Genomic DNA, 62,869 nt, shown 5'->3' with positions numbered 1-62,869 from the left:
AGACTACAATCAAACTAATGTCTGCGCCCACCCTCTGCCCCCTCCCCTCACTGCAGCTTCCTCATAAACTGGGCCGGAGAGAACTCAATACCAAACCAAGCGGCCTATATCATTCACGTGGCCCTTATTGGAACTGTCTGTGTGTGCGTGTGAGTGTATGTTGTGTGTGTGTGTGTGTTCTGCTCTTTCTTCGCTGTGGTAGGTAGTAAAAGTAGTGTGCACCACACAAAGCAGTAAAGAGATTGCTTGTAAAGCTCCCTCACAACCACACACACACATACAGAGACAGTGTAATAGGCACCACATGAGTACACATATTCATGTATACACATAGACGCAGGCATACAGGCTGTGGAAGTGGAAGTGCTGCATTGATACACAAGCACGTGAAGCGACATGTATGTGTGTTCAATTCAGGACACTGTAGCATTTTGTCAGGAGTCACAGATACCAGGAATAATCAGAGCACAGTCTGCAGATGAAGGAGGAAGGAACAAAGGCCATTTTTATGACTGACATTCTGACTTGTCATTGCTACAGCTGGGCAGCTAAGAACGGACTCAACTCTTTTTTTTTTAGCGTAGAGGCCAACTAATACCAGTTATACCACTAATACCAATACCAGTATAACATTTATTTAAAAAGTATTTGGGCTCCAATAAGTACAATCAACTGATCATCTTCAAGGATGTGCCAAACAAATTTCACTCGTATGAATGCTGAAAACAGGTTTACATGTTAGTCATTGCACCTGTTTTACCGGCTGTTCAAAAAACCCTTCTTGATGTAAGGTGCTTCCAGTGTAAGTAATGGGTGACAGAATCCACAGTCCTAATGTTTTGATAATCAAATCCTAATATTGACAGATCAGAATATTGGTTTGGAATCACTGAGTGACAAAGTAAGGAAATTATACAAAATGCATTGCCCATGATAACAGAAGTACCACAATACAGCAATTCTGCAATAATCGATACATTTGCAAGACAATCACTTAATGATGCATCAGGATGTGTCTAACTGAAGAATATAAAGAACCCCTTAAAAGTCAAAGAAGCACCAATTATTTATTTATTCACTGCATTGTGGTGTCTTTTTCCCAGAATCAGATACTGAGATGAATCAGTGTATTTAAAAGTGTCTTAACTTAGTGCCTCTGTATCACACACACTGACTTCATCTAGCCAGTGTGTGTCATCACTCCAGTGTAAAACAGCCTTTTTACTGGCAGAAGGCCAAACCTCCAGGAAGCAGAACTGTTCTGGAGTCAAAATGGCTCGCTAAATCCCTTTTCACACTGTTTAAATTAAGTTTACAGAAGTGGGGGCTCTGGTGAGTCAGATAGTTGGAGGAACCTGGTAAGAGCACCTGCATGTTTTAAAAAAGTATGAATATTTGGAGGCAGGATATCGATAATCTTAATGCCATGTTCAGACCAAGCATGAGGAAATCATCGTGTTCGTTACTCCTGTAGTTGATCGCGGGTTTCTAAATCTTAAATCGTGTCTACTTGTGTGACTAACATGAATAATACAACCGCAAACCACATCAGTATGAACCCAGAACCAAAAGATTTCTATGTGACCTGACTGCAACAAATGGATCAGAGGGATGCCGAAAGTGACACATCAAAATGCTATCTGGTAAAAGCCTGAATTCATGCTTCCTCAGGTCTGTCGGTGAGACAACAAGCAACAATTTTGCACTGTTGCGAAATATTTCCAAAACGTACAAAGTAGCCTGACATTCTCACCTACTTCCCTCCATGGAAGCTTCTTCTTTGTCCTGTCTCAGTACAAGTAGACGAGTTATCCTACTGCTGTGGATGTCCCAACAGCCGCAATTAGTGAATATCTTCTCGTCAATCGTTGTTCAGGAACGTGATTTTTTTACATAATCTCTTCAAACATGACCTTCAAAATCTGTACAATATACTCTATAAGGAAGCGGATGGAAAATGTGATACTTTGTTAGAAGTAGAAGTTAGAGTTGCCCCATATATATATATATATATATATAGTTGCCCCTACTGTACTGTACTGTGCAGTACTTGAGTAAATGTACCCAGTCACACCAGGTACACTCATGGCAACAGCACTCTTTGATGGCAGTGTGTCACAGTTGGATGCTGGATTGAATCTTACACAGTCACAAATATATGTCTATATGTATATGTGACTCAAACTAGTATCTCTACTCCACAGCATTATTCAGTGAGGCTCACTCTGAATGTGACAATGTTCAGGTTATGGAAAGGTGAAAATTGTATTCACATAGAAATTTTGTCATTCACAGTTTTTCCAATTAATTGATCAGTGGAATCATTCAGATTCAGAGTTTTTGATTTGGGCATGTCTTATTAGCACAGTTTATTAGGCAGTGATATTCTGTGTCTTAGCCTCTGGCGACAGAGTCAAGTTTAATTTGAATAGACAGGTCAATGTGGGGAAAAAATACAAATTCCGGTGCAATTTAATACAATGCAATCAGCATTACAATAGTCATATTATGGTTTCTGTTCAGTTTGTGTTGATTCTACTGGCTCTGTTTGATGCTACTAGTCCACTACTTACCAGATGATAGAAGTTTTCACTCTTAAGTTAAGGAATATAAAACTTACCAACTGAAACAGAATCAGGAAATTTAAAGTAATAGCTTTGGGTGTAAAGTGCAAAAACAGACTGTTGAGTTGTCGCGAGGAGTATGGAACTCCAGGAATATGTCCAGCAAAGCAATAGTTCGACAAGCAGCCTCCCATCTGCAGTTTAAGGACATGGCATATGTTTCCTGTGGTAAGGCCTAATTTAGCCAGATAAGTGTTCCAGATACAAACCAGATTCCTCCTCAGCCATCCACTAACTTCGAGTTGCTGCAGTTTAATTTCAAACTAGTTTCTGCCCAGCCTCTGCAGGTCGGTAAACGGAGGACATTATTTAACCATTTACACTTTCTTTTCTATCACTTCAGCAGTTCAGTTCAGCTATGAAACATTTTTCCAAACTGAGTCTTTTTTTTTCAGTTAGCCACCATGAATTGCTTATTACCGACTAGTTTCATAATCAAGAATTCATTGACTAATTTCCCATTGTAAAGTTTAATTTCTAAATTGCCTATTGATGCCTATTAATGATGTCTTCACTCCAAATATCTTTTTATATTTGAGAAAACAATACGCTAACAAATAAAGAATGAAAAAATGATATTGAAAATATCTGCGTAATTCCTGGGTGTGTAAGAGAGTGTGACAGAAAACGACAGAGAGAGAGAGAGCCTCATTGCTGATTGGTGAATTGGTATAAATGTAATACTTCAATTTACTGACCTGCACAAAATGGATAGAAACGAGTTGGAAATTCAGCTGAAACAACTCACTTTAGTTTAGTGAGAAACTAGTTGCAAATTAAAATGACATGATCAGCAGAAGTTAAGCAGAAAACCAGTGTCCTGGAAATGTACAAAATAAATTAGCAGCTATTTATTAACGCTTGTTGGAAAATATGCTATGAAATAATATATATTATCTAATAAATATTTTTAGGCTATATCAGCATGCACAAATATCTCAATATTTTGATATCTCCTTAAAAGTACTTCCTAAATGCTGGGCGACAGAATAAAAATATTTTTGACCAAATACCTTGTTAACAATTTTTTTGTTAGGATAACTATTAGTACTTTGTCAGAAAATATTAACAAGATGAGATTTTTACTTAATATTTACAAGGAATGTGTATATAATGACTAAGTGGTTAAAGACAAATATTAGAATGAGTAGGACAGTCTGGTAATTTCAGAAAATGAAATCACTCTAATGTTACAGCCTTTAAAGCCACGAAAATACACTACATTGATGTAAATATGATATGGCAATATCCAAAATCTGAAAAACACTGAAAAAACACTGAAAAAAATGGTGGCTCAGTGTGAGCTGGAAAATTGATGTAAGGACCTATCAGTGAGTCAAAGTTGTCAGTGTGTGAAGCACCAGGGGGTGAAGCAGAAAAACAGTCTAACACATGTTCAACTCAGCTGCTTACAGCAACTAATGGAAAAGACAGACATGGATGGGGCTCTGAGCCTTCCACCCTGTGGTGGCTCAGGAAGGAAGTACACAGGGGGGTCATTTTCACAGCTGGTTACAGGTTGAAAAAGATTCCCATCGAAGCTATAGTGTGGATTTAATTTCCCTTAACCAAAATTACAAATTAGTAAAACTTATATATTAGGTCACAGGGTTGGTGAAGACAGAAAAAGTCAGATTCTAACTGTGGCAAATGGCTTAGTGGGTGGACAATAACAACAGGCGTCATAGATAGTCATGTTGTCTGCTGTAAAGGGTCTGCAATCTGTGCTGGAGCGACACTGCTGAACACTTTCCTGCTGACTGAGGAAAGAAAGAGTAAGACTGGCATGTTATCCATGGTTTTTGTTGTTCATTCTGAAGACATGCAGGTTCTGTGAACTGTAACCTCTTAAGTGTTTGCATTAGAATGAAGAACTGTCAAAATGACAGCCTACCTTTTTACCCACTGCATGCTGGGATAGGCTCTGAGAGCCTGTCATCATAAACACGACAGCTTAGAAAATGGATGGATGGATCAGAGAGAGGGAGGGAAGACTATCCAGCCATGTCTCCATCATACTATAGGTCTCTCTCAAACACACACACACACACATCCACACACACACACACACACACACAGCTATCAGTCTTGTAAAAACATTATTAATTGCAGTGTGAATGCAGCTATCCATCTTCCAGAGCTAAGACCAGACCAGCATAGTTAAGATGTAAAATGATGTGTGCGTGTGTGTTTACCAGGCTCATCTGTCTCCAGTCTATTGATCCCACTGAGGTTGGTCATTATTTCTAGGCTACTGTAGAGTGGAATGCTGAGGAATTGTGTGTGTGTGTGTGTGTGTGTGTGTGTGTGTGTGTGTGTGTGTGTAGCTCTGTGTATACATGTCTGCTTCCCTTCTGCCTGCCAATAAATCCAGAGGCCACATTGGCACTCAGCACTAATGAAGATGGCAGTCTCTCTCAGTGTGTGCATGTGTGTATGGGTGTATGTGTGTCTGTGTGTTGCCTGGATATGTCGGGAGAATTCAATCTGTCTGCCTCAGTAAAAAAAAAAAAAAGGGGGGGGGGGAACTGAGCAGAATTTTCTTGCTTGCTTACAAACATCCAGGCTGTTTTCCTTGCAGTGACTTAGACCGTCCTACAGTAGTGGGTCATCAATTTTTTGAACGGACTGGTGGTGACAGCACTGTTATATTTTATCCATGTAATATCTGTGTGGACGGGCACTAAAAACAACTAATATCTTGATTCCAATAGCCAAATGGGTAGTTAACCAGCCAGTAGTCTAACAGCCTTGATGTAGACTGTTGACAGGACTATAAAGCTTCATCCCATGGCTTGTTTTTGTGACGTAATGTTGTGAACTATAACCTTCCGGATCGGTGATAACACAATCAGCAATCAGCTTGCCACAATGAAACACTGCTAGGTTGCTATGCATCCCACTCTACCTCTGAGCTGTGTCTTAGCATGCCAGCCCTATAGTGATTGTCTACATTGACAGATTTAAAAAAAACACTACAAAAAAAAACACGTTAACTTAACCAGAATGTGACGCCTATATTAACAGTCTGTTTAGAACTGGTGCACAATGCCAAATTGAGCAACTACACATGGAACATAACGTTACACACCGTTGCATTTTTGTTCATTCATGCTGTTAGCATTGTTAGCTGTGCTGGTTGTTTTCCAGTCTTACTGCAACATTACATTGGGTTGCATTCCTCCAAACAAATGCATGACTGGACAGGTGGTTTCGCACTGATTTGGTCTGAATGAGACTTAGGACTTACACTGGCCAACTCTTTCAGTCTGAATTCCTCTAAATCCCCTTTGCTACAACAACTTTTGAGCTAGCATCCTCCATGCTAAAAATGACAACTTACTATTACACCAATCTGGTCACTAATGGTACAAATGTAAACAAGCTAGCAGCTCTTACTTTATCTTCTGCGGGGAAACAGCCATTTTAATGTCAGGACACACCTCCCTGCTTGTTAAACAAGTTCATCTCAACACTATTAAACACCATACCAGTCTTTACCTGGGAGACTAACCTGCCAACCTGTATGCAGGTACGCAATTTTACATCAAAGTTGGCTGGTACATTTTGTCACTGTAAAGTATGCAAAAAGCTGGAGAAACCTTTTGAATTTTAAAAATTGTACTGCAGTACAGATAGAGAAACATGTGTGTGTAAAGATGTGTAAACTGTCATCTTTATTGATGACTGTCACTTGAATGCGACAATCGACATCGACACTCTTGACCATAATTTTATCCATCTGGTTCTCCCTTTTCACTTCAGCTGGCTGTTTCCTCAGGTGAAGACTGTTCTTTGAGCTCATTGCAAAGGTAAATGGATTGGGGTGAATTTCAGTCAAGTCATCAAAGGGATGCATACTGAAACACAGAGTAAAACAGGCCCTGGGTTTTAGATAAGAGCTAAATCATTAAAGACTGTAATGTCAGTGTGAGCTCGTTGACTCCGACATTAGCGGCTCCTTTATCAATATGTTTTGTGGTCTGTCGTCCTTGATGCGGGCTCCTGTGTACCGAGGAGAGCAAATGAGCCCCTCCTACAAAGACCTGATACTGTGAGTGCAATAAAACCTTTGCAATTAAAAAGCCAGAGCTTTATCAACACACCTGCTGAGCAAGCATGAACATGTAAACATGTGGAGAAGCGATATTTCAATCAGCTCTGTCTACACCGCACTCCAGCTCAGCATATTGTCACAAACAGGGGTTGTCACAGGCTGTCTGAAGCCAACCTAACAGAAGTCTGTGTTGAGAGGGCAGGGAGAGAAACACTAATGTGAATGTGCAGTGGGCCACACAACATGGAGGCAAAACAGACTGCAAAATAAGCCAGTCTAGGTTATGCTTTGGGCAAACAAGTCTCATGCAAATAAATGGCCGCCATCTTGTTAATTCGTAGAAACTATGGAGTAGTGTTAGCTGTTAATTTGCAGCATCTGTAGTTGTAGTTGTAGTTGTTGTGAGTTTTAACAGTCCATTCATTTGCCATCACTACACCCTGCTGGTGACCAGTCACCAGCAAGACCAGCATATGTTGTGTTTTGGTGCTGGTCTAGGCTGGTTTTTCCAGCAGGGCATCTGGATCCATGAGAGGCAGACACCTAACACTAGCTACCACCCTTCCAATAATGTGGACAGACACAGCGCTGACTGTAGAGCTGCCAAAGACTCACGAGGTGTTGAAATCACTTAAACAAATGGAAGATACTCAGCCTAGCTCAATAAAGCACAGTTGGTCCTTCCGAAATGTTATATGTTGTAAAGGGACGTGTCAAACCGCTGACATGTGACAATGTCTGAAAATAAGGACGCATCAGCCGTAAATGGCCAATCACACTGGGACATGTAACTAGAAACATGTCACCAGAAAAACTTTCATGGTTCAGCCCGCCTGGTATGACAAAAGATCACAACAGTGAACATTACACTACAGAGCAGCGTCTTTCCTCAGGCAGGCACACTTCCCAGTTCATCATCAGCGCTACACCATGTACATTAGTTTTCATTTTTAGGACTTATCCTACCTAGATAAGTCAGAATCTGACCTGGTGACAGGCATTGAGAATAACTATAATAACTATACAGAAAAAAGGCACTCTTCTCACTGATGGTGCCGTTTACTTATGTAGGTCATAGAGAGGCATCAGTAATATACTGAGACTGTTTCACAACCAGTTTCAAAGTTCAATGTGTTTAACACTAGTAAGTATGTATTTGAAAGCGGCTGTGACAAAATGGCACATAACTAATACTATTCAAACAGTAAAACATGCATTGTTTCAACATTTGTAGTTTATAACAGTTTGATGTGCACACATCTGTAATTTATTTTGAATAAGTATGCACACTAACTTCAGTATCATTTACTCTTCCTATAAATGATTTTTCTGTACTATAAATCAGTATACTTCAGTATACACATACCTCAGGATCTCCATGTGATTAAAACTAAACCTTACACCTTTTTTTCCACTGGTCAAAAATCCCAATGGGAATGTGTAAACTGGGTATTTACACCTGGGTTAATTGACTCTGTAGTACACAAAAGTTTTTATCTCCTCGGCTAGGCTTCGATCTAAACATAAGACCTGAGTGAACACGCTAGTGAGGTGATGACCCGTTATCATCATCCGATGTGGCGCGTAAATAAGGAGGGAATTTGGGATGCGGCCTGTTCAAGGTGTTTTATTACTGGACACCGTACTGGAGGTGGTGCTCCGTTCATTCCTGTGAAAGCTGCTCAGTGGTGTTCTAAAGCCAAAAAAGCTTGACTTCCCAGCTATCATAATAGCTGCCTAAACTTCTGGTTTTGCACCCGGCTAATTTAAAGGTTGAATCGATAATTTAATTGTGCTGCTCTTCTAGACTTTCCAAATGTTACTGGACTAAATGGCTCAAATTATGATAGTGAATATCATAATTTGAGCCAGTAATGACACAGGGGTTGTGACGTTCAAAAGAATGTATCCACTGTTTTACAGACACTTCTCTCACGATGTGTTTACTATCATTTTCTCTTCTGTTACAAGTGTTTCTGGTGCATTTGTGACATACAACGTAACGCTTCAGATCAAAATCGCAGACAGGCTGCCTTGGCTGCTGGAAGTGGGAATGGGGTGAATCGGCATTAGCCTGAGTACCTGTGTTTTTAAAAAACCTCATGGAGACCCACTAATTTGGGTCGAAAAGCACCATTCCACAATCTTTTGTAACACTGGGAAGATCATTCCTATTTCTATATATCATTACATCAAAAGCTACACTGGTCTTATAGAACACTCATTTCCTTAAAGGTCTGTCTGTCCGTTTCTACATAAAATACTATATCTCCCTGTTGGATTTTGCAGCGAACATGAGGGTAATCAAGAAGAAAATAATCTTTATTTATTTATCATATACAATTATACAATGCTAAATCTAGTGAAACTTGTTCTCGGAAATTAAACCATCCCCAGGAAATGTGTTTTTTGAGTTGAATTTAAATACTGCCAAAATTACTCATACACACACTAAAAGAAAAATAAAGACGAGTGATTTCACTAAACTGAGGTAACATTTTGATGCAAGTTTCCATGAAAAATCTATGCATCTTCCATTTATTGCATTGTACTGTATGTATTGATTTTATAGCCCTTGCCATTACTTCTATTAGTAATTATAACATTGTATTTTCCAGTGTAATTGTTAACCACGGCAACCTCACGAAACATAGATCAGACAGGCTGTAAACAAGCCAACATCTGGGAGTTCTAAGTGAAATGTAGCTTATTATCCCTCATTGTTCAGGCTTACTCCAAGTTCACGCAACTGTGGTAAGTAGAATGGGTCAATGTTGAACCAGGACGTACATCTGCAAACTGAGATGGACGTTTCCATGTTTTCTCTTCCAGTTAAGTTTTTAAACCAGGCTGCTCTTGTGACTGCTTGTTTGTTGACCACATGATGTCATCATTATTTTCTTGTCTTTATTGATAGATATTTGACTATAGCTCTTGTATACTTTGCAGAGGTATTATGATCGGTGATACATTGATATGAATAGAACTGATTCAATAAAATGGCCAGTAGTGCATAAAACCAGGTGTACCAGGTCATATAACAAGTATAAATTAAGAAAAGAAAAGAACACAGCATGTGCATATATATATATATATATACTTTACTAAACTTTTCCCCTGGCTATTCATGTATATGTCTGATAATAATGGTTGTCAACATATCCAGCATTAGGTTGGGCCCATTCCTTCTCATGAAAATAGAATGTCCTCCTCCATCAAACAATTGTACAAAGCAAATTAAATATCTGTCCATCTGTTGCATTCAAAAGAGAACATCTTCATAATGGTGCTCGATTATTCCCACAGTCCATCCAGATTACAATGAAATATGATGAAATAGTCCTGAGCTCAGCTATGTGGGTCTAATAACTGTGACATGAATCAGATCCAGCTCAATGTTTAGGAGGACATCTGGTGGACAGCTGGAGAGCTTGAGGGCAACAGCAGAAGGTCCATCATGGACAAACCTTTCTTTTTATTTTACTATGGTAGAGTATGAGGATGAGTTCAGGAGTCTCATAGCCTGAAGCTGCTCTGTAGTCTGGTGGTACAGCAGTGGATGCTTCTGTATTTTTTTCCAGACGGCAGCAGGGTGAACAGACTTTCTGAAAAAAAAATCAAAAACATAAATGTCCTTTTTCGCTTTAGGTTCATCTTGTGCCATTTGGTTTGTGGTTATTAAAGAACTTGCAAATGTTCTTCAGAATTCCCTTTTACATCATAATATCAACTGAAATGCCAAGAGCATTCTGATGCATGTTAGCCCTAATTAGATAGTGACAGCGTGAGACAGGAAAGTCTGGGACAAAGAGTTAGATATGACCAATAAGGCCCAAGCAAGAAGCAAATTGGGAATGTTAAAGTTATGTGGCATTCATCTCAATTAGCTCCACACCACTTTTCCAGCGTAATCCAAGTTTCCAAAGTACAGAGATCCCAAATACATTTGAAAAGATTTTTTTTACACCCTCAACACAGCCAAGCTCGTGCACCCACTCGAGACAGAGACAGCGTTCATGCTAATGCTTTCGGCTCCGCAGCTACAAGGAAGGTTTTGGCTGAAAAAAGGTCTTTTTAAATCAATTTGGGAACTCCGGGCTTTCAAGACTTTGGATTGTGCTGGAAGAGTTATGTGGAGCCATTTTATGGCTAGTTTTCTTATTTGGTTATTTACAATTTAAAACAAGTGCCCGTCTACCTCAATTATTTCAGAGAATGTTTTTACTCTGTTTTGCTGTGAAATTTTGTGGACTACAAAACTTTCCAGAGTAAACGAAAATTGGAAAAGAGATCTCAGTAGTATCTCATTCATTTCTCCTAGACAACTATGAGATCTATGTGGGACCAAAGTGAGGCTGTGGCTGATTTCTCCTGTTTCTCAATTGTTTCTCCTGAGAAACAGGTGCAGAAAATCTCAACTTGGGCTCCCTGTAAGTTTCAAAGGAGATCTCATCAAGCTCTCAATGAAGTTTCGGAATGTCTCCCCAGTGCTGGAAAGGAGCAAGGTTTAAGCGGTAAAGTCTCAAGTCTCACCTATTGCTCCTAAGGAATTTTAGGAGAAACAAATGAGACATTTTTGAGACCAAAAAAGACTACAACGAGACTGAAATGAGAACTCTCATTGAGCTCCTTTACGGCTCCATAGCCATAAAGGAGCAAGCTTTGAGCAATAAAATTTTCCTCTGGGTTACCATGACATTTCATCAGCATGGAGGTGACGATAACAACTGAAATTTAATTTTTGAGCGAAATGATCATGAGACAATCAGGAGATAATGCACATTCTTCAATAAAACTTTTTGTCATTCAAATGATTGAAAATAACAGCCATACAGCAAGCCTGGAGAAGGTCGTATTGTTTTTTTACTGGGCAATTGCAGTTGTCCGATTGAGTAGCATAGTTGAACTATGGCTGTAATCTGACTAAGCTGTGCATGTAAACGTACTGACTTTTCCTCCTGTACATAGGTGCCATTTACACTGGGGACTCTGTGGATGTGTGGTGATGATTTTCTCAGTAGCCAGTGGAATGCTGATAGTCACTGAGAGGAAGGATCTCCTATGATGATCAGGGCTGTATCAGTCCGTTAGTTTTTCCCATATAGGAGGTCAGAGGTGTTGCCTTGGTGCCCTTTTGTATCTCAAGATGTGCCCTCTTCTCAGCCACCTCTACGAGGAATCAAATTCCACCCCAAGCATGGAGCCATCCTCCTTCTTAGTGACACAACAGCACTGAACAGGACACTGGACACGATCAGTACAATAAGTCAGAGTCAAAGAGAATACCATGAGCACACTTTGTGCTGTAGCTAACACTCACTTTACTGTTTGTTTTCAGTTTCGATTGTCAGGTCTGTCACACATTCAGTAATCATGCTCTGTTGATTTGCTCCTGTAGGTTAAAATTAATACAGAAAAAATAGGAGTATGCAGATGAAAGAGAATAAAGTATACCTAAAAGTAAATCAAAACCCAAATCAGATTCAAATTAAATCAAATTCTGAACGCATATAAACATTCAGTCTTGCATAGATTTAACAGAGGAAACGTTGTTACATCTTGTCGTCTGGCGCCCTCTGCTGCCATGGAGTGTAAACTAATGAGCTCCCCATCTCACCCTCTATGCCTCTCTCTCAGTGTCCATAGAGGAATCTATAATTCTTTTTACAAGATATAATGAATATTTATGAGCAGGGCCTTCATCTGATATCAGCAAATCAGCTGCCAGCATGGTAAGCATAAATCAGCTGACAGCTTGCCTCCCCTGTTCGGCGGGTTGCAGTAAATGGCACTAAATTATTTACATTTACATTTTCAACATTTAGCTGACGTTTTCATCTGGAGAAAGTTAAAGGGATCGGAGTAAGCTGCACTAGCTAGCTGGCAAACAATGCCAGGATAACAGTGCCTGGCGGTGTATGAAGGGTTGATGGAAGAGCTAAAGAATGTGGAAATCTAGAGCTGCCAACAATGAAATAAAGTCATTTAAGGATTCAGTTTTATTGATCAAAAATAACATAATATGTACTGTTTAATACACTGGGCATGCTAAAAAACGTAAAAAAAAAAAAAAAAAAATCATGTTCGTCACAAGTCAAGTGCAGGGTGGTGAAAACGATTTGCAGAAGACATTCTAGTCAAGATTTCTGTGTGTGTGCTTATAACCTGACAAAATTAAATATTTTTAATTGTATTTTCAGGTCTGTTTACTGATAAAAAACATTTTGTTGCCCAATAGAAAATCTCAGGAATGTGTTAGCAATTATCTATTGTTATATTTCCTTGCAGTTTAAGACAATTTAGATGACTCTTTTAGCATTCTAGCTTATCTAAGAGAAAGAGCATCACAATGCATGCATCTCAACAGGTAACCTGGAATTATGATGACATTTGGAGTTGTGATAACCCAGAAATTTAGATTTCATGGTGGAGAATAAAAAATACATTTAGACTCAGATACATTCATTTGATTATTTACCTATCACTGCCTCCTAAACAAACATTAGCCACTGCAGCTACAAGGCTAGTGTGAACATAAACAAGCTGTCTGCCAGGACACTCCTCTTGAGCAGGGGCACTGCATAGCCTTAATTATAATTTCATGTCAAAACCTGGTGTTATTCTCTGCCATGAAGTCTAGATTTCTGGATAATCAGTGACCTTAAATGTCATCATAGTTCTGGATTTCCTGTTGTAGTAGGGGGGAATTTGATTATTGACACAAAAAATACGCATGAACGACATCACTTAAAATTTAGACAGGTGAGATGTGTTGTGATGTCCTCTTTCCCTCGGTTTAGCTAACACGTTAAAAATGGCACTGCTATATGAATCATGTGATCACCCAATTCTTCGGCTGCCCCTGTTGCATGTCTCATCCTTGAGTAAAAATACTGAATCTCAGAATGCTCCCTTATAGGCAGGTTTGACATTGTTTGTCCTATGTGCAGCTGTGAAGAGAAATGCAGTCACAATGTGCACTCACAGAGATCCAGAACATCCTGCTAATGTTCTGCATTTGAAGTTGGTGGTTCTGTTTGGGTTCATCGAGAGGACAATGCAGGCATCAATCCAAACTGAATCTTCACAGAGGTTTTGTTTATACTGTCCTCCTCAATGTCACATCTGAAAGGTCTGATGAAAAAAAAAAATATGTTAGATTTATTATGTAAGACACAAACCTCACACACATAGTCCGGGCACTTACAATATAGATTCAATAAGAAAAATAACTAGACAATTCCCCGCGGGGAAATCGCGAGAGTGGGCTGTGTGCTTTGCCCCATGACAAAAAACCAATGAAAGCTAAAGCAAAAGTTGAATCCCACGTTGAGAATTTGGACTTGTATCTACATTTTAAAGTTTGAATGGTGTGTCTCAGTCAGTGTATGCCAGAGATGTCGACCTTTGAAATCTTTTTTTCGATCGATTCACCTGGTCTCATTCATGTCTATGAAGAAGAGTAGAAGCACATCATACGTGTGACTGAGACACACGTTTTAATGTATAATTTGTCTGGATGCGCTCAAAGGTGAGGTAGAAAAGTGCCAAAAGTTGTATTATGGAAAAATAGAAAGAGACTACACAGACAGACAGAGAGAGAGAGAGAGACAGATCATCTCCACCCTCCTGCCAAGAAGAGACTTCCACCCCCACACTATACACAGGGTGAACGCCAGCGTCTCCAGGGACTGTGCCCTAAAACCCAACGTGTTCCTGGCTCACCACCCAACACTAGGTCCAGACTGCCTGTATGACCCCGTACACCCATACAGAGAAGCAGTCCCCATCCTGGCCAAGACCCTGAAGGACAATCGCCTTCAGCAGGAACCTCACCACCGCTCAGAGTAGCAATCGGCCAGCACAGACCCCACCCAGACCTTCTAGACCTCCAAGACCTCCCATAGCTCCTAGACACCACCAGCCCAGACTAGCAGCAAGGACACCGAGAACACTCCGGCCCTCGCAAGATCACCACCATCACCAACACACCCTGCAACCAAGTCAACACAGGCCCCCACAACCTAGACCCCCCCCCCCCCCCGCCTACTTCCAGCAGTACAGCCAGCTCTACAGGCACCCCAGCCTACTGGACAGAACTATGCTGAGGTTGTGAGAGGAGCGGCACCCCCACCCCCCACTGGTGACCTCAGGGAGATACAGTACATGCTACACCTGCTCTGCTCTAACCTCATAGCTAAGTAATAGATGAGCAGAGACAGAATCGTGAAATGTTTGAGATAAACTCATATACATACATACATACATACATCATACATCACACACTCTAAACTATCCCCCAACATCTCTTATTTAATCACATTTAATTGTTTATTTCTTGTTTTTGGTAATTTATTATTTGTTTTAGTGTTTATCTTATTTTTAAAACAGAACACATTCAAATATGAAATCCTTTCAAATAACATGTTGGAACATTCAAGGCCTTAGATCATCTGCTTTTGGTTTAAAAAGCCAAAATCCAGATTTTATTAGAGAAGTAAAAGACTCTGATATCACCGTCTTACAAGAGACATGGTACAGAGGAGACAGTTCCACTGGTTGTCCTTACGGTTTCGTCGAGATTATTATTCCATCAATTAAACTCCAAACAGTAACCCAGGGTAGGGACTCAGGAGGCATGATCATTTGGTATAGATCAGAACTAACCCACTCAATTGAAATAATCAAAAAAGTAGAATCCCATATTTGGCTGAAAATTAGCAAAGAAATAATATGTGCAGACCAACATGTCTACCTATGTGCTATTTACATACCCCCCTCAGAATCTCCCTACTACAACGAAGATATTTTTTCCACTCTAGAGGGGGAAATAAACCAATTTAAAACTTTAGGAAATGTGCTAATCTGTGGGGACCTGAATGCTAGAACTGGAGAGAAAGCTGACACTATAAACATCCAGGGAGATCAGCACTCAGGCCTACCTGGAGAAACCTGCTTTCCTCTCCCCGAACTCCCCCCAAGACACAATTTTGATAAAATTACCAACACAAGCGGTACCCAGCTTTTACAGCTCTGCCGCACGCTGGGTCTGTATATAGTCAATGGTAGGTTACGAGGAGACTCTCTGGGCCGTTACACATTTAGTTCAGCTCTTGGCAGTAGTACGGTAGACTATGCAATAACAGATCTGGACCCAATGTCTCTCAGAGCTTTCACAGTCAACCCGCTCACACCCCTCTCTGACCACAGCAAGATCACAGTCTACCTGAAGAGGGAACACAATAACTATGAGGCCTCTAAACCCAGTGAACTGTACAACACCACACATTCATACAGATGGAAATCAGACAGCATGGAGAGCTACCAAAAGGCATTTGAAAATTCCAAAATCCAATATTCAATCGATTTATTTCTTTCTGAAATATTTCCCCATAATAATGATGGTGTAAACACTGCTGTGGGCAAAATTAACGCAATTTTTGATAAATTGGCAAAATTTATCAAACTTGAAAACATCTAATCATAAACCAAAACAGACACACAATAACAAATGGTTTGACAGCGACTGCAAAAATATAAGGAAAACTTTAAGAAAGTTATCAAACGAAAAACATAGAGACCCAAATAACCAAAATATACGCCTTCGTTACCACGACACCTTAAAACAATACAAACACACACTGAGAGCTAAGAAAGACCAACACAGCAGAACCCAGCTCTCTGAAATAGAAGAATCTTTAGAGTCAAATCAGTTCTGGCAGAAGTGGAACACCCTAAACAAAACACAACAAGATCAATTGGCAATACAAAATGGCAGCATTTGGATGAATTATTTTACTGAATTATACAGCAATTTTGCAAAGAACAGTGACCAAAACAAAACACACGCCAAGTGGAAAACTTTAGAATTAGCAATTAAAGACAACCAGAACCCTCTAGATGCTTCAATAACAGAGCAGGAACTGACGGAAAGCATCCAATCCCTGAAAGCTAAAAAGGCCTGCGGAGTCGACAGCATCCTAAACGAAATGATCAAATATTCTGATCATAAATTAAAATTGGCTATACTCAAACTTTTTAATATAATTCTAGCAGTTGGCACTTTTCCTGACATATGGAATAAAGGTTTAATAACACCACTTTATAAAAATGGAGATAAATATGACCCTAATAATTACCGTGGAATCTGTGTAAATAGTAACCTGGGAAAAACCTTTTGCAACATTATTAATAAAAGACTTATCAGTTTTATCAATGACCAAAATGTTTTGAATAAATGCCAGATTGGATTCTTACCAAATTTTCGGACAACAGATCACATCTATACCCTCCACACCCTGATTGAGCAAGAATTAGACAAGAAGAAAGGAAAGGCCTACGCATGTTTTGTTGACTTCACAAAGGCCTTTGATTCCATCTGGCATGAGGGTCTTTTCTACAGACTGCTCAACAGTGGCATTGGAGGAAAAACATATGATGTAATCAAATCTATGTACACAAACAGTAAATGTGCAGTTAAAATAGGAGACAAACAAACAGCCTTCTTTCCCCAAGGTCATGGGGTGAGGCAGGGATGCAACCTCAGTCCAATCCTGTTCAATTTATACATCAATGAATTTGCATGTCAATTAGATCAATCCACGTCACCTGGTCTCAATCTGAATGGTACAGAAGTTAAGGGTCTCCTGTACGCAGATGACCTGGTGTTGCTGTCACCAACCAAAGAAGGTCTACAGCAGCACCTCAACCTCCTGCATACATTCTGTCAGTCCTGGGCCCTGACAGTCAACCCAAAGAAAACCAAAATTATGATCTTCCAGAAGCAGTCCAGAAGTCAGGACAACACACACAATTTCTATTTGGACACCACTAAATTACAGCATACAAAAAACTACACATACCTTGGCCTCAACATAAGCTCCACAGGAAGCTTCAACTTGGCTGTGAAAGATCTGAGAGACAAAGCAAGGAGGGCTTTCTATGCAATTAGAAGAAATATCAAACTGGACATTCCAATTAAAATCTGGCTTAAAATTTTCCAATTTGTATTAGAACCAATAATTCTCTATGGCAGTGAAATTTGGGGACCAAAACTAAACCATGAATTTGACAAATGGGACAAAACAATAATAGAATCTTTCCACACAGAGTTCTGTAAGAACATCATGCACGTCCAGAGAAAAACACCAAACAACGCATGTAGAGCAGAACTCGGCCAATTCCCCCTCAAATTGAAAATACAAAAAAGAGCAATTCAATTTTACAATCACCTAAAATCTAGTGACCCCCACACATACCACCACAAAGCCTTAACCTGCCAAGAGCTGAAGCCAGAGAAGAGCCCCCTCAGCCAGCTGGTCCTGAGGTTCTGTCCAGACAACCCAACACGGCCCGGACAGCCTCGGGACCACAACACCAAGCCAATCAGACCAAACCAAATTATCAACCAACAAAAAGAAATCTACATCGCATACTGGAAGGAAACAACTAAAAGACAGAGTAAATTAAAATGTTATCTGACCCTAAAAAGAAACTTTGCGTTAGCAAATTATCTGAGCACAGTAACAGATCCTAAATTAAGAAAAGCCTTGACTATGTACAGACTCAGTGAACACAGCCTGGCTGTAGAGAAGGGTCGGCACAGACAGAGCTGGCTGCCAGAGGAGGAGAGACTCTGCTCCCACTGTGACCGACAAGAGGTCGAGTCAGAACTGCACTTCCTCACCTCGTGCCCCAAATACCAGGCTCTGAGAAATCAACACTTTCCCAAAATAATACAAATACACCCTGAATTTGAACACACAACAAACATGGAGAAACTCCCATATTTACTTGGGGAAATACCCAAATGTGAGACCATTGCAGCCAAATTCATCATCTCATGTCACGACCTGAGGACAGCCAGTGGAACCTGAGAAACTACTCAGAATTTACTTCTTTGTATTTGTTTTTAATTGTTTCACTCTTACTTATTCATTTATGTATTTACTTATTTTTCGTATCAACATAAATGCACACACACGCACACACACACACACACACACTTACACTCACCAACACACACACACACACACACACACACACACACACACACACGAACACCACCACACACGCACACGCACACACACACACACTTACACTCACCCACACACACACACACGCACACACAGACACACACACAGACTTCCACAGTCTTTGTGCCTGCCATAGACTGAGAGACAGGAAGTGACAATCATTTTTTTTTGTTTTTTTTGTTTATTTGTTTGTTTGTTTGTTGTTTTCTTATTTTTGTTATTACAGTGATGTGACTATGACTGAGTCAATCACAAGTTATACATATTATACATACAGTATAACTAATTTATTGTAAATATTGTTCTCCTTTATTGTTATTATTATTTTGAATTCTAAATGCTTGCTTTGGCAATATGTACGGTGTTACCTCATGCCAATAAAGCTCTTTGAATTGAATTGAATTGAATTGACAGGGAGAGACAGAGAGAGACAGGGAGAGAGAGACAGGGAGAGACAGAGAGAGACAGGGAGAGACAGAGAGAGACAGGGAGAGAGAGACAGGGAGAAACAGAGAGAGACAGGGAGAGAGAGACAGGGAGAGAGAGAGAGAGACAGGGAGAGACAGAGAGAGACAGGGAGAGAGAGACAGGGAGAGACAGAGAGAGACAGGGAGAGACAGAGAGAGACAGGGAGAGAGAAACAGGGAGAGAGATGGCAAGTCACGCTCCGTGAACATGATACATATTATGCCATAATTGGTTGGCTCAAAGTTTCTGCTATCAGTTAGTCAAACTGGCAACAGTGGCTGGGCTAACATTAGCCATGTTAGCTAAGGCTAGTGCTTTCATTAGCTGTAGTTTATAGGCAGAAATTTAGCCATGAGCTAAGTTAGCATTGTCAATAAAGACCAAAAAAATGTATACATTTACGGCAGTACTTGTCGTCAAACCAGCCAAGTGGCATTATATTTGCATATTCATCAGGGAGCGGTACCCATCCAAAAGTCTCTGAGTCTGAGTCTGATCTCAAGCGGCACATACTGTCATGTGTCGGTGGAATAACAGCCCCCCCCCAAGCCCATTGTATACATTGTCAAGCAGTGTAATGACACTAATGACAGACGAGGAGGCTGCGTAATAACGATGTCTGAACTTTACATCAGTCATAGTGCATTACATAACATTATAGTGCAAACCACTGCATTAAACTTTGCATTATAGATTAACAACAGCTGTCTACAGCTGGACCAGTTTCCCTAGAATAGACCACACTATATAATTAACCACTCTTTATGACTGCTGGTGGAAATATGCAGGCAGGCAACATCGCATTTATAAAGTTAATAATTACCCATTTTATATTTTGTGTAAAAACAAATTTACGTTTGGATTACATTACAGTGTTGTAGCCTATGTTGAGGTCTCACCTGTAACTCCACCTGGCCTCTCCATGAACCAGGCCTACAACCAGGCAAGATTGCTGCAGCACCCTAATGAAATAACACATGATACCAGCCTGACATTAACATTGTACGATGCATTACCTACTGTACATAAGCAGTCAAACATTTAGTATAGTGGCATATCAAATTTACCTGTAGCTCTGAATCTTCCCTATATGAGCTACAGCCTGGCCGGGGTTCCTCTGTCATCTGATCAATAACATTTTGATGCTATGAGCAGTGACACAGCACGACTCAAATCTCGAAGAAGATCAGTAGTATTCACTAGGCCTACTTTCAATATTACAACTAGCTAACACTTAAAGTTAAATTAACCAGCGTGTCCTTATTCAAGTTCACCTGCTGCTGTGACCCTGCCACTCCACCGCTGTCTGATAAAGGGGACGGCTGTGTTGCTTCTTCTGTCACCTGACACAGTAACAAATCCGAAATGCTGAAGTGGGAAAGGATTTAACCGTTTGAGTGCCACATGAGGCGCATTTTTTTCCCTTCAGCCTTACTATTGGTGTGTGGACACATCCATACTGTCCATACGCAATTCTACGCCTATGTGTATATGTATGGCAATCGGTGACAGAATATAACAAGCTAAAGCATAGCTGCAGCGTCTATGGGACAGGAATGGCATGCATTGACAAAATTAAGTTGAGCGAAATATACTCCCATTATGTACCTCTGACATTTCCACATGCATTTTGCAAAAACTATCTAGTAAAATAAAAATAATAATAAAAAATAAGTTGTCCATGACATGCCACCTTGAATTTAACGATAACTTGCTGACCAAGACATGAGACCTGAGTTGGTGATGACTGAAATTAGCCAGCAGAGATCAGCAGTGACCAGGGGCCTCATGTATTAATGTTGCTTACGCACAAAAACGTGGCGTACGTCATTTTTCACGCCAACGTTCAGATGTATCAAAAGTGAAATGACCGTGGAAATGTGCGGTGCCCCACGCCAGCTTCATGGCTGGTGTAAGCACGTTTCTACAGCTATTGTTCCTTTGGCGACACTTAGAGGTGATGCTGGGAAACTGTTAATTATGTGAAAACAATTAATCCTCAGAGTAATGTGCACATCAGAGACACATTAATGGACAATTAACACACACGTGTTTGCAATCATATGGATGGATATAAAAGCATGCGCAAAGTGAGGAAGAAATGGCATTAACAATGGCAGCCTTGGCCTTGTTAGAAGACATCGCAAATGGTAATATCAGACGTGAGAGGGTGTTTAGAGAACGAGAAGATCTGTTGGCAAATGACAACAGTGGCTGGCTCATGAGTCGTTTCAGGTTGCCGAGGCCAGTGTTACTGGAGCTGTGCGCAGAGCTGCGACTGGCCCTAGAACGAAACACAGGAGCCAGGGGTTGTCCGTGTCCACACAGGTGCTGACCACTCTGGGGATTTCTGGCAACAGGAGCCTTCCAGAGGGAACTGGCCGACCGGTCAGGAGTGTGCCAGTCCACTCTGAGCCGCGCCATGCCAGCTGTGTGGGACGGGATCATAAGAATGTCATCCAGGTACATCAAATTCCCATACAATGCTGTTGAACAGGCCAACATTAAAGCGCAATTTGCAGCAAGAGCCGGTTTCCCTAATGTAATCGGAGCTATTGGCTGCACACATGTTGCTATAAAAGCGCCATCACAGGATGGATTTGTTTTTCCCAACAGGAAACATTTTCATTCAATAAATGTTCAAATAACATGTGATGCGCAAAGGCAGCTCACCAACATCGTGGCAAGGTGGCCTGGTTCAACGCATGACTCGTTCATTCTTGCCAATAGCATGGTTGGTAACAGGCTGGAGGCTGGCACGGTGCGCGATGGCTGGCTTCTCGCCCCGAATTTAAACCCGCACGTGCATTCAAATATGTGTATTTGTTTTTCCCTGGTGAAAATAGAGCGGCAGAGCCAGTGACGGAGATTTCTATCTTTTTCTCCGCTCCCACCTTGTGTCGCTTGATACCTCGATTCATTTTTTTTCTAGCTTAAACTCAGTCAACTTCCAACTTCCAACAACCACACTCAGACGGTCCACTCGATTCAGTCTTGAAATTCCCAGAAGGCATTGCTTCATTTTAACTTTTGCAAACAACTATTCAAATACAAAAAATGCAGGTCGATTTGTTTTATTTCAAACCAATGCACGTTTTGAACATCTGAATAAGACATTTCGCCACAAAACAATGCAGAGTGATATCAAAATTTGTGACTGTAGAAGGTAACCATGACTGTGATAGAGAGACTCGTATTTGGCATATTAATCGTGATTAGATCAATACTTTATGTAGTGCATAGGATTTGGAGAAATTTGGCTTCCAGTTGGTTTAAAAAACTTTATGAACGCTTGAAACATCCGTGAGAAATAAGTTTGGGACTGTTCTGTGATTTGTCAACCGGCCCGAATTGCTCATGGGGGCCGCTGGCACCTCTGGCATCTACCTCTAATTCAAGATTAACGGTCCGTCACTGCATTTGACCTATCATCTCATCGATCACGAGACAATCCACTAACGACCATAAAAGTTTATAATAGATTAGAGATTAATTCATTTGCAGCCGCTCCGCTTTATATTTATTCATTTAATTATTTATTTATTTGTGATGCGGCCGCATCACCAGGCATCACACACCTGAGAAGGTGTGCCGCATTGAGCTGGCCTATGGTGTCCTGCACAATGTGGCACACCGCCATGGCATACCACTGCCAGAACACATCCCCCCACCAGAGGAACCGGATGCCGGACCCGTCAACCTCCTCGACCCAGCCCGGGAAGCGATACGGGCCTGGCAGCATCTGATTTCAACGATGTAAAGAGGCAAGGACACAATTTACTTTTTGAGTGCATTTATTGCGTGACAAATATCTCCCAGGACATTGACAATTTGATCTAGACGATCACTGACGCCACGGATTGCTCTCACTATTTCCTCCTGTGAATCCAGCACAGCTTGTGTGAGGACACGGCCAGTCGGGCGGACGTCAGCAGCTGGCGTGGAGTCGCCGGGGCGCGTGGTGCTGGAGGAGCCAGTGGAGTCGCCGGGGCGCGTGGTGCTGGAGGAGCCAGTGGAGACGCCGGGGAACATGGTGCCGGTTGAGACGCCAGGGTGCGAGGTGCTGGTGGAGACGCCAGGGTGCGAGGTGCTGGTGGAGACGCCAGGGTGCGAGGTGCTGGTGGAGTCGCCAGGGCGCGCGGTGCAGATGGAGGAGCCCTCTCCTGGCTGGATCATCGTCTGTTCAGAAATAATGATAATAAAAAATGAAATAATTGAACATGAGTCAATGCGTTTATATCCTGGCAACTTTACGCACGAGCATGTGTAATGTGAGCAGCCTATTGAACGACCATTTCCACATTTCTGAGTTTAACACATTTACCTTGGGGATGATCTGTGTCGCCTTCATGGGCCCCCACAACTCCGCTTAGAGCTGTGTCCCCCACAATAGCCGCCACTCTCTGATCAAAGGGGGTCAGTTCCTCCCCTCCTGTCCCCCCGCCCGTTGCGGTCACGCTTCGGCGGTGGGCCGAAATCCTCCGCTTCACCTCCACCTTCACGTCGGACCATTTTTTTTTTATTTCAGTGGGTGCCTCACACCCACGCTGCCCACTCAAATTTCTTTTTTTGTGTGTTCATCCCTGAAGAGAGGCTACCAAATAACACAGCTCTTCGGGTCTCCACATCATTTAACAGAATTTCGAGTCTCAGACTCGTTGAAGTTGCACTTCTTCCCTTTACTCATCGTGTAAATCTGATGGTGCAGCGAGGGAATCCTGGTGCAGGCCCTATTTAAATTGATTTGCATATTTAAATGGGGGCGTGGACAGGGAGGAGTTTAGCACTTATACATGTGCGCTCAATTCCACGTCGATTGGGATGTACAAAGGAAAAGTGCTTGGATCCATGCATACACACTTTGATACATCTGAATTTTTTTGTGCTGTACGACAGTTTCTGGATTCTAGCGTACGCCATATTTCAGTAGGAAATCCACGCAAGTCTTAGTACATGAGGCCCCTGGAGAGGAGAGGTGCCTGAGATCAACCACCAGTTATATGCAATTGCTTATTATCATACTTAAAGAGTATAGCAATAATGATGCAGTGACTATGGGAGATCCCTACCGCAAATGATTGAGGCATAAAAATGTGCTGATGTGTGACTGACCATTCCAGAAAAAAAAAAGATCACTGCATTACAGTCCTTAAATAGTTCTTCATTAAATTCCACAATGTGAATATGCATTTTTTTTCTTTCATATCACTATTTGGATCTTTCAAGGAGCCCAGAAAAAACGTTCACTTTCAGCAGTGAATTCGAAAACAACTTCTGGGGACAAATATTTACACCAACATTGTATTGCTTCATCCAATAATAATAGGGCGTTTGGGGTTAAATTTGGCTATCAATAATAATAAATAATTATCAGGGATAATTATTATTAGGCTAAATAAAAATTGTTTTTTTTCCAGTCAGATTACACTGTAGGAACACAAGCCCTTTCATCTCTGCATCTTAGAGAGGTCCTGTTCTGCCATGATGACCTTTGTCCCAAACTGGCTCCTTCCTCAACAAGCAAAGGGTAGGTGTCAGTGCCTTGCACCTCAGCAATGTCCAGGATGTGAACTAGCATCCTCCAACTACAAGTCAACATTATACTTTTTTGGGCCGAGTAGGACTTGAACTGACAACCTTCAAGTCTCCAAGCCAAGTCCCTATGGACTGAGCTATCCAATTTACATTAGATTGACACCACCCTTTGAAGAAGGCAAAACGATAGACAATTCACCAAATCAGTCTCATAAAAAGTTACTGTCAGTTTGTAACTCTGATTAATGATTAAGTTAATAACAACAACCAAAATTAGCATAATGGCTAGTAACGGTCGAAGGATTTTAGAGTCCTTGACAGAGTAGAAGTTGGCAACATTCACTTCAAATGCAATATCGAATAGCCAGCATGGAGTTTCAAACCTCGTTGGCATTGTTTGTATGCACTTGGTTTTCTGCTCAGATTGTTGTACCTGTGTTGTCATCTGTGGTGGAGAGGGTGATATTGCCCTCAGGAAGGGGGCTGGATAGGGGTGATGTGGCTTGTGGTCCCAGTCTTTTTGACCCCACTGTACTGTAAATTATTTTTTATTTATTATAGCACTTTATGTTTTTATTAAGTATTAATGACCAGTTCTAGCACAGAGCGAGGAAATTACAAATAAGGGAGCCAGTATGTACTCGTCAGTGGACTACTCCAGCCGACCTCGAATCTTCCTGGATTAGATGAACCATTCCAGTATATTTTTAGACTCAACTGTTCCACAGAGGATGCCACTACTCAGTGCTCTCTACTCAGTCTTCACTTACAGATCCCCAGAAATTTCAGATTGGTACCCTTACTAAATCTGTGGTTTGAAGTTAAGTTTCTCAATTGCATCTCTGATTTTTATGGTCTGACGTCTACTATTTTACTGTCTGATTGTGTTCGCTTTCAGTTGTTTCAGGAGTTTTGAGTTACAGGTTGAAAACCAAACATTTCCTGGATTTTGCTGCTTCATTGTGAAAGCTGTTGATAACAAAATAACGGGGACTTTTTATTGTAAAGATTTATGAGAAATTAAATGTGTGAGCGTTGTTAGTAGCAATTCTTCTGTGGGGATGAACAGTATTTACAGTTGCTTGACCACAATTCATGACAAGCAATTTATTAATTCAAGACTATGTTGTAGAAATAATAATCCCTGCTGTACTGGACTGACATGCTGAGTCAAACCGAGTAAAGCCAAGCTAGCACATGTATGGAAAAGCTCCATTAGATTAATGACATCTTATAATACACATCCAAGAATAATGAGCATTGGTCCAAAACATTTATTGACTCCAACTGCACTGACAACTGATGTGGTTATAAGAATGATGGTATAAAGACAGAAAAGTGTTTCTCTGTCATCCAAAGCACATGTGTACATATAGCAGTTGATACACATTACGGACAAATATTTAGCTCTCATACATTTGTCGTAACACATATTACACAGTAAACAGCGAAAGGTTCAATTGTTGTCGGCTAAATAGCAGCTGTTAAAGACTATGGTAAATTATCATGTTTTAAAAAGCCTTTTAGTAGCGTGAAGAAAATCAAAAATTAAGTGACATTTTACGTAACACACTCCAATTACATTACAACATTGTCTGACCAACCAGAGACAGCAACACCTTGTAGAACACAATAGCAAAATGGTAATTAAAATAAAGATCCATATCACCATACCAGGAATATGTTAAAAACCCTATATGCACAAAGTAACTAACCCTGGAACATACAGATAAGGCCAACAATGGCTACTTTTTTGCAAAAAATACAAACCGTGCCAACACAAACTACAAATTACCAGTAAGTAAGCTAGTAAGAGACACATCAAGCTTGACAGAAACATGTCTAGTAAAAGCTATATTTATATTATGGTTAGGTAATTAAAAATCTGGCAATTCTTTACTGTGCACTTCAAATATTCATATTCATATACTTGTTGCCCCTGTTGTTACGGGGCAGACAGTAACACTCAGCAGCTACCAGTATTTAATACAACATGATTCACTTATTGGACAGTTTCGACTGGGAATGTAAAAGGTCAAATTAACCGATAGATCTATATCTGTCTGGAACTTCATTTGAAGGAGAAAAGAAGATTTCAGGTTTTCCCCCTGTGGAGACAGCCATGACCAGATCTAATTCACAACACAAAAGAATTTAAAATCACTAAAGAAAGTGTGTTCACTGTCTGTGTGTATTCATAAACCCAAAGGTAGATTTAAAAGAATAAATGTGACAGTATAATTGAATGACCTTCCACCAGAGTTAGCCAAAAAGGGCGAAGCATCAAATTAAAGTATCTTGACTATCCAGTTAATCAAAATATCAAGGCTCTAAAGTCGAGTATCCTTCATTTTTCCTTTGGTCAAAGCAGGGGGCAAGAAGACATACAGAAAAAAGGCATCAGGTTCCCTTTCAGTCTCGTCAGTCTTCCTCTGCTTCCTCATCTCTTTCAGCCGCTGCATTGTTTCGCATTCCAGAGGGGTTAATGGAATCAAAATTTAATTTTAATCTCATTAACTCTGGGCTGGAACTGCCTGCCAAAACACACAGAAAAAAGCAACATACAGGTAAGTCCTGGATGCACAGGTATGAGGGCGTATGTGAATAACACCACAGCATGGATAGGGATGAAAGTTTTTGAAGTCCTACTTTCATCTCATCTGTTTGACACTCCTGTTAATATTTCACAAGATCGGGGCAAGTTGTACACAAAGAAGTGTTTGTAAGAGAGAAAGGGAGCAAGACCCAGAAAGAAAAACATTACGAACACCCTTACCCTTAAAAAATGCTTAATGCACTGTCATAGCTCTCTGGTTGTGTCTACTTTCACCACTATCATCAGCTTTGTTTTTAAGATACAGCAGGCAGCCATTTCTCATGTTCATGACTGACAAAGTCCAACACAGGTATATATACTAAGTCTAGGGCAGATTTGATGATGTAAATAAGGTTATAACAACTTGTTTCATGGCAAAACCGAAATTCGACATGTCACCACAGACAAAAGTCAAAGTTCTTAATTATTCAGAGTGCTAAGTACGTACAACTAAAATCTTTCTTGTCTGCTAGAGAAAAATAGTTACTTACTCGTATGGTATGTGTGCGGTGTCCAGCAACCTTCTTGAAGCAGCCATCACTGCCGTGTCATTGTACTTATCAGAAAGATAGATCACTTTGCTAATACCTGGACACAGAGATGTGGGAGGGTGGGGGGAGATATTGAAGTGATACAGAAATCAGGAGCGCAAAATACATTTTAACCCGTCTGTCCATCTGTCCATCCAACAACCACACAGCCAGCCCCAGTAAATCCAAGCCAGATTTCTTATATATATCAAAACAGCCCCCATAGACGTCACAGGGATTTGACTTGAAAGTCATACATGGCATAAATCCATCGAAGGAAACCAGGAAATACAAAAGAATAAGACGACAACAAAGGTATTATATGGAACCAGAACAGTGACTTTAAAATGTGGCATCCAAAAAAAAAAAATTGGCATTGAAAACAAAACCATTGAAACATTTGTATCGAAAAGAGTTGTATTGGCATTGAAACAAGTATGAAAAAAGAAACTAATTCAAATAATTAAAATCTGAAAATCTTATCATTTTATTTTATTGGGATTTTTTTATATTTTTCAATGACAATCTTCAGATTTTTTCTTCATGTCACTTTTTCAGTGATTTTTTTACGATGTCAGTTTTTTTTCAGTGTCACTGATTTTCAGTTTCAACTTTCTGTCACTGTTTTGGCGCCGAGAGGGAGGGGCCTGAGGAGAGGGGCAAGTAGAGCGTGGTTTGCATATCATTTGAGAAGGTAATGGCAGCAGCCTGTGGGAAGGCGGGGCTGGACGGTCCAGCCACAATACCGTTGTAGGATCCGTGTGCCGGCCGTCTCTGGGCAACACAGAGTCCAACTACCTCGCAGACTTTTCTTCAAGCTCTCTCCTGATGTGCCCAAGTCTCTGTGTATCTGGTTCTGTCCCGGAGCTCCCGAGCTCCGGTCTCTATATGCGTATGGAGTGTGGTAGTAGTACCGGGGCGCCGAGCACGGAGCATTAGCCCCAGTTAGCACAACAGTAGAACAGCAGGCTGTTCTCGCTTGTTGTGTTGTTCTGAGCCGGGGCTGCAGCACCGACAGCAGCGCTCTGGTCTGCTCCCCGAGCTCTGTGCCACCATAACATAACATAGAACATAGAACTAATAGAACTTAACATAGAACATTATAAGGTTTTCTGCCTTAAACTTACATCATGTAAAGTTTTATGACATGTTATTCTCCAAACATAAACTTTGCAGACTTACTCAACTTTATCTTTGTTGCAGGTTTTGTCTTCACATCTGCTACTATCTGGTCCCCTGGATATCCTCATAAACCTTGATTAGTGTTCAGTATACCCTCTAGCAGTTCTCTAGCAGTTCTACTAAATATATGCACTCCTGTATGGTTGAAGCTACTGCCATATACTCTGCCTCACAAGTGGATAGTGCAACAGTAGGTTGCTTTTTGGTTTTCCATGAAATGTCAGGTCCATTTTCATTTAGACTTACACAATAACCAGTTGCACTACGTCAGTCAGTTACATCAGCCACCCAATCTGCATCACTGTATGCTTGTAGCCCTGGTTGCCCCCAGTTTGTATCCTTGAGAGGTTTGGTTGTCTCCCTGTCAACATAAGTAAGGTTTTTGCTTTGTGTGATTGCGATAGAATCTGTTTCTCACTAAAGCTGCTTTTTTGATGGCTCCATAACTAAAAATTTTCAGCCCCTGAAACTATACAACTTTACCAAGTTTCATGCTTTTATGAAAAAGATAACAATTCCCCTTACATTTGGCGCATAGAAAAGGAGGCTTTATCAATAGATCTGAAGAAACATTTAGGGAGATTAAATTGGGCTGCACTGAAACAGAGGAATTTAGGGAACACATTTAATAAAACTCACTTTTCCTGCTAAGGACAGTGTTTTCCATTTCTTCAGATGAGTTATTTGTAAAGGTTGTTGAGATATTTATATATGAAACATAGTAAGCTACTAAGCTAAACTACTGCACAATACATATGAAAATGTATATAAAATCAATTCTTTGAACTTTTGGATTAAATGAACATTATTTGCATGATGATACGGAATAAAATTGTTTCCAAGACAGTAAGTGACAAAACACATGCAGTACATAACTGGCTATTACATCAGCCCCCTTAGTTACTTCTGGGTTTTTTTGCGGAATGGTACTGAACAACCCTAGACCCAGTACCAGTTCAGTGGTTGGGAACCCATGTATTAAAAGATGGCCAGCTTTCTAACAATGTTCATACACAAATCCACATGATTTTTAAAATTCTGTCTTTGCAGTCAGTTACACATTTTTCTAAGTTTGGAGGTCAAGCTTCCTTTTATAAAGTTCAGAGGAGGAAAAAAATCTACAAAGAACCCACTACCTCTAAATACTTTACAAGCTGATCTTGTTTAAATCTTGGCATCTTATTGATTCTGGCTGAGTGAAATATAACCTCACCTCTGATGACGACACTGAGTGTTTCCTAACCCAGCAAGCGGGATCTATTATCTTTATATTGTATCTAAATAGTCATCACTTCTTTTGGATATGAATCTGCAAAAAACATTAAAACCATTATTGTAATTTCCATGGGGGGCGTTTCATAGTGTTCAGAGGGAAACATGAGATCTAGTAACAGGGTGTGATCTGATTCTGTAATAGTTGAATATTCAGTTTTCATGACCAAGGGAAAAAGTGTATGAATTTAAAAGATATCTATTCTACTGTATTAATGGCGTACTGGGAGAAAAGGAAATACTGACTATGATGAAAAAAAAAACACAATGGGTCAGCACTTCCTATTCCATCCACAAAGAGTTTTTAGGCATCAACATAGCAGTTCCAAGTGTTCTGGAATTGAAATTAGAATAGAACATGTGGCCCGCCCAAGCTTTTCTTAAAGCCCAGATCAGACTGAAGATTTGCAATGCAACAAAACCATTTTGACTGTCACAAAATGCACTGCTTGACTGAGACCTCTCTAGAGAGAATAAAAGAAAATATCAGTTGCAAAAGAAGAGTCTCAATCCATAACCTCAACCCACATCACACGCACAAATAAACCTATGCCTATTCTTGTTATTCCCCAAACCCTCTGGAAGTACAGCCTATCAACCAACATAAATGGCAGTGGATGAGCACTATAACAGCTTTAAATCAAGCAATCAGTATGAAAGCACATGATTGCAAATTCTAATTAAAAAAATTTAATTAACATACCTGCTTATGGGTCAAATGGAGTCAGGTGTCAATAGCTAGCAGTAGCCAAACAATAACATCAGCATGAATGATTATACCTCGAGTTCAGAGTTAGAAAGTTCGATCTCCAAGCTGGATTGTCCAGGGCAAAATGCTAACGTTACAAGAATTGTTCCAAGATTCTAGTCCATCGTTCCCCTCACTAAATTTCAAGTTTCAACTGTGTGAAATAGTCTGAATTAAAAAAAAATAGATATAAAAAAGGAAGAACAAAAGAAACATTCCTTATCTTGAACAACTTTGCAACACGTGGGCACACAATTGGCACCAACTTTAAAAGGTTATATCTTATCATTAAATATCATTAATATAAAAGGTCATCCACAGCCTTCAACAATCTGTATTAATGTTAGAATTGATGGAGGGTGTGTGTGCGTGTGTGTGTGTGTGTGTGTGTGAGAGACACCTACCTGCCTGGATGGTAAGCTTGGCACATTCATTGCAGGGGAGCAAAGTCACATATATGGTGCAGCCTTTCACATCAGCACTGTTCTTGTTCATAATGGCATTCAACTCTGCATGGCACACTGTAGCACAGAGCGTTGAGACACAAGTTGTCTTGTTTAGGTTTCATTAGGTTGTATTGCAAACAAGCCCTTAAAAATAAAAAAAAGAACTACTGCCTCATGATTGTATGCCTATTAGAGTTTAGATTCTCAGCCCGAGCCTAATCCGGCCCGTGGATTGGGTTGGGTCGGTATTTCCCGCCATTGTCCTCGGGCCAGGCTGGGCCCTTGATCAAGCATTTGTGTTTTTTTTTAAATTTCTAATCATTACATTATTAGCCTAATTGGGTGGGGAAAGCTATGCCATAATCAGAAATATTATATATATTTTTTAGTAAAGTAGGCCTAAGTAACAAATGTGTACAAAGTTACACAAAATTAAAAAAGGCAACACGTGTCACAGCGCACGTGTCTCCTCCACTCGCACGTAAACAAGTCGTGGGCAGTGACAACATGTGTCGGCTTTGTCGAGCGCATTAAGTGCGGCACTTGTTGCATTATTTATTAAGATCATTCTAAACAGATTTCTGTAGTTCAAACAACTCGGAATTGTAGTTGAGAACGTCAGTTATAACAGCCCACTTATTTAAAAAATGTGTTGGGTTTAAATCGGGCTCGGGCTCATAATCACAGTTAATGTGTCGGCTGGGCCGGGCTTGGACACCACATGCACGGGCTCGGGAAGGGTCGGCTTGATTATCATTATTTTATCATAACTAATAATCATCCCTGATAATCAGTAATTATTCTTGATTGCCTAAATTAACCTTAAACTCCCTATTAATGTTGCAAGAATATTTTTCTTAGAAGCACTTCAGTACCCCTTCAGTTCAATGGGAAACCTGTCAATACAGTTAAAATATAGAATTGTACTTTATTAAAATTGATGATCAGTTGTTGACTACATACAGATGTTAAAATACCTTACTGGCTCCTTCAATATACTGTATACGGCACTGAATCAGTTAGACCTGATGGTCTGGGCCTTTGCTTGAGGAGATTATCTTTAAATTGACCCCTTTGAATATTGATTGAATACCCCTCTTTGATTTATAATTCAATACCCTAAATGGTCTGATGTCCACCCACCATAGTCTCATGAAGTCCTGTGGGAAACACTGGAAAGGCTGATGAGCAGATGGTGAATTTCTCAGTAATCTTATAGTCTCCAGTGTATAATTGTGTATGTGTGCACTTGAGTGGTCACAAAGACTAGAAAATTGTTATATAATTGCAATCCATTTATCAGGTAGTTATGGAAAATGTACAGAGAGCATTAAAAATACTTTAGTAATACTGAGAGTATGAATGTGGGACTGCTGAAAAGTATTTTGAGTGTTCGATAAGACTAGAAAAATGTTAATGTTATGAAACTGGAACAATAACATGTATTTGCATGAATGAATAATGATCATTATAAAAGAATTGAATTGAAGTTGATGATCAGAATCATTAAAAAAAAAAAAAGCAACCCTAGTTTTGTGAGGCCATGGTGACCTTTGACCAATAAATTCTAATCAGTCTATCTTCGAGTCCAAGTGGATGTTTGCATAAAAGCTGTAACTGCCCCAGTCCATTCTGACTTTATTAAGGCCACTTGAGGGAATCAGCAGATTTCACACAGCTCTCTCTAGAGACAACTTTTTTCAAATATGCAGTAGTGCATCCACAATAGCTAATGTGTAAAATCATTTATAGCCTTTGTTCCAGTACCACCCTCATGGAACCTTTTTAACCACACTATTAGTAGGCTACTAGGCTCATGCATGAACACTGCAGCATCTATTGGTCTTTTTCACTATATTATTAATTTGCTGGTTATCACATCCTAAATAGAGCAGTTAAAAAGAAGGGAAGATGGGAAGAAAAAAGAGAAACATTTAGAAAGATAAAGTACTATGTGGGGTGTCTTACCCTGGAACAGAGTTCTTCATTATTTATCCTCTACCACCCTCTACAGGCCAAAGGTTAGTACTTCAGACATGAAGCAAACCCAACAGCATTGTGTGGATAACAAACGTGTTACAGCTTTTCGAACACACAACAATTTGGTTTTATGTTTCTAAAGAATTAGATTGTCCCCAATTAAGGCCAGGGGTGAGTGGGCATGCACTCTTACCATAAGGGTATTTAGTGTCAGGCCAGTCAAAACCGTCTTCAGATCCGGTCCATGTTAGCTGTCCATCGCAGCCATTGGGCATACTATTGTAACCAATGCCGACTATCTTTTTCTCTTGGTTCACTATACATGCCCCCACCTGCAGAGAGGGAAATAAATTCAAAAATTAAGACAAGCTGTAAACATCAAATAGTCCAGTATATCATAAAATAATCCATGATGATCACAACAGTCCGCTACCGTCAGTAATATCTCACACAAGCCGTAGAAATTAACAGGGTTCCCTTAAACTCTGCTTGTTTAGTCATGTCCATCTCTGAAATTTAAAGCCTGATTTTTTTCTTACCATTTTATTGACTTGCAATAATGACTACCAGTATTATTATTATTGTTATTATTAATTATATTAGTGTGGTTATTATTATCATTATTATTATTATTATTATTATTATTATTATTAATTATATTATTGTGTTTACTGTTGTTATTATTTTTTTATATTATTATTATTATTGCATATAATTTATTTATTAATTCCCATTATTTCTGTAGTGTATATTTTCACACAAGTGTACTTGGATCCATGGATGAACCCCAACACAAGATTGACAGCACAAATGCTGACAGCATCCATACAGTGTCACCATATAAATGACATTTATTGAAGCAGCTGTGTGTGACGTTTTAACCCAAAGAAATTTTGTCATATCTATTTAATTTGTCATATCTCTGCAGTGCCTAACAAAAGGCACTGCAGAGTGCTCTAATGAATGGTTGTTGGTTGCCTGATTATGTAAAATGTCCCTGAAAGAAGCATTTATAAACCATATTAAATAAAAAAAAAGAAGTAAACAAGTTTTTGTGAGCAATGAATTTTATAATTTGTCACTTACACTGGAGCCATCATCTCTCTGCTAATGATTTTAATTTGGTCTTGAATTGTGAAGCACTTTGTCTGTTTGACCATGAGTTCTATAGATAAACCACTGATCATTCTTCTTATGTGTAGTAATGTTGAATGCATCATCATTGTTGGTGATGGTTTACTTAACCATGACACAACGCTAGCAAAGCAAAAACTTGCGATTAGCCAGTAGTAGCTCATAATTTGAGACCATGAACATTGAACATTTGCAGTCTAAACAAGCTCGCAAGAACGACAACTTTAACAACTGAACCAAACAGGCTAATCAATTTAACATCATTCAACAAGATGGTAATAAAAGCAATATTAATCTATAAACATAATAAAAACTACCACATTTACCAGTCAACAGTGACTAATGTTAATATTTGAAGCATAATATAACATTATTTGGAGTTTGGGCCACTTAAGTTATAACATTACATTAATCTCTGATAGGAAAATAGGAAAGTGTTAATATAATTTTTCAGGACATTTAGCTTTTTCTAGCATTTTCCATGCATTTTCCATGACTGTAGAATTGGTCAACTGTTTTCAAGGAGGCGTGGGAACCCTGATTAACATGTCAACATGTAGAAAGTGATATTATAACCTGCTCTGTCCAGTCCCTCATCCACTGCTGCTATTTTTCAAGTCAGATTTGGACTCATTAGTTATATTGTTCTTAGGTTTTTGATGCAAGTCAAAGTGATTTACTGCTTGTTAATATCAAACTCGGACTAGGCAACTTGAGCACACCATTGTGGCATGATAGGGTGGACAGAATACGCTAAATGTTCTGCACCATTTGTGAGAGAGCAGGTAGGACAAATCATAGCTGTGGTAATGAGTATGAAGTTTACAGTTACGTACGTTAAAGTTACAGTTGTGAGCCTAGCAGTGCAGTTTGTCACGGCTATTATTGTCTGTGAAATAACATTACAACTCCAAAGCCAAGTTCATTGTTGCTCGCTGCTGACTAAAGTGAAGGTTGTTTAAGGACTGACTGAGCACACATACCTGTGTGTTCGGGTCCTTGCTCCTCTGGGCTGCCACTTTGGCTAGAGTCATAAAGTACTCCTTCTCCAGGTAGTCTTCTCTGTCCCTGGTTGTGTTGTTACAGAGAAACACACAAAAAGGGAGAAGATGTAAACATTTTGTGACTCAAGAGAAAAATCTAACCTTTAAACAATTTCTATTGCTTTCGATTGACTACAATCACAGCTCATTTTTGAGCCATCTCTTTATCTACAAACCTATGCGGATTCATATGTTTGAATTACACTGAAAAATCAACTGTCTTTCTTTAGAATAGTTTTAAGAATTTAACATTACATACTGTTGCTTTTATTGTCCTCTTATTGCATGCACACAGGCCCTTGCCTTTCTTTCCTCATAAAGGTGCCAAAACAAAAATTAAATAAAAATAAAACTCCTTAAGGAATTTGTCCAACTGCAAGTCTGTGGAGGGAGCTTGTTGTTAATTAAGTAGCCAATCAAAACCCATGTTCACTGAACAACATCGCAACAACCAGGTGCACTTACAAGTTTCTACACAACAACAGCATAAGTAGACCTACTTTAGGTAGGAGAGGTGACATCACAGTCAACACATTTACTGGAGGGAGGTAATACCACAGTGACTGACAGTAGATGGGAGGAGAAAAGTGAGGTCGGACTATCCATATCATTCGTTGATGGCGTCATTCTCATGTACGGATTTTAGAAAATGAAAGCATACATGCTATGGGTGGCCAAATATTCTTTGAAGGCCAGCCCAGGTAAAGTCTACCTGTGAGAGGCACTGACAGTACCCATTGTATGAACAAATTCACTTCTATGGAAGCATATGGCTGCCACCTGTCAAATAAGATATTATAGCGCAATTCCCAGAGGGACAGGAGAGATACGACACCCCCAACCTGCAAAAAATATCATTTGTAGTATATCATTGGAAACAAAACTAGCCGTGTGTGCAGTCGCAATGTAGTTTTCCTCAGTGGGCAGGCCCACGTTTGGAGGCCAAACCAGGATTCCATGCAGTTGTGCCCTCTTAAGTCGATATGAGATTTTCACCCCTGTAGGTTTGATTTATCAGATGAGTTAAAAAGATTCCCTGCTCCCACCTCATACGTACTTTACAGCGCATGTTGTGATCATACAAAAAAACAGGTTTGCTTGCTAGACAACACTGCTACAACTCCATCCTAGGCGAAACACTGAACATCTAAAGATGTGACAATGTTGAAAGTTGAAATTCCGATAAGTATGAGCACACTTAAAATTGCATTGGACTGAACAGAGGAAGAAATCAGTCCTCCTTCCTCTGTAGATCACATCATATCACATCGATCAGCTGGCACACCATGGATACAAGCTACCTAGCAAAAATACTGACAGTCCCACATTTTAACATGAAGTTTGCTTTTGATTGTTATCAATAATGAATAAAGATGATGACAACAACAACTCTGGTTGACTGCAGTATGCTTTATTTAAATGCAGGAGAAGGAGCACTGCTGTGCTTCTGTGTGTGTAATCAGAGGAGCTGTATAGGGGAAAAAATTAGGACAATTCCAAAAATCGGTAAAATCTAATATAAAATTATTAAACCATCATAATTGAGTATATATTTCAAATATAATAATAAAATTAATTACATCTTTGTTTTTACTTGTTGCCATGATTTGAAAGCAAACATTTTCAGGCGGGGGCGGGGCGGAGCGGAGTGCACAGGTGGAGATGGAAGGGTTCGCTGCATTTACCACACAAGACACGGTGTGCGCTAGAATGATCGTTTTGTTACGATTATCTTGTTTTCATGATCGAGGGAAGCCAAAATCGAAATCGAAATTGAAATTCAAATAATCGCCCAGCCCTAATTTGAATGAGTGAAGACGCATCTTTCGACAGGCTTGTGGTAAGGACATGCAAAGGATCAACAAACAACAAATCTTATTTGATATAATTAACCAGAATAATTACGTTTAACATCTGAATGCTGTTTGATCAAATTTTAGGAAAGGGCTCAGCAAGCTGAACACCATAGAAGAGTCACTAGTGACCTTCATGTAACGTTCATCACTCAGGATAACGGTCTGCTGCAACATCTCGAAGTGAGTTTGAAAATGTATTTTAAGTCACATAGTGTAACTAATTTTGGTCAAAACATGTTAAATGAATGATTTAAGTGAAACATTTTCTGTTAGCCTAGTGTTCGTACATTTATTTTGAGCATTCTCATAAGAAATATATATATTTACAGGCGGTCATTGCATGAAAAGTTACATCCTCCTGGGCAACATCAAAGTGCAGGGTGATCATTTTCTTTGTGGAGGATGAGCAGCTGGACAGAGTGCTGGGCTTCTTGACAAGCCTGGTTGAAGCACAGACAACCAGATGTCACAATCACGTGGCATTTGTTATGGATGTGCTTCTGCCAGAGGTAAATTATGAAACTTTTTTGTTTATTATATTAACATATTTTGTATAATTGTTATTATTGTCAGTCTTTAACTTATGGTTAATATCTTGTTAACTGCAACATGACAGACAACTTAAATGTCTAAATGAAAGATGTCCTTTTGTTCACCTCATGACACAGGCAACAGTCCACGCCCTTTCAGCTGTCCATGCATGTTCCATTGACAGAGTGACAGAAGTGTATAAATGTGGACTGCAGTATGACTTGAGGTATGCTACATACATAAGGAGAGTGCTAATACCTATAAGTATTGTTTTTTACCTTGTTTATGACAGCCTCTCCGTGTGAATTACCTTTTACTAATCGCTATTTTCTTCCATTTTGTCCCATCAGTGAGAAACGGCTGTTGGCTCATTACATGACAAAAAAACATGAGCAAGGAGGCTCTACAGCAACTACACTGTAAAAAATGTCTGTAGAAATTACGGTAAAAAACTGTCAATAGCAACAGTAAAATACCGTAAAATAAAAAAATTGTATATCACTGTAGTAAATACATTAAAGAAATGTATTTACACAAAGAATTACCGTAAATCAAGAAACAGTAAATAACTTAAATTTTACGGCCTTACTAAGTAGAAAATATGGAATTTACTGTGAATGTTATAAAAAGTTTGCTAAATTCACGGTAAAATACCGTAATGTCACAAGCGTGTAATTACCCTAAAATTGACGGTATCATTCTGTCTGAATTACAGATTTTGCTGATGTTTATGTTTAAATTTACGGTACAAAACCATTAAATCATACCATCATTTGTATAGAAAGTAGAATGTTAAAAAGTATGGTATATTTAAGCAATACATCATGACAGGCCGTGTTATGTGCTTATTATATCACAGTTAAGGGGCATTGTTCGGGCCGACACAAAGCACTTAATGCAATAGAAAACTATAAATGTTGTATTATTGTCAAAACACAGTGAATTAAGATAAGATTAACTTTATTGTCCCACAGGAAAACATAGGCCTACAACAATCGTTAGAGTTTATCATATAGAGTTTTATTGCAACATTGTTAACACATCCTTTTTGAATAATATGGAAGTCCATTTCCGCCACTTGATGAAAAAAAATTATGAGATACTAAGTCAAAATTATGAGATAGCTAAGTCATAATTATGAGATACTAAGTCAAAGTATCTCATAATTTTTGTCAAGTGGCGGAAATGGGCTTCCATAAAATAATAGTATATTTTATTTTATATCTTTCTTTTGTATAGTGAAAACACAATTTCTATTTTTATTTTATTCTTGTACATGTCCTTTTTTTATTATTTGTAAAACATGACAATGAAAACGTTGTTGTGTTTGTAGTTCTTCGTGTCAATAAAGCTTTATTGAATTGAGGAGAGAGACAGAGAGAACGACAGAGAGAGAGAGAGAAAGAGAGAGAGAGAGAGAGAGAGAGAGAGAGATGACGGCTGAGTTAACGGAAGCTAGAAATTTTGAATTTCAGTTCACCGCCATTTCTTCGCGCCCACAGGAGCAGTGTTTGTTGTTGTGACAGAGAGACAGACATACAGACACACAGCTAGATAGATAGATAGATAGATAGATAGATAGATACAGACAGACAAGACAGACAAGACAGACGGACAGACAGACAGAGAAGAGAGAGAGAGAGAGAGAGAGAGAGAGAGAGAGAGAGAGAGAGAGAGAGAGAGAGAGAGAGAGAGAGGACCGCGAGTTAACGGAAGCTTGAAATTTCAGGTCACCGCCATTGCTTCGCGCCCACAGGAGCAGAGTCTCTTCTTCAGGTAAGCACATTCACAGCTCATTGATACTGTCTGATTAACGTTAGCTAGCCGCAGAGCCACGTTAGCTCTTATTCGTTGACTTTCAAGCAGAGGAGTTCAGGTAGCTATATCTTAAAAGTTGCTGGACATGTCACTATCTGCTTTTTGCCGAATAAAAGAGTCACTTAAGGGCTCTGAGAAGTCGCTAGCTACAGCTAACGTTGCTAATGCTAGAAAAATGTTTAGCTGTAACTTCTGTAGCAAGTCGGTTAAGACTTTGATAATGGAGAAACTGGTTTACTCTTAATAAAAGATGATACAAGGAAACTTGGATGTATTACGAAGGAAACATTTATTGACACTTGATCTAGGCGAATTCAAAGATAACATAACAAGTGAGAATGATCCCTTTAACACCTTAGCCATACAATTTTTTAACAAATAATTTCACCTTCTCCACAGCACGGTGCAGCTGGATAATGCAAGGCAATCAACTTTGCAGGAATGCGGTATGGCCAGTACTCTGATTCGTCGTCATCGTTATCAGCACTCATCTTCAGTGAGTACATTTAAATAGATTGGCTTCTGAACTGGTGCTGCCATTAAATGTTTTTGTTTCTTCATACCTGTCAAATACTTACATGGCCACATCAATAATTATGTCTCCCATATATGTCTACTACCCTGTTATCTGGAGTTCCTTAAGGGTAAATCCTCGGAACTATCCTTAAAAAAATCAAAATCACTGATTCGATGTCAAATCCAAAGGGTTGTGTGTTTTCAGCTGTAGTCTCCGCAGTTTCTCCCTCAGTCTCTCTCAATCTATTAGATCTGCTAAATCTGTTAACTGTTTTAAGCGCCTCCTGAAATCATATTTATAGGATGGCCTTTTTATGAGATTTTTTAAACCTACTCTTCATTCACCATTTAATTTTTTTTCTGTTCCAACTTCTTTAATTAATGTTTTGTTTTTTGTTGTTGTTGTTGCGGGAAGCACTTTGCAACAGTGTAAGTGCTATATAATAATAATTATCATTATTATCATTAACAATGTTTTCTTTGTTGTCTTTCTTTGTCTGGTTGCAGAGAGATTCATGCCAGTCCAAAGTAAACACGTGATTGAAGACTGCTCGTGAATTTCCAAGCAGGAATGATGACAACACCTGCCCAAAGTTCCAGTTTCCTTCACATTGTAACATGTCTGTATGAGACTCTGTCCCACCTGTCTTCAGTCAAGTCTGGACCCAATGACTCAAACACCAGTCTTGTCAAGGCTAATTAGAGGTAAGCTATGGTTTATGTCAGTGTAGCAAATGAGTAGATGCAAGCACTCAAACTACACTCAATCGATCTCCCTCAAGTGAACGGTGCCAACAGCTTCATACAAACATACAGTAGAAAAAAAAAATCAGTATTATGGACAGGATTCAGGATTTAGGCTGCAATTCGACAAGGGTGAAACAAATAGTGATGATCACTTAGTCCTGAAAAGTGGCTGTTTCTACTTTTCACACTAATACAATAAAATTAATGAAATACTCCTGATGACCTGCAAAACTATATTCCAGAGTGCTGGTTTCATTCTATGTATAGCTCATTGGAGCTCAGTTTAACAGCAGAAGGCTGAATTTATCTCTGTAGGCATCATGCTCAGGCACTGCATCAATCTAACCTTTGCTTTGTTTCTTTTTTCTGGCTGCAGAGAGGATCATGCCAGTCTACAGTGGACACCAGATGGACAACACATGAGTCTTCAAGCAGAACTGGTGACTGCTGAATGCTTTAAGTTCCAGTTTCTTGAACACCATCTCCATGTTAAGAGCCCTCTTCAGCCAAGTCTGGACTCAGTGACTCATTAGTGTTGATCAACACAGGGCAAGTGGCTCCTTTTTTCATGACGTTTATTTCTTCTACCATGGACTATCCTTCATATGTATGGACACACACTGTCTTTTGAAGATGTCAACACTGCCTTGTGAGTATACTAGACAAGTTCTGTTTTTCAAAGAGAATGTGTATATGCAAAGAGATGTTCTTAAAGTTTATCAATTATAGTCTGTACTTTGGTTTACAATGGGCTTAATTGGTTATTTCCTTTATAATTTACCATTTGCATTTGCTGACTGTAAAATCTACGCCAACAAACTGTAATTCCATGTGTGTTGTACCATATTTTTTACGGTGAAATTCTGGCAACCACAGCTGCCAGTATTTTACCGTAGTTGAACTTTGCAATAAAATACCGTAATATATCTTACAGTTTTACCGTGTTTTTTCACTGATGGACTGTAATTAGGTTTACAGTATATATGTTATTTTTAAAATAATTTACCGTAAACAGGTTTATATGATAACTGTTATTTTTACAGCAAATTACCGTAAACAAATAACAGTTCTCTAATGTGAAATTTACAGTTACATTGTGACCGTATTTTCTACGGTAAAATTCTGGCAACCACAGCTGCCAGCATTTTACCGTAAATTCTACAGAATTTTTTTTACAGTGTAGAAACATATGCTGAAAAACTCAGAAGAGCTCTGGACTCTGAGGAGTTTTTGAAGAGGCTTTAGTATGTATGTAGGATGAATTAAAAAATAGTCTGTGAAATGATAATGTTTTATTTTATTGTTGCTGGCTAATTCATTTGTCTCAACTTTTGTGTTTTGAGGTACATATTTTAAAGACCTGTGTATGGTCATATTATAAATACATAAATACATTTTATTTGTGTCAAAGGGCCAGCAGTCTTTTCTGTTAACCTATAAGAAATCATCACTTTAGAGTGATAATTATGGCATCTGATGTAGTAGGCCAAGCTCTGTGACAGTGTGGCTCTTAGAAAAACGGCCAGTGGAAACAACCTATTTTAATCGAAATGACTGCTACTAATGATTATTATTATTGTAATAATAATAACCTTGTGCACATACATTGGTCACTTATATAAAAAATGAAAAGATGCATGCACTAGATTTAGCAGTCCTATATAATCTTTTATCAGATTAATATTTTATGTTGGATGGTCGCTACCCCGCCGTTGCTGGCAGGGTCTTCAGGTGTTCAGCACAGGAGCACCTGGACCTCTGCTGTCACTTCACCCCAGGCTTCTTCGCTTGGATTGGATCTCTTGGTCTCCTGCGTCTCCCCCGCTGTGTGCACGGAGCCTCCCGACGCTAGTTTGTACACGGACGGTGCTACTGACTTCAGTGCTAGTGTTCCCTCCGTGCTGACTGACAGGCGCTCCATTTATTCTTTGTTTTGTTTGTTCTACTTTGTTAAGTGTCTTTGGGTACCCCGACAGGCGCTATGTTAATTAAATGTATTAATATTATTATTATTATTATTAATGTTACACATGTTTACAATGTTTGGTATATGTTTGATTATTTTGTCTTAGTTAGAAAAGTAATATTTAGTTAGGAAAGTCTGGTGCCTTTCGTCTCTTCCACAAGGTGGACGGTATACAGTTTATTATTAATTCAACAACGGTATCGGATCGGTATCGGTTATCGACAGATACACAAAGTTCAGGCATCAGTATTGGTATCGGGACTGAAAAAGTCGGATCGGTGCATCCCTAGTTAAAAGGTTAGAGCTTGGCTTGCACACTGCCTGCGTGACATGCAGTCTCAGGCACGGAGTTTTTTGGAGTCACTTACCTCGGAAATTTTCCTTATGAAAGGTGTTACTACAAGGTTATACCTTTTGCCTCCCTTTAATTTGAATAAACCCATGCACATATTCTTGGCCAATTTTGGATTTCAACGTTGTTTCAATATTAAAACAGGGTGCAAAATGATGTAGAATCAACATCAGAGTTCAATGTTGATTCAGTGACTTGATGTTGACAACGGAATGTTGATTTAACATAGTTTCAATGACTGTTTGCTATATGGGCCGTGTCTTGTGTGGTAAATGCAGCGAACCCTTCCATCCTCACCTGTGCACCCCGCCCCCGCCTGAAAATGTTTGCTTTCAGCCATGTCAGTGCCTATTGTAGTGATGGGATACTCGACTCCTTTTACTGACTCGAGTTTGTATGAGTCACTCACTAAAGTGAATTGGGTTTTCAAGTCACTTGAGTCACTTGAGTCAGTCACTCAGAGTGTGCAGCACACTCTATGATTTTCTAAATGTCACTTAGTAACTTGATGGGGTGGAACTGCAGGAGAGGAGCAGCAACACAGTTGTAGTTTATTTTTTATTTACATACATACATTTGCAAGACAAACATGATTTTATATTGAGAATAATTTCTGCGCCATCACTCAGAGACTTCCCATGAATGGAGCGTAGCAGTACATTGCTCAGGTGAGGTAGCGGTTCACTGAGAGCACAGGAGCAGGGAGGGAGGGAGGGAAAGCAGTGAGCTGAGTTGCCTGTGAACGGCGAGTCTGGGGTGCTGAGTCCTGAACAGCGCGGAGCAGCGAGTTGGCAAGTTTCTCGGGTAAGGGAGGGGCTCTGCGAGCTGGGAGGAAGAGCGAGTCAGCTGTGAGCTGCCTGTGAGCTGTGAGCTGCCTGTGAACAGCGAGTCTGAGGTGCTGAGTCCTGAACGGCGCGGAGCAGCGAGTTTTTCAGGTAAGGGAGGGGCTCTACGAGCTGGGAGGGAGTGCGAGTGAGCTGTGAGCTGGAGCTACTGGGTCAGTCAATCGTTCTTTTTCTGTATCAGCCTGTGATACAGCTCAGCTCAGAGGAGTTGAGTTGAACTAATGACCAGAGTTGCTTCAGCCACGGAGCTAATACAGCAATTAGCTTGATACATTTACGCAAGTGCAGTTAGAATAACAGTTTGTGGCATGTCTCCTCTTTGCTGTTGGCTGGTGGTAGCAGCGGTGAGTCAGTGAACGAGTTAGTGGAGACAATGACTCGTAACTCTCGAGTCAGTAAAACGAATCTCGAGTTTTCAACGATTCGTTCATTACCCGCACATCACTAGCGTATTGCCATTGCATGTTTGAAAAAAAAAAACGTGTAGAAGAAGATGGTAGAAGATGGCAGAAATGCAGCCTTTGGTCGGGACGAAAGGTAAAGCGAATTCTGTGGTGTGGAAACACTTAGGTTTCGAGGAGTCTGACTCGGAACAAACCAAGATATTGTGCAAGATATGACTCGCGACCGTGTCTGCACCTCAAAGGAACACGACCAATTTATTTGACCATTTCAAATCCTCACACAAAGTAACATGACCGAGCAGAGAAGGAACAAAACAAACTCAAAAATGAAAAACCCCTCGACTCCTGCCACCGCCACTCAGTCCTCAATTAAGGCACTTTACAATGCCACCGCATATCCACCCAGCTCCCACAGGCATAAAGAAATAACGGATGCCGTCGCATACGTGATGCCAAAGACATGTGCCCTATCAACCCCGTTAGCGACCCAGGGTTCAATAAACTGATTAACACATTGGACAAGCGGTATGTGTTACCATCACGTCACCATTTCAGCAGAATTGCGCTGCCTGCCCTTTATGATGAATGTCGCGAAAAAAGTTACAAGAGAAGTGTCAACAGCATTATATTTTGCCACCACAACGGACCTATGGTCGAGTTGCACCGGGATAGTGTTTATTTTTTATTTTACATATTATTTAATTCATTTTATTGATATATTTTTTCTCTTATTTATTTGCATTTGCATTTATTTTTTCTTGTTTTTGAGTTCAAACTTATCGTGTTAGAAGAAATACCAGAAATATGATTTTTGCCATAATCGAACAGCCCTAATTCATATACAAAAAATGTTCTCGCATAATGATCATTATGAAATAAATAAAAAATCTGCTGTTTTCATTGTTTTGAGATTATAATTTATTTGATTGAAAAGTTGATATATTTTTAAGTTTGTTAGTTTTTCTTTTTTTTTTTTTTTAATCTTTCATTAATGTTAAGAGAATTTTCCATTTTGAAAGTTTACAATAAAAATACATAAAATATGGCCTTTAACCCCTTTTTTTATGATGGCTTATAATCTTGCATCAAATACTAAATTGCATACTTTATGCAGACTTTGCATGTACAAATCACCAGCAGTAAATATTCTACTAGTACTAGTATTGAACTACAAGAAGCAAGACAGTTGCAAGCCTTTAATTAGTTATGTAAAGCTTTTGATGGGACAGTTAGGTCCCAGAGATGTGGTGACATCAGCTGCGCAGAGGGGGCCCAATTTGATTTTTTTGTCATGGGGCCCAAAATTCCTGGCAGCGCCCCTGTATGTAATGTGCAGGTCTCAGCCTGCTGACCGGTCAGGACAAGTCATAAAAACAATACAATACAATTCCATATTATCCAGTTATCTTCTTTCTCTACCTACTACAATTGTCTTTTTAAAACTGAATTCAAGTAATGAGTAAATAAAAATAAACCCTTTAAATGAAATGCAGTGGACTGAGTTTATTCAGGCAGGGGTTTCTCATGCTTCTCACAATACACTTGAAGCAGGGTTATTTTAACTTACATGACCCCTTGGAATTTTTTACCATCTAAATTCCTTGTAGGACACACAGTGATCATTGTGCAAAATAGTAGAGCCCGACTGACTTATTTGTAGGCCGATTTTAGCGATTTTATTAGACTATCACAGATATATCGGTATCAGCGTATATTGTCCGATATGAAGACCTTATATTTAAAAACTACAAATACAGATTGGAGAAAGTCACTCCAGCAGAGTGTGTTTCAACGGGGAAAAAACAGCTGGTGTCAGAATATGTAACAGCTACCTCACTAATGGTTAAACTGTAAACCAGCACAAAAATGACAGTTACCATCATAACATAAGCCACCATGTTCTGAACAGACACACTAAAAACACTTACAAAAAGTAACATTTAGTTGTAGAACATAAATAGCTAACTTACTATTAATATTAAACTGTCAGAAAAAACTCATCTCTGAAAAAACTTGAACATTAGGCTACTGAAAATAAACATGTCGTGTCTGCTACAGGATTTATTCCGCCCTCCGCACGGCATCATACCATGAATGTATAAAGAGAACTAGATTCATAGTGGGAATGTTTCAGAAGCCTTTTGCCTGCCCGACTTTGATGATCTGGCAATTTTACTATGTTCTGTCAGGTGGAAGCATCATCAGCTACCACAGCATCAATCACTCAACAAAGAACAACTTTAACAAGACAATTAAAGTTTAAGTGAGAAAAAGGCATGAAGGGACTGAATACACAATTGTCTTTATGATTTCATGATAAATGTGACAGAGACGGAACTTATAATGGTACACTGATTCACTAAACTAAACTAAGCTGCTGAACGGAAAACAGTAAGACAACAGCATGTAGATGGACCTATCTATCCATCAGCGTGAGCTCTGTCTCCTCGGCAGTCAAACATGTAATATCGAGTGTAGCTCAAAGGCTCAAACTAGTTACCTGTCCTGATGAGAAGGCTTCGACTGCTCAGGTTCTGCCATAGTCTTCCAAATATTGTGCGCTGGATGTGAAAGTCAGTCACGTCAGTACAACATGCCACACTGGGTTTGCACCATAGATATATATACATAGACGCCTCAGTAAGTGGGTTGGCCCGCTGCTGCGATACGTCCACGTCACCGCCATGTTGGAGGAGGCAGCTCCGCCCCGTCAACTAATACTGACTCCTGACAGGTAAATATGATGTCTGTGGGAATAAAAAGCACCAACGTCATTTTTAAATACAGTGATTTTTGAGAATCTAAGTACTAATAATAACATTCATGGAGACAAAATATTAAAGTCTGCAAATCAAGATAAGAAGCTGCAACTGGCAGTGAGCTGCTTTCTTTTCTTTCAGCAGTGAAGTGATAAACTCCATGACAGAACATTATAAAATATGATTATGTATACAATAACATTTGATGGTAAAAATGAAAATTTTGAACTAAATTTAAGACCTACACGAAGTATGAAAAAGTAAGGAAAAATGCAGTCCCAGAATTACTTTAAAAAATAACCAATTGTATTGCCATTCACAGAGCAACTCAAACAATGAAGAATGGAGTGAGTGAGTGTGTGTCAGAGTTATCATAGTTTTTAAATGTCATTAGTTTTAGTTTTATTTAGTTTTTCATTTAGTTTTTTTATTTCAGTTTAGTTTTAATTAGTTTAACACGTGATTAAATAGTCTTAGTTAGTTTTTATCTGAGCATTTATTTTAATTTAGTTAACTGTAATAACCCTGGTGTGATTGTGTGTGTGTGAGAGAGAAAGACGGTTCCACCCAGTTTATTCAGCAGTAGCAGACGAGAGGCTGCAGGAAAGGAAATGACAGGGGGCTGTCACAGACCTCCCCTCACATCAAACTGGAGTAGAGAGGGACAACGTTTTACATCCAAATCTGTCGCCAAAATGTTTAGTAGCGGTGTTCAAAATTCAAAGCACCTCTGTTTTCAACGTCGGAGTTGAGACGAGGACGGATTGAATGTCGCTTGTCTGTGAGACGGCAGAGGCAGCGCTGAGTTCGGGTCGAGCAGAATTTGATGAACTTGGACCGCGAACTGGTGATAAAGGCGTACATGAGTGTTTGATAGTGTGACTTTGCTGGAGACTTTTAGAAGCTAACGGTGTTTTTCCGATTTTGTGTGTGACACCAGCACTTTCACACCGAGTGTGCCCACGTTGAGGGTCGTCTTGCAGAGCGTGCACTGCGCTTCAGAGTCATTATTGTACGGCCTGTAACCAACAACAATTCTGGATGTTCAAGCCAACATTTGTTAAATTTACACTATACAATAGTTGTAGCAGATTCCGCAGTCCAAGTCTTTCCGGAACTGGTAAAGTGCACGCCAATAAATTCCGACCGGGCTGTTGACAAAATGCCACTTACGTTCCTGGTTACTTCAGAGAGAAGAGCAACACACGGAGCTGTCTGTCAGTCTCAGCAACACATTTTCAGAACAAAAACAAAACAAGAAAAAATCCGACGACGGAGGCGGTAAATGATGTACATATTTAAGACTTAATTAAATATAATTTAAGATCTTTTTGCAAAATATGGCCGTATTTAAGACTGGTTAAGTCTAAAATTGAGATTTTCAAATGTTTGACTTTTTGAGACATTTTAAGACCCCATGGAAACCCTGATTATAAATATGCACCATATATAGTGTTCATTATTATTATTATTATTATTATTATCATTATTGTTATTATTGCAGTGGCCGTTTGTCAGAAAATCAATTTAACTAAAACTTGTCAAAATCAAAGAGAGCCACTTCGGCACCATGGGGGTGAATCATAGGCAGGCAAGAAGTCATACTGTCCATTCAAAGCTCAAAGTTTCTTCTACAAAATGACTGTATCACGACATGCCATTTAGGTTTACAACCTTTATTAGTAGGAACAAATGAAATGAACAGCCTCTTTGGAACACGCCTTTTACAGATGACATGTTGCTTGATGGCTATGGGGACGTACTGAGCGTTGGCTCTGTGTCACCCATAGTGACAAACTTCAGCCTGTTATGACAAGAAATCCATCATACAAGCAGATTATCAAGATTTGTTTTGGTCTTAATGGTAAATTACACAATAAAATTAATGTAAATACTAGCCTCACAGAGATTAAAATGCAATTCATGCAAATATGACTACAACGTATAATAATATTCATTATGATTTGATTTGATGATATTTCAATATTTAAATTTTTTGATATACTTATTTTTAAATTTTGTACTTGGGTTCTATATTCTTACACTGCTGTTTGCTGCTGTAACGCTTCACATTTCTCCATTGTGGGTCAAATAAATCAAATGAAATTAGCCGAAAACTTCTATTGATAGCATAGATTGGAACGACCACCAACTGGTCAATTAACCACTCCTTTTTCAACAGAGGTGAATGTACATGTAGTTCAATAAATGATAATCAGCCACTGGAAAATGTTATCTCCAGTCCACATCTAGACAGAATTATCCTCTCTTCTGTCTCATGATTAGCAGGCTAGCAGCTGGGGTGTTTATGCCACAAAGTTTTCTTTTTTATTTCAACAACATACCCACCATCAAGTGAAGCACAAGCCTCCTCTTGTTTTAACTTTTTTAACTTTCTTTCTTTTGCTTGCTCCCGATTCATGTTGCCATTTGTAGGCCATCTCTCTGCCTGCATCCAACTGCCTGTCGGCGCATCTGACCACTGATTGGTCAGATGCTGCATGCTGTCCCTCATTGCGGCAACACGTGCGGTGTCAGATTACTCTTCTCTTTTTTTTCTCTCCTGCCTCGCCTCACGGCAACGATGCACATCCTTTGCGCATTTGCAGAGAATGCGTCCCCTTGCGCAAAATGGGGCCCCCCATGGATCGTGGGGCCCTACGCACAGCGCGTGTAGGGAGGGGCAGCGCTGTTCTTCTTGATGATTGATTTTTCCCAAAACAAGCAAGCAAAAATAATATAACAAACAAATCCTGTTTCCTGTATGCCTCTCTTGCACTGGTAAATAAAAAACAACATGTGCCCACCCAGGTGATTCTGGTCCTCAACCTGCATTCATCCCTATATAATCTCCGGAGCCCAGTGCTACCCAATTTACAAAGGAAAACAAAAAACTAAAGAAACTAAACAAATCATTAATATTTACCTCAAATTACTTACAATAGAAAATAGTATCACAAATTGAATCAAAATAAAACTATACTAATACAACATTATCAATAACGAAAATAATTCAATAGCTCCAACAATTATTATTATTATTGTTATTATTAGTATTTTTCCGCATATTCTTTACTTTGAATAAGAGCATAATAATGCTGCAATTTCCCGTCGGGCATCAATAAAGTATTTCTGATTCTGATTTATATATAATGAAGTCAGTTATCTATATTTTAAAGTTAAATGACATGAAACAAGTTGACAGTATGGTAGACAGACATCACATTTACATGTCAGGATCTGGTTATTATAGACACAGATTCAATATTTATCTGTTACTAGTGCATTGCCTGTAGGAAGTATGTATTCCTATAGAAAAGTGGGAGGTTAAGTAGCATTTTCATTTATGGCCAAATGAGGCTGTGTTTGAAGGTGGGACGTCAGCAGTGGCGGTTCTAGACCAGTTTTAATAGGGGGGCCAGGTTGGGGGCCGGCTTTTTTGTTAGTGGGCACATACAACCCGGAAAAAAGGATAAATCCCTCATTCAGACAAAGCATTGTTTACAATTTCAGCAATTGTGATTGCCCCCCCCCCCCCCCCCCCCAGAACCGCCCCTGGTGGTCAGAGATATTTAGGTATGTTGTGAAATTCGATATGGAACCCTCTGGGGTCCAGGGTATAATTGGCTGTTTTTGCTTATTGTTGATTTTGCCATTATATTTCACCTTAAAACTATTTACCTTGTCTTGTTCGGTGTCATTATTTTCAGCACAACCTCATATGTGTGACTGTTCCACCAATAGGAAATGGGGTGTCGCATGTTTTTTGCTTGCAAACACTTCCTTCTTGCTACTACTTTCGTGAGAGGCGCACACATACACACACACACACACACACACACACACACACACACACACACACACACAGAGCTTTCTTGCTTTTATAGAAAGATGTATCATCAAAGTAACAGCGTTACATACATTTGCAGCTGTAAACACTTGTAAAAACATTATAAAACATGTCTGGTGGACTGGTGCTGACCTGTATACTGAACATATACAGAGTAGTTAACGTTTGTAATCATCAGAGAATGTTACAGACGTTGTTTTTGGACCTATTTGTTTCCCATATGAGTGTGAATGTGTAAATGAGAGGCATTAACTTATAGCACTTTGTAGAAGGAGTTTTATAAAGTTCACTACATTGACTTGTGTCAGTTCACAGGGCTGAGCTGCCACATCCAATATGGGGGCGACGTCGACGTACGGTCCAGCACTCAGTGAGGTGTCTCAATAAATATGTCTATGGTGCAAACCCAGTGTGGCATGTCCTACTGACGTTACTAACTTTCACATCCAGTGCACAATATTTGGAAGACTGTGGAAGCATCTGAGCAGCCCAAGCCCTCTCATCAGGACAGGTAACTAGTTTGAGCCTTTGAGCTACACTCGATATTCCATGTCTGATTGGTGAGGAGACAGAGCTCACGCTGATGGATAGATAGGTCCATCTACATGCTGTTGTCTTACTATTTTCCGTTCAGCAGCTTATTGAATCAGTGTACCATTTTAAGTTCTGTCTCTGTCACATTTATCATGAAATAAAGACAACTGTGTATTCAGTCCCTTCATGCCTTTGTCTCACTTAAACGTTAAGTGTCTTGTTAAAGTTGTTCTTTGTTGAGTGATTGATGCTGTGGTAGCTGATGATGCTTCCAGCTGACAGAACATAGTAAAATTGCCAGATCATCAAAGTTGGGCAGGCAAAAGGCTTCTGAAACATTCCCACTATGAATCTAGTTCTCATTATACATTGATGGTATGATGCCGTGCGGAGGGCGGAATAAAACCTGTAGCAGACACGACATGTTTATTTTCAGTAGCCTAATGTTCAAGTTTTTTCAGAGATGAGTTTTTTCTGACAGTTTATTATTAATAGTAAGTTAGCTATTTATGTTTCACAACTAAATGTTACTTTTTGTAAGTGTTTTTAGTGTGTCTGTTCAGAACATGGTGGCTTATGTTATGATGGTAACTGTCATTTTTGTGCTGGTTTATAGTTTAACCATTAGTGAGGTAGCTGTTACATTTCTTGACACCAGCTATTCTATCTCCCGTTGAAACGCACTCTGCTGGAGTGTCTTTCTCCATTCTCTAATTGTAGTTTTGAAATATAAGGTCTTCATATTGGACGATATATATGCTGATACCGATATATCTGTGATAGTCTGATAAAATCGATAAAATCGGCCTACAAATAAGTCAGTTGGACTCTACTATTTTGGACAATTGCGTGTCCTTATAGGAATTTCAATGGTGAAAAATTCCAAGGGGTCATGTAACTTATTAAACCCTGCTTCAAGTATATTGTGAGAAGCCTGAGAAACCCCTGCCTGAATAAACTCAGTCCACTGCATTTCATTTAAAGATGTATTTACTCATTGCTTTAATTCAGTTATAAAGAAAATTGTAGTAGGTAGAGAAGGAAGATATTTGGATAAAATGGAATTGTAGAATTGAAAGTTTTTGTAGCAATATGTATTTAACAAACAAATGAATACAATTATATAATAAAGCGGGGGTTGGCAACCTTTGTGACATGGAGTGCCACTTTGAAATTTTCTTCTCATCTATTGTGCACTCACTCACACACACACGCACACAGAAAAGAGGAACTGCAGACCTGAATAGACGAGATGATCAGATATGATTTTCATACACACAGGTACGTGTCAGGCAACAGGTCTAACACGTGTCAGATTACCAGGCCGCTGTACTGTCTTCTCTCTCACCATCTTTAGCCGTATAGAAATCCTACCGACAACAGGCAGAAATCCACATAATTTCTGTGGACAAACCACCAAAACAAACTGAGTTTCAACCTGCTGGCCCGACGTTTACACCATTGTCAAAAATGACTCTGAGATGAGAGAGAGAGGTGAACTCACGTGGCTGTATTCAGAGTCCAACATTGAGCTTTTATCTGCCGTGTGGTTCTGGATCTTCACATCCTCCATGTTGGCTGTAGTTGCTAGGTGTGTGTGTTTTTCTCTGCAATACCTCTAAGCTACAGTCATGTTCTTCACAACGGTGTTGACGATGAACATGTGATGAGACAGCACTCAGCCCTGTAGGAACAACAGAACAACAACATGAGATTGTTGAAACATCACATTTCTGTGTCTTCAGGTGTCATAGAAAAATCAGAGGTGGAATGAAAAAAAGTTCTGTACTTAAAGAACGATTTTGAGTATTTCTGATTGTCTTGGACATTTCACACTTCAGTGTCATTCTTTTACCGCAGTACATCCTCTTAAAAACCCCTGAGATAATGAGATGATAATATAAATACATTGTTATTTATTTCATGATTATATTTTGTTTTGATAATCTCCATCTGCAGAGTCACCGACACTTTAAATAAACTCAATAGAGTAATTAGTTCTAAGTATTAACCCCTGTGTGTACAGACGTAGAATTACACAGTTCAAGCGATAAATAGGCAAATACCTACATGAATTAATGTGGAAAAACTATATAGGTGGCTGCATATATGGAAAAAAACACCTAATCCTGAAAAAATTCTAACAAAATGTTTCTCAGCTGTTTTTTGTAATAATAATAATAATAATAATAATAATAATAATAATAATAATAATAATAATAATGCATTTTATTTGAAGGCGCCTTTCAAAGCACTCAAGGACACCGCACATAACAACAACAGTACAACAAAAGACATTACAAGTACAGGACAATTTAACGCAAATAAAATAGATAAGTAAGAGGATGCAATTACATGGTGCCGGCTCAGCACAGAATTCAGACTCCGCAGTCCTCACCATACAGGAAGTCACCCGGGCCGAGTTAGGCAGGGCTGAGCTTCCGGGGTGAGAATAGTACAACAGAGTGGAATAGAGAATAGGCAGGAGTGTGATTATATGATTTGGCTGATACAGAGTAAGCCACGCAGAATAAGTGTGTTTTCAGGCGAGATTCAAAAGTGGAGACAGTGCGAATGTCTAGTGGGAGAGAGTTCCAGAAGCTGGGGGCCGATCGGCTGAAAGTTCTTGACCCTATGGTGGTTAGGTTGGCAGATGGGGTAAAGAGCTGGATGGTAGAAGAGGACTGAACAGTGCGGGAGGGTGTGTGGATATGGATCAGTTACGCAAGATATGATGGTGCTAGGTTATGAAGGATCTTGAAAGTGAGGAGTAGATACTTGAAATCAATGCAGGATTTGATAGGGAGCAAATGGAGTTGCTGAAGGGCTGAAGTGATGTGTTCAGCAAAGGGAGTTCTGGTGATGATACGTGCAGCTATGTTCTGGACCAGTTGGAGTTTATGGAGTTATTTCAGAGGAAGACCAAGGACGAGAGAATTACAGTAATTTAGACGAGATGTAACCAGGGTGTTTACGAGAATAGCAGTGCAGGCTGGTGTGAGTGAGGGACGGAGGCGGTTGATGTTGCATAATTGGAAGTATGCAGACCGGGTAACATTATTGATGTGGGCTTCAAAGGTTAAGGTGCCGTCCAGGATGACACCCAGGCTCCTTAACTGGGGTGATGGTAGGACAGTGGAATTGTCGATGGACATGGAGAAGGGGTTGTGCTTTGCCAAGGTGGATCTGGTGCCAACGAGGAGGACCTCGGTTTTGTCACTGTTCAGTTTAAGAAAGTTGAGTGAGAACCATGATTTAATCTCCAGTAGGCAGTTGGATACAGCTGTGGGTGGTAGAGTGGAAGTAGGCTTGCTGGAGATATAAAACTGTGTATCGTCAGCATAGCAGTGGAATTTAATATGGAATTTCCTGAGAATGTGTCCAAGGGGCAGAAGGTAAATAGTGAACAGGAGGGGGCCAAGGACATAGCCCTGGGGAACACCCCTGGAGAATGGAGAGGAGGATGATCTTAGGTTCTTGAGTTGGACAAACTGTGTACGACCAGTGAGATAGGATTTCAGCCAAGCCAGAGGGATGTCAGTAATTCCAGTGGAGGCCAGCCTGTCCAGGAGGATTTCATGAGAGACAGTGTCGAAGGCTGTGCTGAGGTTGAGGAGAACCAGGATGGAGAGTAAAGATGCCATCAAAAGGTCATTTGTGACTTTCACGAGGGCTGTCTCAGTGCTATGATGGGCACCAAAGCCAGACTGAAATCGTTCAAAAAGGTTGTAGTGAGACAGATGGGTGTTTAGTTGAGCAGCAACAGGTCTTTTGGGTATTTTGGAGATAAATGACAAATTTGAGATGGGACGAAAGTTGTTCAAATCATTTGGGTCTGCACCAGGTTTCTTGATAGTTGGAGTAATTGCAGCAGTCTTTAGTGATGATGGAACAACACCAGAAGTCAGTGAGGAATGAATGATATCAGTTATGAGAGAAGACAAGGCAGGCATGCAGCTTTTTACCAGATAGGTGGGCAAGGGTTCTAACTGGCAGGTGGACGATTTGGATTTAAAGATGAGTCCGGTTATTTCGGAGACAGTTGGCAGTTTGAAACTGACTAGTGGAGAGCTGATGGAGGATGTGGGCAGAGAGTCCAGAGAGGGTGGAGAGTTATTTGAAGCAGTCAATGTCTGGTGGATGTTTTCAATTTTGGCATTGAAGAAGGTCATGAAGTTGTCACACTGTGCAGCTGTTAGTAGGTGAGGTAGTAGAGCATCCGGTGGTTTCAGGATATTGTTTATGGTTGAGAATAGGGCTCTAGTGTTCCCATCTGCTGTACTGATTAAGGTTGAGTAGTATATGGTTTTGGCTAGAGAAATAGCATCCTTGTATTAGATCAGTGATTACGATATATTTCTTTGTGCACTGCTAGGCCAGTTTTGACATAAAGGCGTTCCAGGCGATGGCCTTTGGTTTTGAGCTGGCGTAGCGCTGGTGTAAACCAAGGAGCAGAGTGGGCAAAGGAAACAGACCTTATTTTCAGAGGTGCAAGAGTATTTAGCAGTCGCTGAAGTCCGAGATTGTAGTAGGATACCAGTTCATCTGTGGTAGATAAATTATCTTTTCTGGGAAAATCATCAATTCCATCAGAGAGGGCTGACAAGTCAATATCTTTGATGTTTCGAAAAGAGATGCGAGGCATGCAAGGCATGTTAGTCCTGGATAGTCTTAGCATGACATCAAAGTATATTAGCTTGTGGTCTGAAATGGGCAAATCTGAGGCACAAAAGTATAGGGGGGTTACACCAGAGCAGCAGATAAGGGCAAGAATGTGTCCTTTGGAGTGTGTTGGAAAGTTAATATGTTGCTATTGTCCAAAGCTGTCAAGGCATGAGGTAAGTAAAGTCCTTTGTAAAAACGTTGTTGATGCTATCCCAGTGGATATTAAAATCACTTAGCAATATTAAGTTTGGGGACACAAAGCATAGGGTTGTTAGGAAGGCAGAGAATTCCTGTAGGAAGGCATAATTCGGCTTGGGTGGTCGATAGATAGTGGCTAGAATAGTGGGAGTTGGGCCCTTTATTTGTAGAGCAATGGACTCAAATGAGGGATATACAGGCACTGTGATGGAGGACACATTCCATATCTGATTTTATAGTATCGCCAGGTCACCCCCTCTGCCAGAGGTACGGGGTTGTGATAAGTCGACAAATCCAGGAGGAATAGTTTGATTAAGGTGTGAAAAATCATTAGGCTGCTGCCATGTCTCAGTCAGGCAAAAGAAATCAAACTTATGATCATTCAGTAGATCTAAGAGCAGAGGTCCCTTGTTGGTCAGTGAGCGGATGTTAAATAACCCAAAGGTTAGATTGCTGGTGTGAAGTTTGGTGTTAGCTAATCTGGTTGGAATAGCAAGCACACTGTGATTAATATTTCTACTACACCTGTGCAGGTGTATTGATTTGCTATGTGAAATAACAATGGAAATTGGAATCAAGTTAATCACAGCAGTGGAAGTAGCTTCATGACTGCCAGTAGGAGACAGTGGGCCATGGTAGGGGCGTTGAGCCATGGAGAGTGTCAGTACTTGGGTTGGCTCTCAGGGGGAGGTGGTGAGAGACACAGTGCTGTGTGCTGCAAGAGTAGGTGGAGAAGAAGGAGAAGGCTCCATGTGGAGGGCGGGGCAGGTTAGCTGTCAATCACGCGGAGCAGCGATCTGGATACCATGCTGGATGTTAGCTGCTAATACTGTGCTACCTGGACTGTTCGGGTGAAGTCTGTCGGTACAGAAAACGAAAGGACGGCTCCAAAACAGGTTGAAGTTGTCGATGAAACCAATGCTGTGGATTCTGCAGGTGGACTGAAGCCACGTGTTAAGAATGAGGATTCTGGAGAAATGCCCAGTTCCACGGCCGAGAGTTGGGAGAGGTCATCTTTTCCACAGCTATTTAGGAAGCTGAAGAGTGCATTAAAGTCCTTTTTAGTCAGCTTCGACTGCCGACGAGCTGCGTCGTTGCATCCGACATGAACTATTACCCGGTTAACAGATGATGGGAGAGAGCATAGTAGGACGGGAAGCTTATCGAGGATAACCGGCACTGTGGCTCCAGGAAAGCAGTGTGTGGCTGCGTTGACAAAGCGAATTTTCCTTGTGATTGAGTCTCCAATGATGAGTGTGGTAGGAGCAAAGAGAGGACGAGGAGACGATGGCTGTGGTACTTTCAGTACTCTGTGACCGAGCAGGGGAGTGTTGTGGCCGTGTGGTAGCTATGTCCCTCAGGATGGCATCAATAGCCGGTTTGGTATGAGGAAGAGCATCAGAGCACCGCATTACGGCATCTCTCAGGATCCAGCGCTGCGAGGAGGAGGTTTTAGACCGGGATTGGAGCCGCTGGTTCAGACCTGGGCGAGGAAGGTTAACTTGGTCGGCCGGCGTCACCACCGGGCAAGGAGGAGCAGCAGGCATTGTCGTCAGGTGCAGTGGAGCAGCAGGCATTGTCATTGGGTGAAGAGGAGCTGCGGGTGTCGTCGTGGTCATCGGGTGGAGAGGAGCTGCGGGCGTTGTCATCTGGGGAAGAGGAGCTACGGGGGTCATCACCAGGCAAGGAGGAGCGGCAGGGTGGTCAACTGGATGAGTTGGATTGTCAGCCGACAGGGACACGAAGAAGCAGACCCATCAGTGCCCTCTTATGAACGCGGACCAAGACCTCCGTCCACGGCAGCTGCTTGGATGTTGAGCAGGAGGAGAGTTGTGGGCCAGTAGCTTGGTCCCAAGAAACCGTGTCCTGGAGGATTGTACTGAGCAAAGTGATCTCTTTGGATCGTACGGATGCTACATCCATGAAGTTGGATAGCAGTGACTCTTTCTTCTGGAGTTCATCAGAGAGCCGTTGGATATCATCCTTGAGGTCAGAGATCTTTTTGTTTGCTTGCTGTAGTAGTGCAGAGTCCACGCCGGGCATGGTTAGAAATGTTGTTGTGGTTAGCTTAGCTGTATTAGGTGTCCTTAATCATTCATAATTCATTATTTGACCTAGCCAAGTAATCTTGGTGTCTAACCCCATGTTTTCTGGGTCTATGAATCTATGGAATACATGATTTTGTGAGATTACTGCAAGGTTTTATCTTTGTTTGGGGTGATGCTGTCCAGCACATGATGGCTGGAAAATCAGTACAACGAGTTTTTTGTGGACATTTGCTGGTCATCCATGGTAATGAAAGAAACAACTTTGGAGAGTGCTGCAGCATCAGATATGCTGAACCAAATCAAAGAAAGGTGAACATGAAGAGGGAAGACCTCAGCACAAGGTCAAAAAACAGCCAGCTGTAGGTAAACTATTAGAAGATGCTGCAGATAGCCCAAGCTCTGATCAAAGCAGATCTTACAGGAACTTGGAAGATGCACTTGTGTGCAATGTTTGACTGTCTGCCAATATTTGCCACTGCGGGGCATTACGACTACCTGAAATCGGCATATTTCTACCTCCAAGAGGTTGCCAAAGAGGAGCCGAATGTGCATGAGTTTGAGACTGTTGGCAATGAGATCATTGAAAAGATGATTGGAAAACCTGTTTTTTGAATATCCTTCAAACTGAAAGACCAGATGACTCCACCGTTAAAGTTACCCAAGACCGAACCACTGATCCTGCTTTGCTTATCCAACGGTCCCTGATCATGTCGAAAACTGGTCAGTTTCACTGGAAGATGTAATGAGCTACAAGCTCTGCTCATTTCTTGTAGCCCTGTTCAAAGGCAAGGAAATCTTCCGTAAAGCCAACAAGGCCCAACTAGTAGCAAAAGTGTTTTTTTCTGTTGGAAAACGAAAGCCAAGTTGTCCCGACAAGCTCTGGGGCTGTGCAACTAACTTAGACTAAAGGCTGCACACCTGAACAACTGGCTCCTTGCACTCACCTTCTCCGCTGATCAGCTGTTAGCCTGCTGATCAGCTGTTAGCCTTGTCGATCAGCTGTAAGCCTAGCACGCTAACTTTCAAACTGACGTAACGTACTCAATACTCTGTGGGCTCTCCATCATTGCTCTGTCGGACCTCCCTCCACCACAACCTTGGGGTTATTCACCGCCTGGCTCCTTTGTCGCTCTCCTCTGCTGCTGTGGTCTCCCCTGGCTCGTGGCGATGTTTGATGTTCCTCTAGACCAGGGGTCGGCAACCCAAAATGTTCAAAGAGCCATATTGGACCAAAAAAACAAAAAACAAATCTGTCTGGAGCCGCAAAAAATTTAAAGCCTTATATAAGCCTTATATGAAGGCAACACAGGCTGTAAGTGTATATTAGCTATATTAGCCTACTATCAAAATGACTAATAAGGCTACAAATACATAATGAGCATTCATGATTAAATGTTTATTTTCCCTGCAGCGCATCCTGGAGAGAATGACACACCACGTGACTACTCTGCTGTACGATATTTGGTGCTTTAAGTTTAACTTCCATTACAATATTAATGTATTATGTTTTGTTGCATTGATGAAATTATAGAAATACAATAAAGAAATCCGTGTTTGGCCTTTAGGTGGTATTAATTCGATCATTTCTTCTTGCGGCCCATCAGAGTTCACATACCTGCATAACAGCGCTGTCTGTTCGATATCGATCACATCACACGACTTATCACAGGCAATTGAGTACGCTGGAGCTGAATTAATGTCCTTGATTTGCCGATTGGTGATGTCACCTGCCATTTTAATGGCCCTCTCTTTCACCGTCTTTGCGGAGAGAGGCATGTCTTTAATTTTCTGGATTATCTCGGTTTTGGTTTTGAAGTCTGAAAATAGGTGCTCTGATATTTTGATGAATGAATCCTTCATGTAATCACCATCCGTGAACGATTTTCCGCGCTTTATTATCTCTCGGGTTGCAACAAAACTTGCAGCAGTAGTGGAGTTTGGAGATGCGATCCACTTCTTAAATCTACCTTTGCGCTCCTCTAATTTCTCCAGAAGTACTGCAATCGCACTTTTTCTCTCACTCCCAACTGGGTAGTCGGCTGCAAATTTAGCATGCCTTCCCTGGAAATGTCTTTCCAAATGACTCTTTTTGTTGTTCGACAACTTCTCATTACAAAGCAAACATGCAGGCAATCCTTCCGCATTGGCAATGAAAGCAAATGATTCGGTCCATTCTTCCTTGAATCCTCTGTTCTCATCAGCTATCTTTCTCTTTTTCCCTTTGGGATCCATGGCCCTTGACACACCCGCCGGTTTGTTTACAACAGCCACCTGCCTGGCACGGCGCCGCGCTGAAACGTGTGTTGCAGGCTATGACGCAAATCTTCGTTGACAGAAATGTTGAAATTTAATATTTATTATGCACATTTTTACAGCATTGGAAAACGTTAGGAATGTTTGTCCTCCTACAGAAACCATATTAAAACAAAAAATATATCCCCCCATCCGTTTTCATACATTTTTGAAGAGGCTCCAGGGAGCCACTAGGGGGCGCTAAAGAGCCGCATGCGGCTCTAGAGCCGCGGGTTGCCGACCCCTGTTATAGACTATCTTTACTTCATGTACATAAATGGACCAAGATGAACAGATTTAGATCAGGCTGTGATCCCTGCTTAATTTCAGACCATAACACTTTAAAGTCTAGTTAAACGTTAGAGTTGAATCAAGAGCTAAATTTAGGATTATCCTCGATAATTAGGATATTATTATCCTCGCTGATGATTATATATTTTTTGCTGTATGAGTTCTCTTTTGTCTGTTGACGTAACACAAAACGTCTTTTACATTTCATTGTGTTTTAGGGAGCAAACAGAGAGAGGAGGAGGAGGAGGATGAAGGAGGACACGAGGCTGCAGAGAGGATGGAGAGGCTCTTCTCTGCTCCAGAGGACAATCCTTACATTATAGCTGTTATTATTTAGTTAATGTATGGGTTCTTTTTATATTATTTGTTCATAATTGTTCATTTTATATAATTCATTAAATAAAATATTGTTCTATTGTTACACGTTGTCTATTCCATTCAGTATTACAGCTTAAGTACAATTTATAACAGCAAATGGCATCAAGTGCTACTTTTCAGGGACAACAAGGGATTTAGTGTTTTCTTTTATTATGAAGGTCTTAACATTTACAACTATTTACAAATTACAGCATAAATAACTATTTACAGATTATTATTCACTTATGGCTTATGGGCCGAACAGCGGTGCAGAGTACCCGGCCTTCTTGGGGTCCCTGGGAGGGGTACTGGAGAGTGCTCCAACCGGGGACTCCGTCGTTCTCCTGGGGGACTTCAACGCCCACGTGGGCGATGACAGTGTTACCTGGAGGGGTGTGATTGGGAGGAACGGCCTCCCCGATCTGAACCCGAGTGGTGTTTTGTTACTGGACTTCTGTGCTAGTCACAGTTTGTCCATAACGAACACCATGTTCAAGCATAAGGGTGTCCATATGTGCACGTGGCACCAGGACACCCTAGGCCGGAGATCAATGATCGACTTTGTGGTCGTGTCATCTGACCTCCGGCCGTATGTCTTGGACACTCGGGTGAAGAGAGGGGCTGAGCTGTCAACTGATCACCACCTGGTGGTGAGTTGGATCCGCTGGCGGGGGAGGAAGCTGGACAGACCTGGCAGACCCAAACGTATCGTGAGGGTCTGCTGGGAACGTCTGGCAGAACCCTCTGCCAGGGAGATCTTTAACTCCCACCTCCGGGAGAGCTTTGACCAGATCCCGAGGGAGGCTGGGGACATTGAGTCCGAATGGACCATGTTCTCCACCTCCATTGTTGACGCGGCTGTCCGGAGCTGTGGCCGTAAGGTCTCCGGTGCCTGTCGCGGCGGCAATCCCCGAACCCGGTGGTGGACCCCGGAAGTAAGGGTTGCTGTCAAGCTGAAGAAGGAGTCCTACCGGGCCTGGCTGGCCCGGGGGACTCCTGAGGCAGCTGACGGGTACCGGCAGGCCAAGCGTGCGGCAGCACGGGCAGTCTCGGAAGCAAAAACTCGGGTCTGGGAAGAGTTCGGGGAGGCCATGGAGGAGGACTACCGGTCGGCCTCGAAGAAATTCTGGCAAACCATCCGGCGCCTCAGGAGGGGGAAGCAGTCCTCCACCAACACTGTTTACAGTGGA

The 62,869-nt window shown here is 40.5% G+C and overlaps 1 long non-coding RNA gene and 1 pseudogene across 1 annotated transcript; one reads left to right on the top strand and one right to left on the bottom strand.

Moving 5' to 3' along the window:
* Positions 1 to 25,977: 25,977 nt before the first annotated feature.
* LOC115578035 (deoxycytidylate deaminase-like) lies at positions 25,978 to 47,264 on the bottom strand (annotated as a pseudogene).
* LOC115578036 (uncharacterized) lies at positions 37,459 to 38,419 on the top strand. Its single transcript, XR_003983341.1, has 5 exons — positions 37,459 to 37,490; positions 37,591 to 37,686; positions 37,836 to 38,015; positions 38,175 to 38,263; positions 38,388 to 38,419. It is a non-coding gene; the product is annotated as an uncharacterized LOC115578036 (long non-coding RNA).
* Positions 47,265 to 62,869: the final 15,605 nt, after the last annotated feature.

Source organism: Sparus aurata, unplaced genomic scaffold (genome assembly GCF_900880675.1).
Source record: "Sparus aurata unplaced genomic scaffold, fSpaAur1.1, whole genome shotgun sequence".
NCBI lineage: Eukaryota > Metazoa > Chordata > Actinopteri > Spariformes > Sparidae > Sparus > Sparus aurata.
The sequence above is the reverse complement of the archived record's forward strand: the minus strand, read 5'-3'. Positions and strand labels throughout refer to the sequence as shown.